The sequence below is a fragment of the Camarhynchus parvulus genome, chromosome 2 (genome assembly GCF_901933205.1).
Source record: "Camarhynchus parvulus chromosome 2, STF_HiC, whole genome shotgun sequence".
Lineage (NCBI taxonomy): Eukaryota > Metazoa > Chordata > Aves > Passeriformes > Thraupidae > Camarhynchus > Camarhynchus parvulus.
Window position 1 is genome coordinate 27,858,443 of NC_044572.1, and position 72,089 is coordinate 27,930,531.

The 72,089-nt window shown below is 40.8% G+C and overlaps 2 protein-coding genes across 2 annotated transcripts; both read left to right on the plus strand.

The window, feature by feature from the left end:
• Positions 1–3,866: 3,866 nt before the first annotated feature.
• Positions 3,867–52,424, plus strand: SCIN (scinderin). The gene is made up of 16 exons (XM_030970922.1): positions 3,867–4,105; positions 7,794–7,948; positions 9,461–9,622; positions 22,100–22,249; positions 37,314–37,406; positions 39,071–39,203; positions 40,854–40,942; positions 41,142–41,357; positions 42,387–42,508; positions 42,692–42,782; positions 45,240–45,410; positions 45,923–46,100; positions 46,558–46,679; positions 48,345–48,422; positions 49,712–49,772; positions 50,713–52,424. The coding sequence occupies exons 1-16, from the start codon at positions 3,907–3,909 to the stop codon at positions 50,844–50,846; spliced, it is 2,154 nt and encodes a 717-aa protein (XP_030826782.1). The 5' UTR covers positions 3,867–3,906; the 3' UTR covers positions 50,847–52,424.
• Positions 52,425–67,909: 15,485 nt separating this feature from the next.
• ARL4A (ADP ribosylation factor like GTPase 4A) lies at positions 67,910–71,073 on the plus strand. Its single transcript, XM_030943947.1, has 2 exons — positions 67,910–68,308; positions 68,536–71,073. Exon 2 carries the CDS (start codon positions 68,602–68,604, stop codon positions 69,202–69,204), a length of 603 nt encoding a protein of 200 aa, XP_030799807.1. The 5' UTR covers positions 67,910–68,308; positions 68,536–68,601; the 3' UTR covers positions 69,205–71,073.
• The last annotated feature ends 1,016 nt before the right edge of the window (positions 71,074–72,089 follow it).

The window sequence follows — 72,089 nt, forward strand, 5'->3', positions numbered from 1 at the left end:
CTGTTTGGACAAGAGTGTGCTTTTGACACATACTCCACATACAGCAAACTTTGTCATGTGAAACCAGAGGCAAAACCAAACATCTGTAATCCCCTTGTTTAGGTAGGGTTATAGAGGTCAGGAGGTGAAGAAGAAATAAGCTTTGTTGAAGGAAATACATGAGACATTTAAAGATATTCTCTCCCCTTTCATTCATTTTCATTCCTTCCATTGTTAGCTCCTGGAACTGTAAGTCAGGCTTTGTAGAAGGACTTAAATCTTAGATTTTGGGTAAACTGAAAGTTATTCCTGCTGGGAAAGATGCTGGGGCTTAACTTCCAGGAGCCCTTTTAGGTTCCTTGTGTATGTCACCTGGAAACACCAGCTTGTGTTTTTTTTGAACCTTTCCCCTGACTGGGGCAAAAACCAGAACCCAGGATTGCATTCTGGTATTCTGGTGTCTGCATACACGCTCTGTATATATGCAGTATATGACAACAGTACTTTGAGGGGAAAAGATCCCTTATTCAATATAACAAGAATACTTAGGAAATAAGTGAGAAAAATTAAATGGCAATTTTTTTCCTTGAATTCTCTGAGTCATACCAAAGCTTTAAACTCAATATATTTGAATCTGCTTTTTCAAGGACTAGATGCGGAGCACAGACATCTTCTAACACTCCAGTGTGATCTGTCAGGACTTGGGAAAAGACAGGCATTTAAAGGTGGCCATACCTCAAACAGTGCAGTTGAGCAGGCAGAAAGCTCCATCTTTTCCCCATAACTGTATTCCTGGGCTGTGCCAGCAGCCAACTGCTACATCCGGCTTTCCCCCGAGGAAAAGGTGACACAAAATTATTTTTCTTTGCTACTACAAAGCTAAAACAGTGCTAGGCCTTTGCCATCCTTCTCAGAAAGCCATAGTTTATCAGCCTAGGCCTTTACCATCCTTCTCAGAAAGCCATAGTTTATCAGCAAGATACGATCTTTAGTAAATTAGAAAAAAGTTCTTTGAAATCATAAGGTAGTCTAAAATTCCATTACAGTGCAATTTCTAATGAGTGTAGTAATTCCTGTTTGACCAAGGACTTCTGAGTCACAAAAACAATGTTATTTTTAGTCCTCTCCACTTCAATTACTATGTCAAAGGACATGTAAAAACACATAAAAAGTAATTATAAATATTCTTTCTGAGTGTGCAACTTTTAATATACTCCAAAATTTCTCTAAAATTTCACTTTTGATTAACCATGTTATAAAGTTCTTGATTATTTAAAAATTTATGAAAATCTGTTGTGTTAACAATGTTAGTCCTTACTTTTGTTACCAAAAAAGGATGGATCACAACAGGAGACAGTACAACTTTCATTAGAAGTGAGATTGCAAAAGCATGATTTGCAAACAGTCAAAAATTAACACTGAAGAGTACAAACAAGTATCCTGGCACTTAGGATACAAACTTCAATCCAAGTTTTCCTTTGCCAGCAGCCAGTAAGTGATTATGTAACCCTAGTAAGACTAACTCAGGCATGAGAAAACTCTGCTGTCACTACTAACATTCTTTCTGTCTGAATTGTGCCACAGACACTGAGACAAAGCAATTAAGCTGTTCTTGTGTCTTTAACCTTTGTCCATTGGTGTGTGATACTGGGAATGGTCAATGCTAAACAAACAGCATGCATCTCATGCCAGCAAGAGGCATTCTGCTCAGAGCAGTATTTAGTCTGTAGATTTAAAATTTAAAGCTGTAATGAGGAGGTTTAAATTTAACCAACCTATTCTGTGCAGTCTGTGCATGAACAATTTTATCTTGGCAAGACAAGTAGAACAGTAGAACAAGGAGACATGAAACTTTGTAACACTGGACTGGTTTGAGCTCCTATGTGGGCAAAACAGCACAACTGCAAAGTGAATTCACCTGGACAACTTCAAAAGAAACAGTAAACCCACACAATTATAGAGTATGTGGTAAGTTCTACCCTCACTGACTGAAGCAAACTAATGCACAACAATGCAAAAAGCCATGCAATTAAAAAAACTGCTTAGTGTAATTGAGTAAAAGTGAACAGAAGAATAACTGGCATAAATGTGAGGACAAATTTGAAAAATCACTTTTGAATATTTCAGAACATTTCTGATACCATATTGAAAGTAGAACTGCTGGAATTTTTTGGCTACTCTTCCTTATTTTTTTTTTTCTTCTTCATATGATGAACATCTTGAGAAAGGTAATTTATTTGTGAATTACGCTGTTATCAAGCAGGCTTACTGCAGCCCTGGCAGAATGAGGGATAAAATGCTTGGCTGTGAACTTGTGAAGGTGAGCTGCACCTTGTTTAGCTGGACCTTAGACAAAACAGAGCACACAGAGTTTACCTTTCTAAACAGTGAGGATAAAGCTGAGAGTGCCTGTGCACCTCTGTCTGGCAAACTGATGACAGGGTGCCCACCAAAATGGGAGATGATAGTGGATACACACAATGCAAGGTCCTCTTTTGCCTCAAGACAGTATAAAGAGAAGATGGGAAGACCGTAACACAAATTTCTTAGTTGTGGTGTTATTTTTTTAACTTCTTTTTTTTTCCCCAGCAAGGATGCTCTCCAGCTGCTTTGTTGCATTTAGCAGTGCCTCTCCCACTTGCTGAGGGAGCCCTGATCTGCCTGCGGGTGGATACTTGCACTCTTCTTGTATTAACTTGATAAAGCGACCCCGTGGGGGAATTAGGAGCTTCGAAACTCATCCAGGTGGATAAGATGATGAAGCTAAGCAAAACCCTTTCTGAAATGTATTTTTTGATGTACTGACAGCTTGCACTGCATCTGCTTGTATTGTACCCAGGCTGATCTGCCTATCAATATTAGATGGAAAACAGGGATTTTGCTATAATTTTCATATTGCAATGAAAACTGCAATTGCCATGTTGATGTACCAGAGATTTATAAAGGAGACAGACAAGTAGGAAGTGAATTTAAAACCTTTTGGGCTGCTGCACAGTTTTGGAAAAACACCAGCAGAACTCTTTTAATTTTCTGAGAAGGGGAAATTGGTATAAATTCTGGGCTTCATCTGGAATCTCAGATGAAAAATTCTCCCCAGCCCCCGAAAGATTCCTATCAGTATTGAACAAAAGAAATGAGATTACTGGGTGAATGAGAGCTGTGCTCTGCCATTCCAGCCGGGGATGGAAAAGTGCCCTGCCGCAAGTGCAAGCTATAGAAACTCTTTGTGTTCTGGTATGAGCAGCTCATACAAGTCAGATGTGATAATTATAGAAACAAATAGCACAATGCTACAACATCCGCAGACACTGTATTAACCCACTTGTACTTTTTTTCCTTGTCTTTTCTGGGGTTTTATCTTATTATTTTAGAATAGAGAAACGTCCTCTGTTTGCAGTGAGGGTGGCTGATTTTTTTGTAACACCCCTGCTACGGCGCTGGGCACAGACACAAAAGGAATTCCGGGTGAGTTTGTTTTACAGGCGTGTTAAAAACGAGTAACTACAGGACAGCTGAGCCGGCCCCAGGTGCCGCTGGAAGGGCTGGGACAGGCGCATCCCCCCGCACCCGCCCAGCTCCCGGGTGCCGCTGGAAGGGCTGGGACAGGCGCATCCCCCGCCCCCCCCCCCCGGGGGGCCGCTCTGGACACATCCCCCCACCCGCCCAGTCCGTGCCCTGGAAGGGCTGGGAAGCATCCCCCCCCCCCCAGCCCGCGGAAGGGGGGAAGCGCCCCCGCACCCGCCCAGCTCCCGGGTGCCGCTGGAAGGGCTGGGACAGGCGCATCCCCCCGCACCCGCCCAGCTCCCGGGTGCCGCTGGAAGGGCTGGGACAGGCGCATCCCCGCACCCGCCCAGGGCCGGCCCCGCCCGCCCGCCCTGCGGTATAAACGGGCGGTGCGGAGCGTCCGCGGCTTCCCCGCTTCCAGCCATGGCTCCGGACAGGTTCCCGCCGGCGTTCGCCGAGGCCGGGCGGCAGAGCGGGCTGCAGGTGTGGCGGGTCGAGCGGCTGGAGCTGGTGCCGGTGCCCCCGAGCTGCCACGGCGACTTCTTCGTTGGGGACGCGTACCTGGTGCTGCGCACGGAGCGCCGCGGGGACAACGTCGCCTACCGCCTGCACTACTGGCTCGGTAGGAGCGAGGGCAGCCCGCAGGGCCCGGCCGGCCGCTGAGGGGCTCGCCGGGCTCCAGGGCAGCCGGGACAGGGCTTTCCCCGCCCTTCTCAGTAAGGCTGCGGCTGCGAGGCTTCCCAGAGGGGTACTCGAGGTGGAGACAGAAGTGGGGCTGCTGCCGAGAGCCAGGGTGGTGCCGAGCGTCATCGCCTCCGATGCTGAGGCACTGAGGGGTGGGACTGTGGGCTGTGGCAGAAAGGTGAAAGCTTGCTCGCTTTGCCGTGGTAGTTTGGGAAAGTACTGAAGTGTTAAAGGCAAATCTTGGCTGCACCCGACAGAGGTTCTGGAGTGAAATCCTGCCTTCACTCGCATGAGTAGTTTTCTTGTCTTTATTTCCATCTGGATGAAGATGTCCTCTTGGCCATCTCTCTGTGGTGTTGTTAGAGGCCCTGGTTAGCGTCTGGGTGTGCCTTTTCCAGATCGATTAACTTTGCTTTCTGATGGTACAGAGATCAAGTGCAAAGACACCAGGTTTCCTTTAAAACCTCGTTAATATCAGTCTGACAGCCTACGGGGATTGGAACCGGTCTTTTGCCTTCCACCTTGACTAGCCCACTTTACATCAAAGTTGTGTTTTACGTGACTTCCCCATCTCCTGGAAGTTTCATGTGACTTCCCCATCTGGCGACAGAGTCATCCTGCCACAGTGATTGCTGTTTAGCTGCCTGAAACTTACTACGTTTTTCTTGTTTCACCAACAAGTTTGTGTTTGTAGGCAATAATCTCAATGAATGCACATAAAGATAGGTGTATTAACATTAATGTGCTTGAGTTGCTGCAGTTCTCATTGTACTTTTGCATGCATTGAAAAATGATTGCAGATAAAGCTTGGATTGTTTCTGCATAAATGTTTGAGCATTGAATTTTGCATGTCTTCCGAGTTTCCCAGCTGGCAAGCATGTTAGTATCTGTGTCTGGTAAGGGTGTAATCATAGATGGCAGTGTGAATGAATCTCTGGCAGAGACTTTTTGTCAGCAGTGCTGCTAATTAGTAGCAGGGGTTGGTTTTGTGGATCTTTGTTAATGAAGCTGGAATTACTCATGTTTTAGTGAAGGTCTACTTGACACATCACAGGGAGTGATGTAAGGGCTGTTTGCAGCTCATGGGAAGGGAAGGTAGAACAGTGACTGACATTTGCAGCAGTTAAAACCTCATTGCTGGTGTCTGAAGAGCTTTAGTTGTACACATTGATGCACATGTTGTGCTGATGTGGTGCTACCTAGATAGTCCAAATGGCTTCAGGTGATCTGGGCACCCACTGTTGTTGTGCAGCTGGCAAGGTGGCAGCAGGGAGGCTCAGTGCTGGCAAATCCCTTCCTGCTTGCCAGATACTTCAGCAGTGGGGTGGAATAATCTCAAACACTGCTGCACAGTTAATACAACAGGAGACCAGGATTTCAAATAAGGTGTATTGGGAGGGCCAGTCACACTCAGGGCAAAAACTGTGGAATCATGTTGGTATTTTTAACTGATTTACACTGCCCTTATGTACACCAAATTTTTTCCTTGTAAGCAAAGACTGTATTGTCTGTGGGGAGGAAAATCACAATAGGGTCTTTCTGAAGACTTCCCATAAGTGTCTCTGGACAGCTGCAGCAGTCACTATCACTCTTTAGGATGTAAAGAAAGAATTCTTGTGATGAGGGAAACACTGCAGACTTTGGTCTTAGGTACTTACCAGGGCCTTGCCATTTGGTGATGCAGTCCTACTCCTGCTTGTCACCTGTGGTATGTTATTGTGGCAGCCACATACAGTGGCCATGAGTGTGCACAGATTCTGACCTGCAAAAAAAGACCCCCAATATCAAATTTTCCTATTACATAGTGACAAAGGTCCTCCTAATTCCTTGCTTAGGCACACCCAAGGGGCTATAAGAAGGTCTAGACTATGGGAGTGTGACCTCAGTGTGCTGACAGTCTTCAGCTGTGACTGGCATCAGTGGGGTAAAGTGACCCCACAGTTGTTTTGCCATGCTGAAGCCTCCTATGGGGAAGCCACAGTTTTACCAAGTATCTCACAGGCACTGAGATACTGTTGAGGTTGGATAATTTCTGAGCAAGCTAACCTGGGTGTATCAACATTGTTGGCATGGCCAAGCAATCAATGTGGATCTGTTTTGCTGCAGGTTTATCCACTTTTAACATTGCTCAGACATCCTGACTCAGTTGTCTCTACTGGCACTTGAGGGGTGCCTTGGTAGCTGTACTAATCCCAAGGGAGCTGTCTGGACTTGAAACTATCCTTAATGGAAACAGCATGCACTGTGCCAGTATGAAAATACTTGTGCAAGTGAGATTGGCTATACCCAACTTTGTATCTTTAATAAAATCATGCATAGTATTTTTAAACTATTTTGTAACCCTTGTTCCCAGAGATGAAGTCATAAGCTCTGTCCATGTGAGCCAAGATCTGTTTGGTAAAAACTTGTTCTTTTTTCTTTTTATGCTCTGGCTTATTTATAGCTTTTTGTGCCTTAGACTGTAAGGTAAATCTGGTTTTCCTAGCAGCCTGAGTAACTTATGCTTGGACTGATGCTCACTTGATTTTTTTTTATTTTAATTAGATTTTCCTGAGTATTTTATTGCATAACAGCTGCGAGACCAAGTCTGATAGTAGTTCTTACCTCTGACTGTTCAAAAACCATTTTTCTTTAACCCTGAACCCTGTTACGTAATTGCAAGTAGTAACTTAGAAAGAGCTAGTCTTAATGGATGTGGTTACCCCTATTTAGAAAAAGAACAAATACCACCCCTAAAACCTCCAAAACTTTACCACCAACTTTAAGGTGGTACCCAGTTCTGAGAAAGCATATTGGAACATAGCAAGTTCTATCATGATGTGATTGGGAAACAAATGGGAGGCCTCACCTTTCCTTTTTCTTCTGTAGTTACTGAGAAGCCTGTTTTTTTAGACTTGATTCTATTAGTGCTTTTCTTGAAACAATTAAAACTGCTGGAAATGTTAATCCAAAATGTATGGGCTCCCATTAAAATCTTTGGTTTAATATACAGCCTGTTTTCTGCATGTACAGGCATCAGCACACCAGGTCAGGAGGCTGTTTTGCCACAGTCTTGGGAATAGGCTACTCTCTGTAAGGTACAAAACAAAGTGTGACCTCATGAAGCAAATATCTGAGCCCCAAAGCTGCTTTTCTTTCTCCCAGCTGTACCAGGCAAATATCTTGCTTGCATTGTAGTGTCAAGAGGACTGCTTTTGAATTATTTTGGCTTTATGGTTTGGTGAGTTGTTCTTAGAATAAATACATGTTTTACCATCCAGACAGTTCTTTCACATGACCTTTCTTTCTTTGAACTTCAGCTGAAAGTCCAAAAATCATTACAGCTGATGCTTGCCATGTTAAACTCAATTAAATTATTCTTTTGTTTGAAGATTCTAAGAGAAGATGAGCTTCACTATTTTTCAATATTTCTTTCCTTATGAATGCAGTTCTACAAGTAGTCAACAAATGGTCTGGAAGATCATGTTACTTGGTGGTGAGCAAGGTTGTGATTCAGTGCTTTGTTTCCACATAAACAGGGGTTATACAACCTGCTGAAGGCAGTGTCCAGTTGTTGCAGGAATAATTTCTCCACCAGAATTCAAAATTATATTAATGTTTTATTGACATATTTCTCCTTTTTTCAGGGAAAGAATGCACCCAGGATGAAAGCACAGCTGCAGCTATCTTTGCTGTTCAAATGGATGACTATCTAGGAGGAAAGCCTGTGCAGAGTAGAGAAATTCAAGGATATGAATCTACTGAGTTTGTGGGTTACTTCAAAGGAGGAATTAAATACAAGGTAAAGAGTCTGTCAAAATATATTCTGAAATTGCATGTAACATTTTTTCCCTACATAAAAAGAAAATGTTTTTCTTTGTAAGTGGAGATTTTTAAAATAGTTTATTATTTATTAAAAATAGCTTTGTGGATTTAGATCTGAACCACCCATCTTAAACCATAGGAGTCCAGTATTTGTACAGCAGCAGCTTGTTTGTCAGTGCCTCTTCTGATATGTGAAAACCTTTCCCATTTTTTTTTTCCCCAAAATAAAGCTGTCCTAGAATTTCATACTTATGTGTCTAAGAGTTCCCAGTAGGGACTCTGTGGTCTGGGTGGTGTTAAATCTCACAGAAATAATTTGTCCTGCAGGCCAAATATTTTTGTTCAAATGCAGAACCCAGTTTGCTCAAGAGGTTAGAAACATTAATAGAATGGAAAAGACCAGAACTTCATTTGAATCTAAAAATGATGGTTTTCCAGCCCTACTGCAGTTTTTTTCTGAAGCAGATAAAACAATCTCCCAGATTTTTGATAAAAATTCTAGCTTTTGGAAAGGTGTAGTGTCAGTGTCCTTGTGTCACTTCCAGAAGCTGAATAGCTGAAAAGTAACTTTTTTTTTTTTTGCATCAACATCTGTGGGGTTTTTTTTAAGAATAGAGTAATATATCTCCTGAGAATATCTCCATAGTAGAAGCTCTGGGAGCCCATGGCTCATTCAGCCATTTCCCGCCATGATGAAGGTTTGTAACTTCTCTCTGTCAACACAATCAAGCTTTTAACTCTGTGTAAGTAAGGTTGGCAGTGATGCACCCTAACTTCTATATTTTAATTTTAGGCGGTTGTTTTTTTGTAATTTCAAGAGCCACTCTCTGTTCCAGCACAAGGTGTGGGTCTCCCAGAGGAGTGGAGAATGCTGCCTCACAGAGGCAGGCATCCCAGCCAGTTTACAGGATTATGCTTATGTTTACACTCACAGATTGTAAATCAACAGTTTGCTCTCACTTCCCCTAGTTTGGTACTCCTTGCCAGGTTGACTCTTAAGCTGCAAATACTCCTTTCATAAAATTGCAGAACTGCTGTGGAATTATCCATCCATCTACATGTAACCAGGGACTAAACCACCTGGACCTCTGAGATTCAAGTTTGAAAAACTTCAAAAGGAGCTGCATATTTCTCTGCTTTTCCTCAGTCCTTGACTTTTGTCCTAACAATGGGGTTCAGTATTATCTCATCCTCTGAAGGAGGCTGGAGAGTGCTGTGAATTCTGTGCTTTCACTTTTGCTATTTGTCTGAAAGCCCTTTGAAGGAGGGTGATATCTGCTCCCTTGGCTAAAGGTTCACACCTGAGAGTTCAGCAGCAGTGGTGTCTGTCTGGTCTGCGGTCAGCACTCTTAAACAGTACATTACTTTGTCTTGCTTCTCACTACATAAGCAATTTTTTTCCACTGCTAGCTCCTCATCTGTAGCAAAAAAAAAGTAACTTTGCAGAAATGAAGCTGAAATAAAGCTGACTTCGTTTTATTTTCTTCAGGCAGGTGGTGTTGCCTCTGGATTTAATCATGTTGTTACTAATGATCTGAGTGCCCAGAGGCTGCTGCATATCAAGGGCAGGAGAGTTGTAAGGGCCACAGAAGTCCCCCTGGCTTGGACCAGCTTCAACAAAGGAGATTGTTTCATTATTGACCTGGGAAATGTAAGTACTTTGTAGGGCAAAACACTGAAAAGCAAGAGCTGTATCCCTTCCAAGGTTTGAGTCATCCCCTAAAATGCAAAACTGACTTTGGTCACTCATGTGAATCAGCAGAAAGAATCTACTTTAGAAAATTGGTTTTAGTGTCACACCACTTGAAAGGTTTCAAACTACCCTAAATGTTTCCTGAAGTGTGCACAGATTATCTGTCAAGAAACAGTTCTCTTTCCCAGAGAGGAGAGGCATTGGGGTTTTTCACTACTGGTGTTTGAGCAGCTTAAACAGTTCACTCTAAGTCCAGTCTGACTTTTGCACTCTCTACCAGATGAATGGGATCAGTCCTAGTTCAGAGCAGAACACAGATTCAACCACTCTCTTAAGAGCATTTTTTTATAGTCATCAAACTTTGATAGTGACAGTAGACCCTAAAGAAATGGCTGCAAAAGTGATTATAAAACTACTTGAATATTTGAAGAGATCACTTGAGAAGCAATCCTGTGCTTCAGGGCTTACTGCTGAAAACAAGTAGAGACAGCACAAAAGAATATCGACACATAAAAGATAGTTCTGCTTGCTTCAAGTGGCTTAAAGTGTAGTGCTGTCACCTCAGAATACATGAGATTTTCTGATTCTAAGAGTAACAGCTGGGATGTAGTCCACACTAATTGGATGGTAGTTACCAATTTGAAATTATACTCACATGTATAAAATGGAAAGCATGTGAAAGGAAATAGTTTATCTGCAGTTGATTTTAACTGTAGTGTTTCACAAGGAAGTGGTCAGCTGCTTCAAGATCTCAGAGTTCCCCTGACCTATTGAAAAATGGACTCTTCTGAAATCATGGTGTGCATTTTCTCTGAGATAAGAATTCATGGTTTCTTTTTTCTCTGAAAGCATCCCCTAGCATGACAGTTGAAGATAATCAGTGTAGCTTCTTGGTACCAATATATCTTTGATTTTTATTATGCTTCACAGCCTTCAGATGGAACACAAGATGGTATGTTTTGAATGTTGTTCTATTCCTCTTATGTCAGTGTGGTTTAATCATCTGGAACAGCCTGGTGATCAGTATCCAAAGTAATATCTCAATGTCACTTTGCATAGAAGACCCAAATTATCTATTCCCTTTGAGAGTTAACCCATGGGAGATGGAAAGTTTGGAACTAAGCATTGCTAGATAATGCTGCTTTTGCAGTAAGGCTGTAATTGGGCTTGAGTTTTCTGGAGTCTACCTCCCATGGACATGGTGTACAACTGGGTGTACTCCATGAATTCAACTTGTTCTGACCCTTATTGTGCTGCAGTTACCCAGATGACCTTGAGTAATCTGTCAGGCCACACTGCAGGCATGGCAGTGACACTGGTGAAATGCGCTATGGATGTGTTCCAGTGTTACACGTTTAGCTTGGGGCCCATCCCTTTTGGTGAGAGGAGAGTGTTCTCACTAAGCAATTTTAATGTAATGTAGAGTTAGAGCCTTTACCTGATACTGAATGTACACTGGAAGCCTTTTACTTTTTTACAGTGTAACATCACTGGTTTCTGATTCACTGTTTGACAAGACAGAGGTCAAGCAGCAATGCAACACTGCAGGAAGAAAGATTAGATGTGAACAATATCTAGATACTTTTTTTTTTTTTGCCATTCAATGGGAAATGTCGGTCAAATCACATGTCTAATACAGTTCTTGGTCTTGTCATGTCAGTTGTGAAAGAGAGATGCATTTTTCTGGATGTACTGACAAGTTAAGAAAAAAAGTGTTTTAGCATCGAGATATTCATAGTCACATGTTATTACATAGTTATTGCATAAACCAGACTATGCTTCTGGGAGATGAAAACAGCTGCCATAGTTCAGGATGATGATATACAAGTCTAGTGAAGTACCTCTAAATAAAGGATTGTGGTAGAAAATACAATGTCACAGGAGAAACTTCGCTCAAGTTTTATAAGAGCTCTATTTCAAGCTGAAATAATTGTACTGCAGGTTGACATCTTCCATGACTAAAGGCCCATTGTAAATGAGGGAGGCTTTATGAGTCCTTACAGGAGCTCTTAATTGAATTTAAAGTTCCTTTGAAACAAGAAAAGTATTTTCACTTAAGTAGATTCCATTACTTAACAATTGAAACAATCTTAAATAAGGTTGCTTCTGAGTTTTGGTACTTATTGCAGACCACTTGCAGACTCATTGTCTAAGAGCAATGGGCAGTAATTGCATAAAATAATGAGCTTATGGTCAGTGCTTTTAATATCAAATTATTGTAGTGTGTCAAATGAGATAAATTTCCAAGATTTACTTTCCCCAGTCTCTTAGCTAACCACAAGGATGGTCTCCGTGGAACTGAAAAATTGCTTGCACTGTCCATTTCCTGTTATATTTTATCAAGCTGCTTATCTAATATAATAAAAAATTATTTCAGTTTTCCTGTTATTCTCAATTACTACAGTATTTTAAACTCATGGTTTGAACAGATAAGGGAAAGTTATGAAAGATCATAATGAATAGGAATAAAATCATTACTTACCACTAGGATTTCCTTTACAGGGATAATGATTTAAGCAAAAAGTGTGTGTGGGCATTTCCAGCTAGGTTCACATATTTACAGTTCAAGTTCTGATGTTTATCTCATACCTAGATCACAGAATAGTTTTGGTTGGAAGGGACCTTTAAAGGTCATCTAGATCAACTTCCCCTGCAATGGGCAGGGACATCTTCAACAAGCTGAGGTTGCTCTGAGCCCTGTTCAACCTGACCTTGAATGAAGGTTATCCTATCTTGATCCAGCCTGCTAAGTTATTGGAGTCAAACCCTGGCTGGAAATAAGATCAAAAAATAGTGTTCTAACTGCCTGCCTCCTGACAGTCTCTCTCTCTCTTAAAAGTGGTTGGGATCCCATGCGGCCATGTCCCATGTGCACAACCCACACAGCACCTTGGCTGATCTGTTACTAAACCACGTTTACAGCACTTCAAATACCCTGCCCAGGTCTCATCTTGCCTCCTTTGAACTCTCTTGGCTGGAAGAGAAAAGAGCTCTGCAGAAGGCAGAGAAAGCACTGTCTATGCTATGAGAGGAATTGTTATCTGTGGGAAATGTGTGAAGATCTTTCAGTCAAGCAGTCTTCTGTAACACCATGAGCTGTGACTGTAGTGATCTTCCTTAGAGGGAGTGACCCAGGAGTGTGCTGGGATGCCAGACCCTGATTTAAGTTGGAGTGTTTTTCCTACATGGGATTTCCATGACACCTCTTTGGTGACCCTGGGAATCTCTCTGTAAGGGAGCCTGTGGGCAGGCAAGACAAGTGCAGGGTGGTTGCTGAGAGGGCCTGGAGTGGAGCACACCTTCCTTTGTCAGGTGCTGCTTGGTGCATCTTGTCCAGGTGTAGCTCTGCTCAAGGCCTCCCAGGAGCTGCTCTTTTCTGCCACACAACCACAGAATATGCTAAGTTGGAAGGACCTGCAAGGATCATAAAGCCAAACTCTTAGTCCCACACAGGACAGCCCCAAGAGTCAAATTGTGTGTCTGGGAGCGTTGTCCAAATTCCTCTTGAACTCTGTCAGGCTTGGTGCTGCAGCCATGTCCCTGAGGAGCCCATTCCAGTGCCCAGCCACTGTCTGGATGAAGAACCTTTTTCTAATATCCAACCTAAACTCTGATACAACAGCTTCAGGCCACTCCCTCAGGTCCTGTCACTGGACACCAGAGAGAAGAGATCAGGGTCTGCCCCTCCCCTTCCCCTCAGGAGGAAGCTGCAACTGCAATGATGTCTTCCCTCCATCTCGTCTTCTCCCGGCTGAACAGACCAAGTAACCTCAGCTTTTCCTCAAGGCCTTTCCAATTCTGCCCTGAACTATTGCTGATATCCCACGTGAGAGGCACCAGGGTGGGTTTGACAGTTCTTGGTGGCCTTAAACTGCCTGGCCTTGCTCTGTGCTGCCCTTTACCTCCAGATGCAGCTCTCCCTGTTTCACCCCATCCTCCAGCCACCTCCCCTTAGACACAGTCCTTTTTCTTCCTTCATCAGCAAGACAATTCTCAAAACAGCAAGGAGCAGGAGGACATGGAAAATGGTTGCAGAAGGCAAAGGGGAAGATAAATCACTGTGCCATTTAGTTAATAACACACATACAGTTTTTGAGGCTGTTTTTTAGTATTTATCTAGATGCATATGTAAACATACTGTATATTTCTGATAAGATGTGCTAAAGACTTTGACATCTTTTGTCAGTTTTCCTGGTTTAAAGTGGGAAGGAAACTTGTCAGTATTGTGAAATTAGCCCCGTGTGTATTGACGTATGCTGGTTGTTTATGGAACAGGAATGTTGAGATGTGTCAATAATTTGGGTGATTATCAAAACATGGAGCAGAAATAATGGGAGTAACAATAAAATAAAGCAACATAAATTGATCAGCTGTTTTATTGAATGCTTCCCAACTCAGTTTGGGAAGCTCTGCTATATGAAGGCTGTCTGAAGTTGTCTCCTTACTGACCAGCAAAAATATTCTTTGTGTATGTATTTGGATAAAGCTTTGTGAAATGTAAGACTTGACTCTCTCTGATTAATCTCTTGGTGGGGGGCAGCAGCAGTGCCATGAGCTAGGTGACTGGGAATGGCAGGCAGAGAGCTGTGCACTGCTCAGCCTTCCCAAAGAAATGGAGAGGCAGTTGTTAAAATAAGGGGGTGAAGGGCAATGTATGATAACTACCACTGAGGTTTCAGCTTGGGCCTGATTGCAGCTGGAAAGTTTTGTCAGTACAATAAAAGTTCTCCAGGCAGAACATCACCTTCTCCCAAAGGAAGTGTGCAGATGGGTGAGATGATAACTATAGCTCAAGCTAAATGAAGTTTGAAGGTAAACTGTACTCACTTGTCCATTCTTCCTATTCCTACAGTGGTGCTGATAAACTGATCTATAAACAGCTAAGATGTTGCTGGTTTGAAATGTAAGAGCCCACAATATTCTTAGAAACAGCTTGTGCTATCTAGCAATCAATGTATGTATTTCTCAAGGGCTTTGTGAATCCAAATGAAAATTATGAAATTAGAACTCAAAAGTATGAGACTGAACAGAGTTTTTACCATAATCCATCTATCAGTAACTTCCTAATAGAACACATAATAAGTATGTCAGAAGAAGAAAAGAAGACGCTAGAAGAAATACATCAGGCGAAAGGGCTGGCTTTTTATGACAGCTTCTTTTCATAACAGCTTTTAATTTGGTGTAGATTAAATTATGTTTACAAAAAGAAAAGTAACTTCTGCTTTTTAAAGAGCAAGATGACAGATGCTTGCTTTATGGTTATGACCATGGGGTGTGATTCAGCATCACATTGCAACCTTAAGCACAGTTGTCTTGGTGGCTTCTGTGATCTTCTTCCCTCACTACTTCTTTTAGGTGGCTTTGCTTCTCTTCCATTGGATGAAGTAGCTCACAACAGGCATATTAATTGCTTTCATAAGCAAAGTCACTGTTAAGGTATAAACAGGGCTGGAAGAGCAGATTCTTGCATTTTTCCATTCATCACTGCACATTTTTAGTTGCTTTCCCTGGCTTTAACAACTGACTCATGTAGGTTTTCCATTCACGTTTCCTCCCACAACTAACCTCTTCTCCAGTTTCTCCCAGCTGAGAGTTAAACTATTGCTCATGCTGCAGCAGGGAGCTGCCAAACAAGTAGCTGAGCTTGAAGAACTAAAGTGATTAGGTTCTTTATTAACTTATTAACAGCATTAAACTGTTTTGTCTATAAAAGTGTATCTTGGTAAGCACGCATCTTAATTTTTCTGTAATTCTATGAGCCAGTTACCCAGCAGTGTAAATGCCAGCTTTCTGGAAGTTGCTAAAGTCTCAAAGTCATCAGATGAAGGTAAAAAAAAAGCCCTTTTGCCACCTACTTCAGTTAAAGTATTCAGAGTATGGATTTTTCTTCATACTCTATGGACTGGAATGTTCCCACTCACCCCCACTTGTGCACAGAAAAGGAGCTGAACCAGAGATCATTGTTTAAGCTTCAGGTGGACTGGACACACATGTATCCACAAGGATTCAGTTAACTTAGTTTTCTTCCTGATGTTGGAGGAAATCCAGATGTTTTGCTGCTTGAGCTGCTGTTGTTTAGAATTAAGATTATCCTGGTATTGACCCCTTAATCCACCATGGTATAGCAAAAGCTATTCCTAGTGCATGCTAGCAAAACAGGTTTGAGAGGAAAAATGAATGTACCAAGTGCATGACTCTGCTATATCTGACTTATTTTTAGTCTGGAAATTTGTTCCGTTTGAGTCAAATGGGACACTCCAAAGACTGGTTACAAAGACACTATTGTAATTTTACTAGTAATTTTAATTTTTTTTTTAGCTCATGGTGGCCTCAGAGGTGTTCTGGCTGAATGAATTTGGAGTTTGTTTTGGATTGTCAAAACTTCACAACTTTCAATGGTTCACTGTATTGCAGTTTCAACAAAGTTAGATTTTTATGGATATGTGAAATGAGAGGATTTTTTTCCTTGCCTGTGTCAAGAATTCAACAGTCAAGAAAGGAAAAAGTGAGTAATTTAAGGAGAAAAATGCATTCAGCAGCCTATATTAATCTGGTTGAATCCAAACATTCGTAACACATACGTATTGTTAGTTCCGTAAAAAAACCTGGATGTCAGTAAACCGACATAAAGCGCTGCATTACAATTGGTTTTGTTCAGTTATTTTCCCCACCATCTGGATTTTGTTTTCTTGATTTAGTACTTTTCAGTACTTAAAAAAAAAAAAAAAAAAAAACCAAAAGCATAAACAAAAAGCTCCACACTCTTGCTTTAGGGCTCTCTGTTTTATTTCCAAAACCTTGGTGTTTGAAATACAAATACCAATGTAATATGCTGCTGTTTTACAAATACTTAGAATTAAGGGCATTAGAAGTATTTCTGTTGTTTGCAGTTCATACATATACTTTTTTCCCAATTTATTTATATTTTGTATTGGCATTTCTTCTTTGAGCATATTAAGTTTAATCACAGAACTGGACTTTTAACAAGCTGAGAGGAACTCATGCCTAATCAGAGCAGCTGTTCACTAATGACTGTGGAGAGTCTCAGCTGAGTGCCTGCCCATTATTTTTGATAGTAGCATGATAAGATGTGTACAAAGCTTTGCCAATATTCATGTGTGTTCCATCTGCCTCTAGCATTGCTAGGCTTTTTTTTTTCTGCTTCCTTCAGGAGGTGAGTACTTTGGAGTGCTGGCTCTCTTGGGGTTTCCTACATCACAGCTCTTCTCCTCCTGACCCACCCATCCTTACAAGCCTTATCAGCCTTTCTTCCTATGTGGGCAAAGGTGGACAAGTTTAAGGTGTTTCAGGCCCTCCAAACAAAGAATAGAGGTATGCCAGCTTGTGATGCTTTGCTTAAGTTCTTTTCTAATGAAAATTTAAAGTTTATTTCAATATTTCAAGGTTAATGAGACTTTAACATTTCACTGTTATTTTCTACCTACATGAAAATTTCACCACAAATTATTTCCAATTAGAGTTTTGAAACCTGTTTAATTTGTTTAGCTTTTTAATATCGCTTCATGTAAGAGAATGCAAATCAGCAATTACAGTAGAGGCCTGGAAATTAGTAGATATTTCGAGAGACATACAGGTTTGAAACACTTGCATGTTTAGGGCATGCTTGACTAGAGAAAAATATTATGGATTTTTAAAAAAATCAAAATTACTAGTAAAATTACAATAGTGTCTTTGTAACCAGTCTTTGGAGTGTCCCATTTGACTCAAACGGAACAAATTTCCAGACTAAAAATAAGTCAGATATAGCAGAGTCATGCACTTGGTACATTCATTTTTCCTCTCAAACCTGTTTTGCTAGCATGCACTAGGAATAGCTTTTGCTATACCACGGTGGATTAAGGGGTCAATACCAGGATAATCTTAATTCTAAACAACAGCAGCTCAAGCAGCAAAACATCTGGATTTCCTCCAACATCAGGAAGAAAACTAAGTTAACTGAATCCTTGTGGATACATGTGTGTCCAGTCCACCTGAAGCTTAAACAATGATCTCTGGTTCAGCTCCTTTTCTGTGCACAAGTGGGGGTGAGTGGGAACATTCCAGTCCATAGAGTATGAAGAACTTTATGCATTTAAGCTTCTTGGCTTTTCCTGTCATTGTCCTGGCTAAGATCCACAGAAATGACCACAAAAGATCTAGAAAAGAAGGTGTATTTTCATGTGCCTCCAGACTAAGGAGGCTGCCAGTTGAATATAGAGGTGGCTCTGTGTTTGAAGGGAAAAAATTGGTTTCTATGTCACTTCTGAAATAAGTAATTTTTGTTTGTTTGTTTTTCCTTCTCTTACTCTGCATGCCATTTGGGGCTGGAGCAGGAAGCAGGAGGTGTACTTTCACAGTCCCCCTCCATGCAGGGAAAAGTGCCAAGGTGCTCTTGCTCAGGGTTCCACATGAGCCATGCATAGTCATCCTGATGCACAACCTCTGTGTAGAAGCTAAATGTTGGGTCATTTTTAATGTGCTGTAGAAATCTCATGTGACTTGCACAAGGTCAATCTGTAGGCCAGAAGCTATTTGGAGTAGGAGCAGTGAATTCTGACACTGTGGGTAGAAGACCAAACTGTTTCCCCAAAATGTGCAGTTGAGGGGAGAGCTCATTTTGACTACAGTGTGCATGGCACAGACCCAGCTTGCCTTCCCAGCCTCACTCAGGAGCTCTAGGGTGGTTACTGTTATTGGTTATAACATTTTCATTCATTATATATTTATATTCATTACAGTGTTACTCATTATATTATATTTATTCAATATTACTCAATATAGTATATTCATTAAAATGTCAGTTTCATTACAAAATTATTCATTATAATGTTTTCTTGCCCTCAGCTGTTAATTGTCTCACCATGATAACTATATTGGTACCAACATACATTAATATAGGGTATCTCTCTCAGAATTCTGTTTAAGAGGTTTAAAAAAGTAAATACTACTAGTGCAAACTTCTGAAAATAAACTGGGCTTGGCACAAGAATTACTGATGAATGAAGCTCTTTTATTTTGAGGGGAGTGAACACTTGAAGTCTGTTTTCATTTTAATGGAAACATTTTTTGTCAACCTGCCAATTCCAAATAAAGTTAGCAAAACAAACCTAAAAATAGTGAAGGTGTAGTACAGCTAGGAAATTCTGAAAGTAGTGAGTGAGCTAAAGCTAAATATCTTATTTTGCCCCTAGTTGAGCACTTTATATGCCTAAAAAATAAATACATGAATAACAAAATACGACCCAAAAGCCCAATGAGTTGTTGGATATGGTTAAATAACTAATTGACTGTATTTCAGGTAAATCCAGATCAAAATATTTGCCTTCTCAAGAAGTAGCTTTAACTTCTAAAAGTCTTCTCCTTGTTTTAAATTGTTGAAAAACTGAATCTGCCTAGAGGTTGAAATGGATACGTTGTATAAGGAAGGCAAACTTGTAGATATTCAGCTTCTGTGCTGTGAGGCCTCAAAATTAGACATACTGAAAATGAGATTATTTGAGTTCAGAAGAAAAAATTAATTAAATCCAAGCTCCTGAATGCTTCTAGCACTGAATGCTTAAGATACTTTAGTGATCATAGTAAATACATTACCATATTATGTATTTTGGGACATTTTCATGGCCTGTGGCTGCTCATGTCCTTCTGTTTGATTATACATGAAGTTTAACTTTCAGGCTTTTAATAAAGAATAGTGTCTTTATTCTCTAAAAATAAGCAGATTCTTATTTCTTTAGCTTTTAAAATCAGTATTTTTTAAATAACCATGTAAAATGGAGCTTGTGAATCTCCAGATCAAGAATGTTTTCAGACACTGCTTGTTGATTCAAGTGGTGGTTTATGCAGTAGAAGAAAACCTGGATCATGGAACATTATTTTTAAGGAAAATAATGAGGCCTGCAAATTTAAAAATATGAAATCCATGACTGTAGATTTTTAAAGGTCCTTCTCCTTCCTTAGGTTTATTTGAAGCCTAGAGCCTGTGGACTGTAGGAGAGCTCAGTTTGGTCACTTGCTGGCTGAAGGCAGACAGGGAGAGTGAACTGTGAATGTGGAGTAACTTGGATGCAGTGGGGCCTTTAGGAGAGGCTAAGAAAAGAAAATGTGAATTTATTGTCCAAGAAGTAAAGGTCTTTGTAATTTGCAGTGGCAGTTCTAGTCTCACAATATCCTTTGTGGTTAGTACAGCAAAAATACTCATTTTGTAGATGCAGCTACTTGTTTGAGGTTCCATCACCAGTTACCAAAAAACCAAGAGAAGGCCAATGGGTACAACTGAAGCTGCACTTCCAACCTCTCTGAATGAGCTATCTCCACCAATTGCCACATCAACACTGGGATAAGGCAATAGCTGCCTTACCTCTTTCCCTATTTCCTATGGGAAATAAAGAATTCCTGTTTCAAATAAGCTCTATTAGTGGGATATAGGGCAAGATGAGAATAATGCTAAGGAGTCTGTGTTGTGGAAAGTCTCCATGAATTTGGTAGAAAAGGGCTGAAGCAGTGCTTGGCAATAACAAATGTATTAAAAATCTGCTCAGATTGAAATGTTTTACTTTCTGCACATTCAGTTCTTTAGAAAATTATTTCCCTAAGTATGAACAGAGATTTTGTTTTCCAGGGAAAATGTAGAAAGTTGTATTTAAGATCAGGTCCAGACCTGACATCAGCTAAGTCTCCATATTCTGGATGCTTGGTAAACTGACAGTATTTAAACAAGAACTTAGAGGCAGTTTTTTAATTTAAGCCTGCAGTCAGGTTGTTAAAGGCAAGCTGAAAACCTCACAGCTTTCATTGCATAACATCTGCAAGTTGAAAGGGATAGAGTTCTGTGAATCTGTGGTGTAATCCTGACAAAGCTTAAAACTTTGTCTTTGAAGAGATGCTTTTGAAGGGGGAAGAGAGGTTGGAAGGGAACCATGAGATCATTGAGAGCTCACTGTGGGGGGGTTTTGTGTCCATACTGGTGAGAAGTGACTGTTGGAAGTTACTAGCTCTGTTTTGTATGCAGATGCCATGAATGTTAGCTGTCTTCTAAAAATTTGCATCTGCTAGTACTGAGAAGCTGTGCCTCATCCCTCGCTTGTCTCAATCCACCCTTTCAGGTACTCTTAAAGACCAACAGTGGTCAGCAGAAATAAGTTGATTTTTTTTTTTATGAAGCAGATTTTCATCTGAAATCTTAAGTTTAATACAGTTGTATATACAACATAAAACTAAGCCCAAGTAATTTATTCAGTGAGAGCTCTGATTAAAATTTGCATTGCAGATGAACACAAACCAGTTGAACCTTATTAAAACTGAAAAAGACTGTGTACCTTTATTGCTGTACTATTTGAACTATTTGACAGAATCATGTGAAGAATCAAATTACCTTCTTCCAGGAGAAGGTGGGGGAAGCAACCAGCCAAAATGAGTAACTTCCTTGTACTGGCTCCTTCCAGCCCAGCCTCTAGCATCCCTGCAGCTTGTTATGCCTTTCATTAGTTGTTATTATCATCAAGACTGAAATCTAAATTTTTTATTCTGAAATGCTTCGAGTTTTGGCAATCCCTATTATTCATCCAGAACTTGAAGCATTTCAGAATAAAGAATTTAGATTTCTGATTTTAGATTCTGGCTGAATCTGGTGACCTGTCTTGGGCTGGTTCTGGTGTCTCCCTTTCCTGAGAGGTGCCCTGGGAACATGCTGCATTCTGCAAAAGGTCAGCAATTAAAATCTGGATTGAAAGATTTAATTGTACTTTAGTAACACATGCAGTATGGATCTTCCTTGAGATTTTGAAATGAATTTGTTTCTTGACACAGGTGAGTCACTGCTGAAATACCATAGAAGAGGAACTGACATGTATAAAATTGGTAGTAGCAAATTTAGGAGTTCCTGATTCTTTAATTAGCTAAAGCTCTATATGTAATTGGGATAAAATTGTAATTGGACCTCAAACCAAAACTCTGACTATTCTGAGTTTTAGTGATCTCTTAGTTATGTGGAAGCTAAATTATATTATGTAAATATCTTGCATATTACAGCATCACAGAATAAAACAGGTTGGAAAAGACCTCTGAGATCACTGAGCACCATCTTGTCAACAAGACCACAGCACTAAATGCCACATTCTGTCTTTTCTTAACACCTCCATGGGTGTGACTCCACCATCTCCCTGGGCAGCCCATTCCAATGTTTATTCACCCTTTCCATGAAGAAATTTCTTCTAATATCCAACCTAAATCTCTCCTGGTGCAGTTTGAGACTGTCATAGATACTGCAAATATCTAAGTGATTGAGCAACTCTCTTCTAGAAAGTACTTCTGAAAGATGTAGATTCACTGATGTTCTGGTGGTTTAGATCCAGTACGATAATTATTAATGAAATCAATTCCATAATTTTGCTGTGTTGACTCCTATTGCTAAAGTGTGTGTCGTTTTCATTATTTCAGGAGATCTATCAGTGGTGTGGCTCATCGTGCAATAAGTACGAGAGGCTGAAGGCTACGCAGGTTGCTGTTGGCATTCGGGACAACGAACGAAATGGAAGGTCCAAATTAATTACTGTGGAAGAAGGGAGTGAGCCAGAGCGCCTCATAGAGGTACTGTAATGTGCAAACTTGTTGCTGACATAGCTGTGAATAAAAAGTTTTGCACCTCAGGAACTAAATCAGATTGGGCTGGTGCTAGGAAGACAGATAAATGATATAGTAGGCCAGGTTATACCTTTTCCTTCCTTCCTTACCCAGGCAGTATTGAGTTATTTGGGCATTACAGTCTAAGATAATTAATCATCTGAGAATACTTTTACAAGAGTAAATGTTTGCTTTATTGAGTTAGCTGTACAGTGACTGAATTAACACCCTGCCTCACACCAGAGCATGCCATCATCTCTGTGTGAGGAAGGAGCATCCAACAAGGAAAACACAGCACCAAGCAAGAAAAGGAAAACACAGCACCAAGCAAGAAAAGACACAGAATTACTGTGTGTAGAAAGTAAAAGAATGTGGCAAATTGCATATTGATTTGGCTGGGGGCCCAGCACACTGCTTTGCATACTTCAGCTTCTATTTCAAGATCATATGCATGTAGCCTCTAGTAACCCCAGTGAGCCCCTTCCTCATAAGTTTAGGAAGTTTAACAATTTACTTAAAATCCCCAGATTTCAGATATCACAAATATTTGAAATCTGAAATCTGATCAAAGTAGAGTGGAAGAAAAATTCCCAATTTATGTATTTTTTAGATCTCTAAAAGTTAACAAACACTCATGTGTTGTTACAGGTGGCCTACTAATAAAAGCATTGGCACTTGGCATTTGTGTCCTAAATTAAGCTTCTCCCATTCATTCTCTAAAGAGAAGGAATAGGGAAGCAGGGTCCCAAAGCAGTACTCAATAAAATGGAATATGAACACCTAGGATATTGTCTTGTACTCCATATTAAGTTCAGGAAGTAAAGCTAATGGTGCATGCAGGAGTGCAATTATTTTTTGTGGTGCTTTCATTCAGTGTGGTCATATGCAGCATTAGTCACTGCCTGAGAGCAAAGCAGGTGCTGAGCCACCAGCCCATGGCCATGCTGGCTGTGGGGACCCCTTTGGGTGGGCTGTCCATATCCTTGCAAAGACCTTTTCTCCTGTGGGTGTGAGTACAGATGTGGCTGTGTTCAGAAGAAGGGGAGGTGCCACCCAGTGTACTGAAGATTTTTGAAGAGGGAAAAAAACCAAGCAAACAATGCTCTGTCTGGTTTTTTACTTCCTTGTACAGACTTACCACACTGGCTCTGATGTGGCACATATTTTACGTGTATAACTCTTTTGAAAAGAGCACAGATTGACAATTAGAGAGCAACCTCCTGCTCCTGATCTGAATGACAGCATTGGGTTGCATCCTGCTGCAGCTGTGGCCGGGTGGCACTGGGACCCTGCCCCTGGGCACAGCTGCTGCTGCCAAGCCCATCCTGGGGTTACCTCTGGAGGGTCTGAATGGAGCTTCTGGTACACTCATGTGTGACTTGGGAGCACTGATCAGAGCAGCTCCCTTTGCTCCTTGTATGGGGCAGGTGCAGATAAGTTGGACTTCTGTGCTACCCCAGCGAGGACACGGGCCAGCTGCAGGCTGCCTCCCTGCCACCCCCTCCATAAGCTCTGAGGGGAAGGGATGTGCTGCCTTTGCCCCTGCATCTCTTTGCCAGGCTTCCATTTGTGTGTGCAACTGTTGTTTTGTAGCAACCTCAACACATGATTCAGAGCAGGAAAACACCAAGGTGGCATTTTGATCCTGTACTGCATTGTTATTGTATTGGGCATAAATTCTTTCTTCACTTGCACAGCAGTGTATAAAGAGGTTTCTGCTTTTGTTTTAGGATTCTGAATATGGAGGGAACAGAAATGGGTAGTTCCATGTAATTAGATTAACTGCTTGTAATGCTGCCACTGTGATGAGCCCAGTTTGAGTGAGTGTGTCTGTAGTCAGGGTTTATTTTCTATTCTGCATCATGCTGTCCTTGCTTTTGTTAGTGCTGCCTCCATAACAGGGTCTGCAGCTCAGCTGTGGCTGTGCCAGTCCACTCTGAAATGTGCTGCTAATAAGTCAGGAGGGTAGTTAACTTCACAAACATCTAAAATTTATTAATCCTTATTCCTGCTCAAACTGTTTCGTTTCTGGTACTCTTTGTTTGGATTTCTCCTTTGTTCTACAAAATTGTCTCTTAACTTGCTGTTACACTGTCCCAGGCTAACTGCTGTTGAGCTAACATGGTGTTTGTTTCTTCCCTCTACATCAGGAAGGGTGGATTTTTGGCATCTCCAGCTTTCTTAGAAAAAGCTTGATTTATTTTCTAGAGAAAAGAATCACATACTTTAAATATTCATTTTGTCATCCAGTATGCCACTGAAATCAGAAAGAGATTTCCTAAAATTATCTCCTCTGACAAATGTCAGGAATGGTTCCCCTTCCTGTGAGCTAGAAATCTGCTTTCATATCAGTGGCCAAACTTGCTCATGCAGTGCCAGTAGATGCTTCAGGCAGGGGCTGACATCCCCACCATGAGTACCAGCAGAAAGAGCCAATACTGATCTCATTCCTTCTCCATAAGCACAGAGTTGAGACTCCCTACAGAAAAGCAAAACTTCTGTGCCTGCACCCCACCTCAGAGCAAGGCACAGGCTGGCTGAACAACCCTGCCACGCTTCTGTCCTGCTGTAGGATTAGCCGAGGCAGCAGTGCTGGTGATGAGGAGGTCTTTCCTGGCCAGCCCACTGTCCTGCTGGGAGCTGTGGTGCTGTGGGTGAGGTGAACTTGTCTGATGAGGGCAGGTACTGCCCCAGCTACCATTTTTAGGAATGGAAAGAGGCTGCACTGCTTGAATTTGCCCATGGGAGAGAACTGTCTGGAGCTGCTGTAGGACTGGGTGAATTGTTGTGGCAGACCAGCAAGACACAGTTCACTCACCCTGGGAAAGGAGCATTACTAGAAGCTGGGTATGTGAGTAGTTTTGACAGCAGCAAGCCCTTTTTCATCTGCCACCACAGGCCACACAGTGACCATCCTGTGCTTGCACTCTGGAAACACAGCATGTCTGGGAAGCTCAGACTTCCAGTGGGTGTGCAGAACTTCTCAGAAGATGCTTCAGGGATCACTAGAACTCTGACTTTCAAGACAAGGCAGAAGCTTTCTGTGCACACCAGAGATACTTGTTATCTGGCTTCACCTCCATGTTTGGAAGGTGAAGCCAGATACATAAACATGACTTTAGGTGCCAGATTTGGGTGAGGTAAATTTAGGTGAGGTAGTGACTGGCAGGTTTAAGGAAGCAGTGTTGTATAGGGTTGCCACCTTGGAAAATTAAAAGAGAAACAGACCACCTTGGACAAATTGCTACTGTTGCTGTGACTGGTCACCAGTCTCAATAGAACATTAAAAAAATCACCAGATGCCAACTCTGCTCTGATTTTCACATGTAAACAGCTGAATAGTTACCCATTCTGCTGAATCTTACACTTGAATTGTGTTGCAGGAATTTTTTGACCTTCATGGGACCAATCCAAAACGAGATCTTAGCAATGCTTGACACAGTTTGGTAGCTGCTGCCTGTGCTGACACGGATACTTATCCTTCTCACTGCTTGCCGTGGTAAGCAGAGATCTCACAGCACTGCTTTTAGTTGCCCAAGAGATCACTGAGGACTAAGAACAGCCAAAATAATTGGCAGCCATGCTCAGGACAATTTTCTTACTCTAGCTGGAATCTCTGCTCTAATTTTGAAGAGAGGAGAAAATTGGAGAAACTGTAAAGTTTCCCATAATATCATTATTTAGTATTGTGGAGTAATGGCAAACTAGAAAAACAAGGAATCAGAAATTAGTGTATTTGTGAAGATTTCTGGTCAGCCAGCAAGCTGGAGGTGCTTGTAGTAATGCAGGAAGCATAGAAGCATTCAGTTCTGAGTCACTCAAGGGAAAGATGCAAAGCATTTAATCCTCCATTTGTTGTGCAGCGATCCCTTGATCTGGTATCATAACTCTAGAAATGAAGTAGAGGGGAGGAGTAAGTCTTAGTATATACATCCTAAAATAGGTTTATGTTGATAGTATTTTCTGCCTACATAGACTCATCTCCCTGTGGTACATTTCAAGTATGTTGGGCAGCTGTGTCAGTCTGCAGGGTATGAGAGCCAATGAAAAAGTAGGATAGACTGAGTTCTACCTCAACTAAACGTTAAGCCTGCCTCTGCCCCCTATACTTAATATGTCATGTTCAGCTAACACTTTTCAAGATGCTTCTGTTTTCTCTGAGCCTGATTTATAGAATTTATTGTTCCCTTACGCATGACTCCCTTAAAACTGCAGCTCTTGGTACTATATGATTGATGTGGGTTTTACTGCTGAGACTTTTTGTTGTGGTTTTGTAAAGGCTTTTGATTTTCATGATTGAAAACAACGAAACCTGAGAAATGTGACAGCTGAGGTTCAAAACCACAAGAAAATGAATTATCTTGTTAGTATGCATCTTTGGAATCACTCCTCTGCCTTTAAACATAAAGCTCTGCCACTTTTATTTCCTCAGCATTTGCAGTTGTCATGTGCCTGTTTTTGTGAGCATTGTAGAGCCCTTACAACAGGTGGGTCCAAACCTCTCATAAAATACTTGTGTAAAGATTCGTCTGGTGTAAATACAGCAACAGGGAGAACCTCTTCCTCCTTGCTGGGAAAGCAGCCTTTCTCCTCCCTGCTCTTTCTTTAAAGCCCCTAAGCAATGATTAATCATGAGAATTGCTGAGTGCCATTGTATCCAGTGACAATTGTTTTTGCCTGTGGTGTGAATAAATACTACAGGTGAATGGTCTGATCATATTACAGCTGGTCACACCTTCCTACCTTTGTAGCTGGAAAGGGACTGGCAGCACTATGCAGTGCGAACTCAGCCCTGTGGATAGAATCCCAAGTGCACAGACAATAAAGAGATTGCATTGCAAATGCAAGTTACAGAGGTTCTAGACTCTAGAGACCCAAATAATGCAAACATGTTGAAAACATGAAGCTCCAGTAACCCTTAAATTAATTGGATAGATGTCTGCCCATGTGGGTAGAAGAGCAGGATCATTTCTTCCTTTCTTTTTAAATTCAAGCCCTTAAAAATTATTTTTTACAAACCAAAGATAATTTCCAAGGACAGCATGGAGCACAGTGAGGTAGCTGGGGAAAAAAGTGAGGCTTGCCTTGGCACGTAGGTGGGTGTGAGAGTGCCAGGACTTGTTGCTCTGAGGGAGCCGTGCAGGTTCCTGCAGTCCCTGGCTCTGTCACATGGATCTTTACGTAAGGCTGGAAGAGCAGCAGGTGCCCCACTGGTGAAGGTACTGCTTTGGTACCTGCTCCTTTCCCAGAGCCAGCAAGAGCAGGATCTGTCATCACAGCTCTGCAAAAGCAAAAACTGCTCTTGCCACTCTCAACATTTGTGTTCCTTCTTGTTCCCTTGCTTTTGGTTGTATTATGGACTCAAGCCATGCTAAGGGGAGGTTTGTTTGTTTTGTGTACAGAGGAGTGAAGGAACAGTGATGCAAGAAGAGGAAGAGGGGTAACTTTTTAGAATGATATTCAGTTCTAACTGTTTGTGGACTACAAACGCCAGGCATTTGTTAGGAATTAAACAAATGTTTAATTGTGTAGCTTGTACAGAGTTTTAATGAAATGCTTATAAGCTCTGAATTGCATGTAACTGTCAGGGCCCAGTCTGACCTGTTCACAACGAAACAAAAAGTAATGTCTTTTATTATCTAAATTGAGACAGCTGGAAAAAGTAGACATTATTCCAAGGAATTTAGTGAAATAAATACTAGAAATGAATTTTAGTCCCAGGGTAGAGGCAGTATTGAACAGTCATGTACAAAGGAAAATGAATGCACTGAGAGAGGGGTGAGGACAGTGGAAGTTGTACCAGACCCCAGTGCCAAGGCTCAGTAACACAGGCACACAGAGAAGTCCAACTATGTTTTCATGAGAATACAAAGACTTAAGAAAGTTAATGCACAGAAAATAGCAGAACTACTAGCTGTAGTTTCTATTAGTAGTTGCATTGGCTACTCAAATGAACAGACAGCTTTCTCAGGCTGCTTTGAAACTATGGGTCAAATTTACCCCTCAGGAGCACGAATATGTTGCTTCAGTGGAGTGATTTTGGGCATAGGTAGGTGCCAGCAAGAATCTGGGTCCTGTCAGTTTGATCAGTTTGTTGGATACAACCCAAAATAGCCCAGGGGAATAAACCTACAGGGGTAAAAATCTTACACATGACTGTGCACCTTTCACAGCAACACCTGCTCAGTGTGAGGAGTGGCAGTTTACCAAGCATTCCAGTGTTTAACTAAGCTTTATGATGGGCTGTGAAAGTGGGTACAAAGTGCAAACCCCTTGCCCTTCGGGGTGCCAGTTTCAAACTGTCAAAACCAGGAGTTCTGTGTTCTTTACAGCAATGGAGCCTATCTCCTTCATTAAGGACAGTCCCTTTCCTTGATACAAATTTACATTTAAATGACTAAATTACACAACTCATACTCAGACAAAACTTTCACGGCCTGGATTCCAGTACAGTTTAGCTGCTTTGCACCAGCTGAGCATTTGGCCAGCGTTTTTCCCAGACCCATGTAGAAGATCAAGAGGGGTTTGGCCAGAGAATGGCAGAGGCTGGTAAGGAGAATCTTCCTGAATGTTGGGAGTTGCCCATAATATTCTTCAAGCTGCAGTTTTCAGTCTTGGCTGCCTGAAGCCAGGTACTAAATGACAGGGAACTGAATAGGAGCTGCAGGTGGCAAACACATCTGTAAGACAGGCTTATAATTAAGTCTCTAAATACGGATTTCAGTGCCTGCATTAGTAATTTAATTTCAGAAAAGAAAATGTTCAGGTGTACCATACTGCATGGCATGAGCTAAATTCTTTATGAACAGCTCTACTAGCAGGTGATGATTGAAAACTTAATTTCTTACGCTAGGAAAGTTGCTCCTAAACTAGGTATTCTAGGGAATTTCTAAGATCCTAATGATTTCCCGGAAGTGCTTGTGATCAAATGTGTCTCATTTGCATTCTTGTGGTGAGAAAACCACTCATCTTTGTTATGTTTCCTTCTTTAGCAGCTGTAGCTCGCAGGGCTACCACATAAATCAATTATAATCTTATAATTACATGTTAGAATATGAATAGAGTTTGTAATGGCTTTTTTCCTTTCTGTGCTATACTATCAAGATATCTCTTGGTGACAAAGTACTATAATTTTTCACTTATTAAATGAGCATAATTAAGAGAAGGCCAAAGACAAGATGTTAGCACTTAATCTCCACATGGGATTGTTAGCTCTTATTTCAAGGTACTTCCTTTCAACGGGGGAATTTGATGGAGAAGACCTGAAAGGGTAGATTTCCTTTGCTGTATAAAAAGCTCTGAGATAGTTTCTTCCTGGGATCCTGCATCTCCCTAACAGAAATGCACCTTGAAGGGATTTTTTTTCCTTTTTTTTTTCTTTTTCTGCAGGTTTGTCTCCTGCCAGCCCCTTGCAGAGCAACTGGGATTGTGTGCAAGGTTGCCTTTGAATTGTCCTTGGTGAAAGTTCTGTAGCGCAGGAAGGGCTTAGGGAAGAAAAACTTTGTAGATTGTTTTGTTGGGTTTTTTTTTAAAGAGCTCCACATGTGCACAGATTGCTGTTCCCATGTAAAACTGGAATAAGAATCCTCTCTTTGGGCCAAAGTGAAAGACAGCTGTATGGAAGAAAGCATCCTGTGTGTTGGGGGATGAGTTCAGTATTTTCACCACCACAGTGTCTGATGCTGAGGAAATCTGTAAATATAGTTATTGCAGGTACTTCAGAGCAGGCTGTTAGAGCCAGGTCTTCTGCTTACACAACTGCTTATGACTTTGATACTATCTGGGTTTACCTTTAAAAATAAAAGGTAGGTAAATTAAGATTTAAATACTTCAGTAATGAGTGCTGCAGCTTCTAACTCTGAAGAACTGTAAATCATAGCTGAACATTTTGGCTCTTTTACACAGAATTTTAGGATGTGTAGGAACTTAAAGATATAAATCAGTTCGTGAAGGGCACCTAAAGTAGCAGGAAGAAATTATTTTCAAAGAGCTGAGCAGGATATATCTCCTAGACAACCAGGTGAAAGGAACATTCTTGCTCTCTCTGTGCTAATAAATATTTAATTTATTTCAAGCATCAGCAGGAGTCATTAGAGAATATCTGTCAAAATACTCTCTGAATTGCTTTCTTAAACATTACAGTCCAGTCTGTGCTCTGTCTTGGACCAGAGTTTGGTGTCATACCAGGGAGGATCCCCTGGCATATCTGGTCTGTTCGCTGCATGGGACTGGAAATGCTGAGCTTGTGAATACAGCCAGTGTTGCACTCCAAAAATATTCCAATGCCCTGAGTGGCTTTTCCCATGGTCTAAGTGCTGAAACACCTTGCTGCAGCTCCTCTGCTCACCCTGATGCTGCTGTGTGTCACAGCTGCCTGCTGCTCTTCCAACTGCTGTGCACCCCCTGGGAACACTGATTTCCTAGCAGGGTCTCTGCCTGCCAATCGTGGGCTGCTGCCTCCAGCTCGAGCTTCATGGAGTGTTTGCCACACTCTTCTTTTAACTCCCATATTGGTATGGTCCAGCCACAGCCTTGGGACCAGCTGCAAAACTGGAGGCACTTAAAGAATGAAAAGCTGGGAGTGTTGTGGGTTTTGTCAGATAAATATTCTTTATGGCTGAGGCTCCCTGTTGGCATTAGTTACTGATTTATTTCATTATTATACAACACATAAGCATGCGCTGTCACGTAGCACATAAGATATTTTATCCACAAGGCCTTCAAACAGATCTGCAAAGCTGCAAAGGCTTCAGTGTGTACCTCAATTTATGAGGTAAATAAAGCAGAAAAAATGGGCAACTCAAGTACATGTGCGAGTGTCTGCAGGCTTTGGGTCCCATTTTTAATGCTACTTCTGGTATCAGAGGATGATGTTAACAAAGGAGTGAGATTAAAAATTTAGGTAGAAAGAATTAATATAAATGCAAAAAGATGTGGAGGTGATTGACTAGTTCATTTTTAATTATGCTGCAGGTAGGCAGGTGCTGAACAGCTTAATTTCCTGTGTTCTTTCAGCAGCAGTGATGATTAGAAAAAGACCGCTGCATTTCACAGTCACTGCCTTTCACCCTCCTGTTTCTTTGGCACGGGATCACTGTTCATCTTGAAGGCATCCTAGAAGCCAGATATTTGAAGATAATGTAGGCTGGGGATTTCCTCATTTCATGTACACCCAGTCTTCAAGTAAATACCTAGCTTAGGTACTGCCAGCTGTGCAGTCCCAGCAGGACAGAAAGCAGCCTGTTTTACCTTGCAGCCAAACTACCAAAGAAAAAAATCAAATTTGTACTCTCAAGACTGATCTAGACACCTTTTTGTGAACATGTTATCCATGGCCAGTTTCACAGAACAGACAAATAATGTTAAAATATTCTTATCATGTGAATAAAGACTTTATATTCAAATTATCCCAGACAGATATGCAAAGTTGCATATATTTTATTAAAAGCTGCCAAAGCCTAATGCCCTATTTTTAGGCAGTTAAGCATGGAGCTTTGAAAAAATTATGATTTGCATTTGAAATTCCTGAGACAACAAAAACTGGCTAAAAATGTAGGCCATAATTTATGCATCAAAAGTGCCATGAGCAGCTGATATGTTTTGCTGTTTTATAGCAATCTGAAGTCCCACATGAGACCTTAATGCCAGAAAGTCCTTTTGATAAATTACACGGTAAACACCCAGAAACCAACAGCATGCCAGAACTATTTGTTAACATAAGCCATCCTTTTGTCCACTTCTCAGTGCATTATGGCTGTTTCCATCTTATTTTCAATCTGTGTTCAGGAGGATGAGAGGTTGCCTGCTCAAGGTGAGCATGTAATGAGATCTGTTGTTGCTGGAATTGCTAGTGAGAGGCCATTTCAGGCAGAAACCCTGTGAGCAGTTCAGTGAAGGGATAAGTTTTTCCTGTTGGGAGTGTAATTTTTTTTGTAAGACAATGAATATTTGTTCAAATTGATGGGAAGAGTTCCAGGTTACAATAACCAGTAAAATAAGCCTATTTGGTTATTCATTATCTGACGAATGTCAAAAGTAATTTTTGTCTGGTCCAGAATATCCTCAGCAATGGTTGTGCTCTGCCAGAGGAACCAGTAACCCCAAGTTTATTAGAAGTTAAACTGTGGCTATTTGCTTTAGCAGAGAAGGCCTAAAGCCACCTTTGCCTGATGATCCTCTGTGCTGGTACCCAGGGTCAGCCTGGTGGTTACTGGCCTGCATCATGTTCATCCCTTCCTTTCTCTGAGGGATATTTTTCCTGCTCAAGCATATATTTGAGAGAATACTTATTTCAGAGAGATGTTTCTTGTAATATTCGTCTCTGCTTTAAAGGTTAATAAAAATCTAAACCATTATCTACCAATGAGTTCATTCTGTGTCTGTTTTTCAGACCTATAGTCCTGCACAGTGGCTTTATTCTCTGTCAAAATCTACCTGTGTACCTTGAATTTGTGGAGCAGGATATACTTGCTTGTGTCCAAGCATACAGGAAAGTAAATGATGAGCTACTACCCTGACTCTTTTCCAAAAATATTAAGTAATAAAATGTCATTTAGGCAGCTTTAAGCTGTGTCAATTTCTTGCTTTTCTTTCTGTTGGTCTTAGCATATAAAGGTGGGAGTTTGAGTGGTTTTGAGATCTGATCTTCAGGATCACAGCCACAACAAACAGTTCAGTTTCAGACCCAGAAACCTAACCCAAAGTGTGTATATGAAGAAGAAAATCAAACACAGTGCTAGTGTACACAAGTTAAACTGTATAAAGCTGGTTTTCTTTCTTAATTGACCTTCACTTGACACGCTGTTCAGGTATTGTTCTCCTAGGTGGATTTTCAGCCTCACTGAACTCCTTAAACTTCTAGCTCCCATTAAATCAATATCAACTATTTTATGATGCAGAGCTGGCTTCTCCAGTTATGAAGAAAATACTTGCCAAATTTCTTTTAATGACTTTATTTTAAATTATTTACCTTGTCACATTCCTTCAGATTAAAAACTTTTTGTTTGTATTTCTTCTGTTCTTTTTTTAAGGGTGGAGTTTCACTTCTGAGAAAAGCATTGGCTCAGTGTTTTGCACTTATCTGAGGGGGCGCAGATATTTACAGAGAAGAGCTTGTGCACATGCAAATATGAAACAGGTTTTGCAGGCAGGATAAGCTACATTGCATTTACCACAAGTGAACTTGGGCAATTTTAGAGGAACTGATGTTCTGTTGGTTTGCATAATGGTAGTCTTGTACTAACCTAAGAGTGTCAACACAGAAGTCTAACAGAGCTTAAAACCCCAGCATTTTAAGATTAATGCAGACTGACTTCCTGTTATATGCCTTCAGACAAGATCTAAAGCTATGGAGTTAATGAATACTTCTGCTAAAACAATGCTAAGCCCAAAGAATGAAGAAGGTGGGGTGTGGATATGCTTTCAGGGCTCCTGATTACTCTTCATATTGCTGTTGCTGATAGTATGATAAACATAATAATAATGATGATTTAAAAAGCGGTTTCAATGTCTTTGTGTGCAACTGTGCATTTATGAGATTTAAGGTGGGAAGTTTGCCAGGATTGTTGGGTATCTGGGGAGCAGTGTGGCTAGGTTGTCTTGTGTGTATCCAAGAGAGAATTGCTGTTTCCAAGTGTGTAGGGTGGATTTTTGGGTCTGAGTTCTTGGCATGTTTGTGAGTCAGGGTCTCACACCTCAGAGCACGCAGGAGAGCCAGCCTGTGGCTGTCAGCACGCTGGGCCATACAGCCTGGCTGTGCAGAAAGGATTACATGAGCACAGTCCTGTGTAATTCACTGCCATAGGATTTGTGTGAAACTAAGAGTGTGTATATAAGTGTCAGAAGACCCAGTATCCTTCAAATGGTCTGTTGGTATAAATCATTTCATTGGGGTACCTTGCTGCAAAGCTTTGGGAGCCTATGACTGCAGTCTCAGCTGGAGTGATTTTTCTCTTTTTGATTCATCACATGAGAATTATCTGTTGGAAGGGAGGTGCCCCAGACAGCTACAACTCAGCCAGCAGGTCCTTATGTAAGGATACAACCCAGTTTCAGCACAGCAGTTAGCTGTTGTTTCAATACTGTTGTAATCTTACTGATAAAACTATTAATTTTCATAACATGCAGACATATACATGTGGAGCCATAGCATGGGATTCTGCCTTAGGAGGAGTAAAGACAACTTCTCTGGAAGTCATTTCTTTGGGAAAGAACATTATTTCGACATTTTTTCATGCTTTGTGTTTAAGCTTGGAATTTTTCCTTTCATGTTCTGTCTCATCCTCCACCCTGTAAGACAAACTGGCAACAAATACATGTTGAAAGCTGCATAAACTGTTCCTAGCAATACAGATGTGTAGTGACTATATATATTTCATACAATACCACTTCATATAGTGAGTATACATCTATATGTATGTATGCTACATGTCTTCACAGCTGGTACCTTCACAGGCCTTAGGTCATTTAACCTTGTATCATCTTCTGGTTTTGATACCAACATGTGCAGGCACCACCAGTGATTCAGCTCAGGGCATTTTCTGACAGCTGTGTTGGCTGCACAGCCCTCCTCACAAGTCCTGCCTTTTCTTACCTGGCAGGAGGAGAAGCATGTCATGTCCTTCTTAACAAGGGTCACCACAATGCCAGGACCTACAAGCAGCTGTGACTTAAAATGCAGAAGAGGACACTCTCAAAGCCCTTCTCCATTTGTTTTTTGGCTCTTCTGAGAAAAAGAATTACAGAAATTAATAATTTGTGTTTTCCGTTTGCCTGTGCTGAAGCACAGGGCTAGAGAAGCTCTCTTTGGCCAGAGAAGCTGCTGTGCAAGCTGCTGTGAGTTGTGGAGGGGTTTCCCTGGAACCAGAATGTCTCATATATATAACTGCACCTGCACAAAGGGTGTTCTAACCCCTCTCCCTGTGTTAGTACCCATGAATTCAGATTTCCTAAGAACAGCTTTGTGAGTCTTGTGAGTCTGACAATAATTCTCTATCTACTTCAGAAAAACATTTCTGCATTTGGTTTTGAGACAGCAACAGGTCAGGCCAGCAATCTAACCTGTGCTGGGCCCAAATTTAACACCCAATTATAGGGGCAAATTATAGGGGCTGCTTGCTTTAATTGCCACCAGAATGCAGCACCCAGACCTTACTGTAAATAGAGAGGCTGCTTCTGTCAAGGTGCCTTCACAAACACCAACAGGCACTATTTGCTTTGAAATATTCAGAATGACAATTGCACAGTTAATATCAAAAAAGGGATTTTGTATCAACATGCATGACTTACAAAGATGCTGCAAAATAACTGTGGTGCCACAGGTATTCTATAGGCACAGCAAGGGAAAACACTGACTTTAACTGCGTCAGAAGCCAACATTTTTGTGGGGTTTTTGGGGTCTTTGTTGGTTTTGGAGGTCTTTTGGGGTTTGGGTTTTTTTTTTCTTTTGCTGTAAATGCCTAATTAAACAGAGCACTAGTGAGTACAAACTTCTGAGAGTTTTATTAACAAGAATCTTTTAGTTACTGAAAGTCAGATATTACAGAACCCACAAACTTGTTCAGTGTCTGTTCAGGTAAAGATGTTTGCCTGTTATTTGGCAGTTTTGTGACCCTGACATTACAAAGACAGGTGGGAAGGAAGGGAAACATTTTTAGAAACCTGGTGCCAATAAACTGCATATGCCCACTGTTGTAGCTGTTCACCAGGTGGCATTATGTTGTGGACATGGAGCCCAACTTGGCCTATAGAGCAGTAAATCTGTAGCCATGTAGTGTAAATTCAGGAAATGCTGACTGAGAGCTACTGAAGAGCTATGGGCAACATCTTTCTTAAACAGTACATTGCTTTCTTGTTTTCAATGAGTTGCAGATAAAATTTTCTAGCTTAAACTGCAACAATCACACTTGAAAAGGCTATTTTCATTTTATTTTATTTTACTTTACTATTTTACTGACTTTACCAGGTAAGAAAACTCCACAGATGGCAGATTTATATTAAATATTTATTCTATATTGTTTTTCTTTCCAAATTGTTTGCAGCTGTATGCTTTGTTGGGCTTCCCTGTTATCAAATATTTACAAGGCTTTTTCCCGTGGCTCCACATTATATTGCAAAGCATTTTATACAGATAATGCACCAAGTTCACAGGAAGGCTGCCACTGCCCTTGTACTTTATGTTAATATTTAGTCTCTCAGACATATCAATTACTACCTTCACTCTGGGACTTAATTTCATAGGAATCCATAATACTCTGTATGTAACCTTTGGATCTGTCCACATATATGAGTCATTAGGGAAAGATCATCAAGAAAGGGTAACTAGGACTTAATAATGACTGCCTGACCTAATCTATTCTTGATGAACCTCTGTAAATTTCTTATAGTGATAGTTGTTATAATATTGCCCATGGTGTAAAACTACCACAGTCATGAAAATTGATTTTCTAGTGGTAGAGCAAGAAAATGTTTTTCTCACACCATAAATTATTTTCAAGATCCTAGCTAAATTTTCCCCTTAAAATGGGATTAAGAATCTGTAACTTTTAAGATTAATGAACTCATCATATTTTATATTACTAATTGAATTACTTTCTAATTTCAGCTAATATATTTCATTCCGTCAGTTTTAATTTTCGTATTGTTAAATATTTTAAGAGTAATGCCATTCCAAAAATTACAAGATGTGCTTGACAACAGTTCAGAAGTTACTGGGAAGAAAAAAGACAGACAGGTGAACACACACATGGAACAGGATCACCTACACCTTTCTATGTGTGTTTTGTAGTGTATAGACAACCAGCAAATTGACCTGAGGAAAAGACATCATGTAGGTGTAAAGTTACTGGAGATCTGACAGAGTTTTTAAAAATTACCTGTATGTTTGTCTTAGTTATGAGTTTGGTTTTAGATTGTCGTATATATAAAGATGATCCCAATTAGTTGATTTATGTAACAATACATTAGTGTACAGATATTTTATGCTCCAGCACCTAGTCTCTCTCTGCATTGAATTTGTTATTCTCTTGTACAGGTTTTAGGGAACAAGCCAGAGCTTCCTGAGTGTGGTGATGATGACGATGAGCTGGCTGATATTACAAACAGGAGAAGTGCTAAACTATATATGGTAAGTTGTTTATTTATTTACTTATAATCAGGTATGCTCAACAGTAGTCATGCTTTTATTCATTCCTTCCTCATAAATGGAGTTCTGGCTTCATTTACAGAACTGCTCTTATTTTAGTTTATTTGCAGCCAATGGACAAGTTTCTCAGAGGATGTCAATTAAGATAATCCAGGTGATTTGAGGGAAAAAAAATGGATTACATTTCTGTATACTCAGGAAACAAGTTAAGCATGGCTTATGAACCACGCAATGCACGTCAAAGAAGAATTAACTGCTCTTAAATCATCCTCTGTTCTTAATTTTAACAGGGACACTTTTAGTAGTCATATATGACTTAGTTATTCTTAGCAGAGATTAAAAGTTTCTTTATATTTTATATGTCTATAACCTTATTCCTTTCCCCATCATCACTTAATGAGGAGGATTTGGCTAACAAGTGGCACACTGACGAGTCATTCCCTCTGCAGCTCCTGCACCACCACACAGACCACAGGACAGAGCCACCTCTCTCCCTGCCTCTCACATGATTTTTCCACTGCCCATAGGTGTATGTGGGGTTTACAGGAAGCCTGTATTAGGTGATCATTGTTACAAAGCCACTTGTAGTCATACTTGTCTATGTGTTGTGTTTAGTTCACATTAATTATTCCTTTCATGCCAAAAATCTGGTGCATATTTCTCTTCATAGCAGGGGTTTAAGGGAACAAAAATGGAGAACAAAAGAAGAAGGCCTGCATATATATATGATCAGGAGCATTGAAGTAAAACATAACTAGGGAAGGGAAAGTGAATTTTTGAATCCTAAAAACTCTCTGAAATTTCTGTGGATATCTGATAAATTTGTGTAAGTTCACAGGTTCTGCTAACAGAGCTCTGTTAGCTAGATTTGAATGTGTTGCAGTATAACTTTGAGTGTCAAAGGCAGGAGACAGGTCTATGGTGAGCCCTCAAAGCGGGTAAAATGATTGATTTTTACTTGTTATGTGCAGTAGTAATTTCCTCTTTGTACTTCCATAATATGAAATGCAAGATACAATGATGTGTTTAAAATTAATATTTAACTACGAAAGGAAATAAATACTGATAGAAAAGTAATTACAATAGTAATAATCTATTTTCACTAGTAATACTATTTTCACTGGTCTTTTCAGTTACACAGGAGTGATTTTTAAAGGTTTTAAAGGTCAACATGAACTTACAGTGGTGGTAGAGGTTACAAAGCAGATTCTGGAAAAGGCGGTACATTAGAGTTCCCAATTAAAGAACAGCAGGTTATAAATGTAGGCAATTCACCTGTTAGTGTCAGTGTAGGACCATTTTATTATGGTTCCAAATGCTGTTGTTCAGCATGTGCATGTACCTTTGCCTTCAGTGTGAGTTGCGTGCCAGTAGGGACTACTCCAGTGGTTGAGAAACAGATTAAAGAAGCTGCTAGGCAAGGATCCCACAAACTCCCTAAAATTAGCACTACATCTCCCTCTATTGGATGTAAAATGAACTGAAACAAAAAATAATAATCATGAGCCTACTTTACTTGTCAGCAGTACACCAATTTCATATAGCCAGTTATATAGGAATGGCAGCTGATTTTTATACTAATTTCAGAAATTAATTTGTCTATAAAAGCCAGAGCTGATCTAAATTTGAAATTACTGTTTTCTTAGGTGTCAGATGCAAGTGGATCCATGAAGGTGTCCTTGGTAGCAGAGGAAAACCCCTTCTCTATGGCTATGCTTTTGTCTGAGGAGTGCTTCATTTTGGACAACGGTGCTGCCAGGAAGATCTTTGTGTGGAAAGGTGAGAGGTCACTTGTACTGCACATGCAGAAGCTACACAGAGACCCCTAAGGAGTTGACACAACACCCTTGGACACTAGCAAGAATTTAATACTGGCTGGACACAGTACCCTGCACACAGCTCTTCCCTGGTACAGGCTGTGTACAAGGATTACTCCCTCGTGTAAGGACCTCAAGACCGAGTCTTGTCTAAGGACCCTATTTTTGAGATATCTGAAAGCTTGGGTGATGAAATGCTTATCTAAATGTCAAGTACAAAGCAAACATAAATAATTGTATGAGTTCTATATACTGTCATCAAATCCCTATCTTCTGGGACAAAATCTGGAGACTGAACATTCCATTTGGATAGGTATCTCCACAGAGGTGTGAAATTGAAAGGTGCGTGTCCAGGGCATAAACTAAAAGCATAAACTTGCAAATAGTTTAATATCTTCTTTTTTTCCTTGCAACTATTTCTCTGAGGTATCATCAGTTGGCAATTGCTTTGTCTGAATGTTTCCCTGAAGAAGAATACTTCTACTGTGGAATTAGGTCTTGACACCTTGTAGCTGGATTGCTCTAGTGCTGCCCTTAAATCTTAAATTCAGTACTGAGTAGCTCTTTTTTTTTGTTGTTTGTTTGTTGTTTTTTTATTTTTATTTTTATTTTGTTTTACCATGTGCAGCACTAAATAATTACTTGAGGCATTTGTCAAGTCTCTCAAGTCAGTCCAGGAGGCATTGTAAGCATTTTGTTTGAAAACATTTGGGGAGCACTGTGCTCAGATGGCCTATGTCTGTCTGTCCCTCTGATTCCCAATTGTCATTTTTTATGGCAACTCCTAGAAGAACCAAGCCAACAGGGTCAGGCATAAAATAAATAAAATATGATTTAGGTATCCTCGCTTTGCTACTGCCCGTAAAAATAATGTGTGAAAACCCCCATTAGGCTGTGTCTCACCCTTGCACGGGAGGCTGCAGCTATCAGCTCTGCAGGAAACCTTCAGGCCGCTGAGCTGAGAAGTGTGAATTACTTCGGTAATGGTCTCATTCGAAATGGGATACAAATGGATCCCTTATCGGAGCACCTGATTAGACTGTGAGGTCTTTGGAATGCAGTCACTGCAGCCTGCTGGGACACAGATCCTGTGGACTGTGTCAATCCCACAGAGACTTCATCTAACATTGGGCAAAGCTGAACAAGGAACAGTGGATAGGGAAATGGATAAATTGCAAAGCCCAGCCATACAAAACAGGAGTTTCTTTTACTGTTTTGCACTGCCTGAAGAAGTGGAGGCAGTTCAGCTTTATTGACCATATTGCAGCCCAGCAAAGGAAGAGTCAGAGAAAAGACCCAGGGTACCTTGAGCCAAGCAGGTATTATTCACCAGTTTTAATTTTTGTAGAAACAGTAAGTAAAACAAAATGCCCCCTTTTTCTCTCTTTCTGTTTTTTCCCTTTAAATTAACTGTTTCCAAAGCTATCAAAGTACTGTTTTGGCCATTCAACTTCACAAGAATCTTCTTGCTCATGCTATGTGCAGCATTTGTGTTTATTCAATGAGGGAAGAGCAATGTCAAAGAAAACCTGGCTTGAGAACTACTTGTTTTTAAAGGTTCTGTGAGCTTATTGCCCTTTCCCATGTACTGTTATCCTTCTGTTTGAATCAGGCAAAAATGCTAACCCTCAAGAGAGAAGAGCTGCCATGAAGAATGCTGAACAATTCATACAGCAGATGAATTATCCTGCCAACACACAGGTACGATCTATTTGTGGAGATGATACCAGGAGATCTTGAGCTCTGTTAAACACATTGTTTTTAAGTCAGCAGAAAAAATATTTTTAATGGCTTATAAAGCATTAGGGCAATATTTCACATATAATCTAGAAAAGTTTCTGTTTCGATAACTGTGTCAGCTCTGTTTTCCTTCTGTTTCATCTGTCTTCCTTCATTTCAGATTCAAGTCCTTCCCGAAGGAGGTGAAACACCAATGTTCAAACAGTTTTTCAAAGACTGGAAGGATAAAGATCAAAGCAATGGCTTTGGCAAAGTCTATGTCACAGAGAGAGTGGCTAAAATTGAGCAAATTGAATTTGATGCTACCAAGTTACACGAGTCTCCACAAATGGCTGCCCAGCATAACATGATAGATGATGGTTCAGGGAAAGTAGAGGTAATTTTCATGTTTAATAAATTTTATTTTATCTAACTAATGTATTCTGCTACTTGTAATGGACTACACTGCTGCTTTGTGTTTTAATTTTTATACTGTTGTTTAGATTAGCACTCTATTAGTGGAATGTTCTTTTGGTGCTTATGAACGTCATCAAGAGAAATCAAACACCAGAAATATTACCCTTTACACAATACCTTGTAAATATTTACTTTAAATAGATTCTTAGTCTAAAGGAGAAACTTCAGGCTTATATCAGCTTGAAATCTGGAATGGGAAGACTTGCACTTGGGAGCAGAAATCCATTCTCTATCTTTATGTAGCTATCCAGTCTGGTTTCTAGAGGAACCTTCTTTGTCCCTAGAGTGTCTCTAAGGTAGAGAGAGAAAAAGATGACTGTACAGTCTTTCTAGACCTTTATATATCCCACTTCAGGACTTCTTTTGGACTGCACAGGGCTGGCATGGCATTGTATCAACATGGCCTGTTGCATGCAAATGGCATGTTGGGCTTCTGGAAGAAAAAGAGGGGATGAATACCTACAGTCTCATTAGTGTATTTTCTAGGTTTCTGACCTCACACTTGGGATGGTCCATAGGCTTGAGCAGCCAATTGCTAGCTGAACTGGGCTGTAGTGAATGAAATAGGAAGAAATCTGGCTAACACCACGTTACCTGACTGCAGTGTGCCTCTCCAAAATGTTATGTTAGTTTTATGATGGATCATAATGTTGTGCCATGTCATATTGTCACTGTAATGTATTAAGAAAGTTCAGCATGGTGTTGTGAAGTAATCACGTGTGAAAAAAGCATCAAGACAAAGAGAAGTGTGTTGCAGCCCCTTGTGGATGGTTCTTATTAATTCAGTGGGCACGGGGTGTATTTACCTACTTCATGAAGAATCCTTCCTGTTTCTATTCAATAACACTTGGGAACAGAAAGGACACTGAAGGGATAAGATAGTAAAACACTTTGTGAAGAGTCTCAGGATGCAGTTCAGCAATCTGCAGTGATTTCCCTGTTTCCCCAGATCTGGCGTGTGGAAAGCAGTGGCCGAGTTCCTGTGGGACCTGAGACTTACGGGCAGTTCTATGGGGGTGACTGTTACATTATCCTCTACACTTACCCCAGAGGGAAGATCATCTACACATGGTATGTTTGGCTGCCTTTGCACAGACCTGCAGTGTGTGGATATTATTTTATGTTGACTTTATGTCCTTTTGAGTAGAACACCTGTAAATGTAAGATTGTTTGCTGTAAGTTTGTCATACAGCACAAGCTCTGGGTTACTTCGAAGCTAAATTTAACCATTGTCTTTCTCCTTGTGTTCCTCAGGCAAGGAGCCCATGCTACAAAAGATGAACTGACTGCTTCTGCATTTCTGACTGTTCAGCTGGATCGGTCATTAAATGATCAGGCTGTGCAGGTTAGTCTCTTGTGGATAAAATCCAGCAGAGCATGTGATACATGCAAATTTTGATGAGAATTGAAAGGAGGAGCTAGCATTTAAAGACTGGAATGCAAATTGCTAAGGTCTGTATCAAGCCAGGTACCATGGGATCCTGTTAAAGTTGCCAGAGATTGCCCATTTGAATCGTCCTTTCTGTATGCAGTTGTCCAAAAGAACACACATATGCCAGAACCTAAAACTGCCTTTTGTTTCCTTTGATTTGAACTGTTTTAAAATTAGGTTTCGGTTCTGCCAAGACTCACAGACCTTGTGCATATCCCAGTGCAGACTGAATGATAAGACTGTCCCAGGGCAACTCACTCCAAATGGAGTGTGACAAGTCAATAGCCATGGGGGAGCTCCCCTGTCTCCTGATTGTGGAGGAAGTTGTGATATTTAGCCCAGACAAGACACCTGACTTTTAGAGGGCCAAAACTGGGAGAAAGCCACATGAAAGACAGAAGAGGAAATCCTGCTGGAATTGTGCAACAGGGTCTGGCTATTCCTTGCCTCGTTGAGAAACATACCTTGGGTTTTCCCATCCCATAGTGCTTGCAGCTCCATGAAAGCAGGATACACATCCTCACATGCAGAAATAGAGTGTGCAAAGCAAGGCACAGGACACTGGCAACTAAAGGGTGTGAGTAGATGAGTTAGTCCTTAGCTTGACTGGGTGTGTTTTCTTTATATCACTGCTGAGAAGGGACAGGTAGGTGAAGACCTGAGAGGTCTCTTTTCACAAAAAGCTTGAGCTGTGAGATGACAAGAGACAAGCAGAGATTTTCTAGGCAGCAGAAGATAATTCTGAGATTCCCATTTCTTAATTACAAAAGCAAAAGGCTTCCCCCACCCACCAAGGTAGAGTTAATTCGGTTGGCAGCCCATACTTTTAGCCACTAATCGGTTACGATTTCTGATTGAAATTATACAAAGGAAGGATTAGAACACGTTTAGATAATTACTGCTTGAAATATTCCTAACAAGTGCTCCATATCTGGACTGTGTCCAGCCCAATGTGGTCTTACCTCATACCTAAGGCAAATGTTAATCTTTAAGTAATAACAATATTACTACCATTGTTAACAATATTACTGCTGCAATGGTAAGGTGCTTAAAAAGTGTTTTTGTTAAAGCTGAAGAAGATCCATTTCACAGCAGTAGATGTGATGCTTAAAAGTACTTTCAGCCTGCAATGAGTTTAGGTATATAAATGTGTACATATCCGTATGTGTATATATATGCACATACGTATGTATATGTCTCCATTTTTATGCAAACAGATGGAGTATATTACCTGTGCCTAACATGGTATTTGGAAGCTTTAAGTGTGCTATTTTGTGTGGTCACTAGATGGCACGAAAGTACAAGGGACTGTTAAAATGTTGGGATTGCAAGAATGTGTTTCACTGCGCTATTTGGGTCATTGGGGGTTTAAGTTTATTTGGGTTGGTTTTTGCTTTTTTTTGTTTGTTTGGTTGGTTTTTGGTGGGTTTTTTTGTTTTGTTTTTTTTTTTTCTGGTTTGAGGTTTTTGTTTTCCCTTTTGTAAAATCCTGCTGCAGTTTGTCCCTTACAAGTGTATGTGTCCTAGGTTATCCTTACCGGACAACTACAGCAGTCTATCTCCCTGTGAAATAAGTAAAAGCACTTGCTTCTGCCCAGCTGCAGCTGCTCCTCTGAGCACCCCGGCTCTCAGCTGCCCCACTGAGGGCTCTCCATTTCTCCTCCTCTGCTAGCTACACAGCATGTCTCATTCCCTCTTCTCCCTTTCTTTCTGGGAATGAAGGCAGGGATTTGTAGCCCTGTATCTTGACCAGTGGTACTGTTATAAAGGAAAATTAAATGGTTGAATACAAATAACTTTTATCATACATTAACTTAAATTCTTCGTAGCTCAGTGTGTTTGTTTTAGATGGCAGTAGCATCTTTTACATCTTTAATGGAAGTTCATTTTCATCATCCATGTTACGCTCTGGGTGAGAAATTCATGCTACTTTTTTTCATCCTCTTGCAGATAAAATACATATAGAAATAATGAATAAAATTAACAACCATTCTCTTCTGCTTAAATACAGGGTACCTAAACTTCCAAGACAGTTTTTCAGGAGAATTAAGTCATTCTATAAAACACTATGAAATGACAGTTCTTTTGAAAATGAGTGATTTTTATAGCAGCCATTTTAATCAGCTAAATATGGTGTTGGAAGTTTGAATCTTGTCTTTGTGTCACCGTGATTGACAAAAAAAAATCTCTCAAACACTCTAACTCTGTATGTCTGGAACTATATTTTTAGGTCTTTTCAGCTTGCCATTTCTCGTTTTTGCTAACATACTTAGCATTGTTGGCTAAGATCCCCATAGCTATTCGGCAAAGACCAAAAATAACCACTTGTGCCCTTTTGTTTCTTTTATTGCATTTCTTTACATATGTACAGATCCGAGTCAGTCAAGGCAAAGAGCCTGCGCATTTACTGAGTTTGTTCAAAAACAAACCACTTATAGTCTACAAGGATGGGACATCCAGGAGGGAAGGTCAGAAACCTGCTCCACCAACACGACTCTTCCAAATCCGCAGGAACTTGGCATCCATTACTAGGATTGCAGAGGTAAGGTCACCTGCTAAGTAAAGCAGCCATTCCCAGTGGGTAATGATAGAGCTGCCATGAGCTTCTCTGACTAATCTTGTTGAGTAGTCATATCTGGTAGGAGCACAGAACTCCAAATCCAGCCCACTGCTCTATTTGATGAACCCATCCAATAAACCAAAGAGAATATGCTATAGCTGGCTGGAATCAGTCTGCATCGCTCAGAGGAGCTGTAAGAATACACACAGTGTGTTCTTACAGCTGACAAAGTTAGGCAAGAAGTTAGCTGACAAAGAACAGGCAAGAAGTCAGCAACTCCTATGAGATGGTCTTTCCTACTGCAAACAATCCTACGTTCTGCCCTGCAAGTCAGCTCCCTGTCTTATGTCTAATTGATATCAGTATAAAACTAGGGAAGAACTAAAGACCAAAAGCATAGCATTAACATGTCTACACATTTTATATAAATATGCAAACTAGTAATTATATTACCTGAAGATTTGAAGAATAAAACAATTTCTTTTTTAATCTAGGTTGATGTTGACGCAGTGTCACTAAACTCTAATGATGTCTTTGTTCTGAAACTGCCAAACAACTCTGGCTATACGTGGGTAGGAAAAGGAGCAAGTAAAGAAGAGGAACAAGGAGCTCAGTACATTGCCAATGTTCTCAAATGCCAGACTGCTAAGATTAATGAAGGCCAGGAACCAGGTTCGTATGAGGCCACATGGCTGCTAATAGACAGCTGAGAATACACAGCACTGCATGGAGACCGTAGGTTTAGATTGGATCTTAGGGAAAAAAATCTTTACTGTGAGGGTGGGGAGGCACTGGAACAGGTTGCCCAGAGAAGTGGTGGACGCCTCATCCCTGGAAGTGTTTAAGAGGGTTTGGATGGAGCTCTGTGCAGCCTGATGTACTGAAAGGTGTCCCTGCCCATGGCAGGGCCATTGGAACGAGATGATTTTTAAGGTCCTTTCCAACTCCATGATTCTTCCTAGGTATGCAGCTGATACTGGTATTTTGACAAACTGCAGGAAATACTGTAAGAAAAGTCATTCATCTTTGAGACAGCAAAGAGATTGTTTGGGGATTTCTGAAATACTAACAAGCTAAAATACCAAATGTTAAATCAGCTGGTGAAAAAATTATATATTATGTATTTTAGAGGAATTCTGGAGAGCACTTGGAGGTAAAAAAAAATACCAGACTTCATCACAACTCTTGACAAAGGCTGAAGATCATCCCCCTCGCTTGTACGGTTGTTCTAATAAGACAGGCAGATTTATTGTGAGTATATTATGGATATTTTCTGTTTAATTATATAATTTCTGGTATATTTTGCTTTGGAAATCAATGGTCATTGAATGAATTTGGGGCTTAGTTAGCTAGGCTTGGCAAGAACTAGAGAGTGGACATTTGATGCTTTAAGCTATCCAAATGCAGTGGGTGAACAGAATAATTATTACTGCAGAAGTTTGCATCCAGAGCCTGCTCCAGGCTGGAGATAGAGGCTTGCAGATGCAAAATTTGCCCAGTCAAAAGCAATTTAATTCTTGCAGAGCATCACCAGATTGCTATCAATTTGCTGAGAAAGAGCAGGTCAATGCCTTGCCCCTTACGTGTTTTACAGTGGTGGCGAGGAAAAGAAATGCTGCTTGCCAAAAATCCCTAGCTATCTGATATTTTCCATAGAGATTTAAGATGTGTAATTATGCCTTTAAGGTACTGGCCTGTGCTCAGGGAGGCAGGAAGACCTACTTTGCTGGCAGAAGTGCCCAGAGCTGTGCACTGGCTATTAAGTCTGTGATTCAGGCTTAATTACTTACCCTATTCTGGAGGGCAATGCTGTGTCACCAGTTGGCAAGGACACACTCATTTTTAGGTAGGGGACATAGCTGGCAGTCTCCTTAAGGCACAGCCCAGTCATTTGGAGAGGGATAAAACAAATAGGATCCTTTAATAAGGACTTCAAAATCTTATGAGACTAGGAAAGTGTATTCTTCTAACAAGCTTCTAAAATACTTCTGGGAAATACAGAAATAGGAACCAAACTCTCTGCAGTAGCCTGCTGGGAGCTATAGATTTACTTTTGATTTTAAATTCCCTCCAAATTCTGTGAAATCCCCTCTTTCCTGTAGCCTTTCTCTAGTAACTGAATCACCACCATTAAAGGTCCCAGAAGGAGCAGATGAGACCACTCTGACCTTCTGGCCACCGTAACACAGGGTGGGGAAAAGGAATGTCTTTTTCACCATCTGGTTATCATCCCTTTAGCACTCCCACATGACTACACATAGCCAAACCCTTGGCAATCCTTTAAAAGTGGGAACCATTAGCTCCATTATTATGTCTCCTTCTCGTACAGAATAATATTAAACTGCTTTCTGTCTTCCTGCACATCCTTAGAAGAAGCAAGCAGTCTGCCTTTTCTTTGGGAACTAATCCTCAGTGGCTTAGTCAACTCTAATGTCCCATTGTCAAGTGACTGGGAAGCTTGGTTGGGTGTGTATTTCATCTCTGAGCTCACCCACTGCAAACCAAAGCAGTTTCTTTTCCTAATTAATGAATGTAAGCTGCATGAATGTATCAGCTTGGTTGGGTCAAGGTTCAAATTTCCCTGTCTCCTTCTTCTGGCAGTCCTCAGTCCCAACATAACAATAGTAAACAATTATAATGTAGATGCTTGCCTCTCCTGAGGATATCTTACCAATTCTGAAAATCCAATAACTGATTTTATAGGATGTGCCATTATGTGATTTGTTTTGTTTCAGAGAAACACCCTTAACACATTCATCAAATCACTTTAGGGTTTGATCCTTTAGGAGCCAAAAAGACTGTTCATCAGCCTCTGCTCTTAAGATTATAGAAATAGTTAGGTCTTTGCAAAATTGTATGCCTTGATGAATCATTAAAACCAAAAAAACCCCCCTCAAAACATATCATCCTTTCTAGATTGAAGAGGTCCCAGGAGAATTCACTCAGGATGATTTGGCTGAAGATGATGTCATGTTGCTGGATGTTTGGGATCAGGTGAGTTGTGTATCACTTGCTTTTTGTGATAGCAAGGATAATTTATTCTTAATCACTTGGTTTGTAAGATGGGAGGAGCAATCATCTTGACAGAGTGGAAGCTGTTTTGTTTTCTTTAAATTATACCAAATGGAGCCATACTTCTTGAGCTATATGGTGTGCTGGTGTTCACACCTGCCATTGAATTTCCAAGCATATGAGACCAGGGCAGGCACTTCTTATTTAAACCAATGGAGGCTGCAAGAGTATAAGCCCCAGCAGAGTTCTGGAAAGATTCTCAATAGTGTTCTTGACTTCATCACAAAAATGTATTAATTTTTAAAAAAAGTTATTTCATTAAATGTTTTTAGAATCCACTAAATCCTTGTAGCAGGAGCCACCTACAAAAAGTCCTAGTCGAGAAAGGGACCAGCACTAGATAGACCCTTACAAAAATTTCTTCATACTAGAAAGTGAATGGAGGGTAACAGAAATAATCTCCATCATTGCCCAGTTCACTGAAAATGTGGTGAGCTTTTTGAATGACAGGAAAACTCACTGCAGATCTGGAGAACACATCTGCTTCTCACAGTATATTCTCTCTACCCTTCCTCTCCTCTTGGAGGGAAAGAGGAGAAGGCCCACACCCTATTTGTCTTCGTCAGCCTAACCCTTAAGGAACAAAAGGCTGAGGTTTTTGGAAATAAGAAGTAATGTCCATGTTTCATGTGAAAAGGAGTAATGGGGGGTGGTGGGAAAGAGCTGAATGGAAAGTAGTTGGGACATAGCTACTGAGATAAGAAGTCTTGGGACAGGTAGCTCATTTCCAAGCAAATCCTGGAGAGAAATAAAAAAGGGTGTGGGGGATTGCAGATCAAGGCTCTGGTTGCTGGGTTTTTCAGCTGGCTATCTAGCAGTCACTCAGGGTAGTACATGTCACAGGGCACAAATGTTTATATGCACACAGAGCTCAAACCAGAGACAGTATTACTACCTGCACCCAAAGAGAAATTTCCTTGTAAAAGTGTAAAAGATACCAATGGAAAAGGTAATTAGAGATCCTTTCACCAGAATGAATAAAGGTCTGGCCTTCCAGTGTCATAGAGAGCAGTGAGATTTCAGAGGGTGTAACTACACTTTCTCACAAGGGAGAAAAAACCATCAGTTGTGGTTTGTGAGAGTTCTGTATCTCTGCAGTCTTTTCATAGCATATATTCTTTCTCCTAGAGGAATCAACTGTTTTGTACTTTACCAGCTGTACACAACATCCTTATAATGCCAGGGGAGTTATCTCTTTCCTCTCTTTGCAGGTTTTCATCTGGATTGGGAAGGACGCTAATGAAACTGAGCGACAGGAATCTGTGAAATCAGGTAAATCAAATCAATTTGGCAGATTTCTGAGTGAAGTAGCATCAATATTACTTAACAAAGAGGAAAATATGATGTAGAAGAAATCTAGTTATGTTTACAGTGTCTCAAAGTGTTGCTGAGCTTATTAGGATTTAATACAGGAGATGACTATTTTCACCTTTAAATGTGCTTTAAAACTCTGTAAGTTTATGAAAGATAAAATGAATCAAGATAGCATTATTGGGCTGCAGAGCTTTTTAAATAATATGTAGAAGAGCCCTATGAAAAGTAACTGCACTGAAAAGAGAAGGAATTTAAAAGGACCTGCACCCTCAATAATGTACCTAGAGAAAGGATTGCCAGCAAGTCCTTACAGTGCCACCCTTCACTCAGTTAAATTTGTAGGAGGAAATTCCAGTTACAGAACAAACAGAACAAATCAAGACAACTTATATGGCACGCACCTCCTTGAAAAATCACATCATCCCTGGTGTGACTTAATATAGCCTTGCTATTCTGACAGTGTTCATGCTGAAAACCCTTGCATGTGTTTCCCTGGAGCAGCTGGGGTTACCTGGCTGTGTTTCCATATGTGTTGATGTCATGTTGAAATGTCATCAAGGGAAACTACATTCACTGGCTTTACATGGACAAATTGGGAACGAAGCTTGTGCATCCTCACAGCACCGGCAAATGCTTTCTCCTGTTTAAGAGCCAAAACCCAGCTGTATGGCAACAAACTGCTCAAAAAAAGCAATCCCTCTGTTTTACCTTCATGGAAAATTCCTTCACTGCTGGCTGGGAAAAATCAGCCTTCACCTGATCATTTCATTGCCTTTGAAATAATTAATTAAATACTGTATTATAGCAGCCCTGTGTTCTTTTACTGTGTCTTTTAATGTATTTTTATACCAAAGGAATTAACTAATCATTCCATGTTTTATTTCCTTTCTGTTTTTAGCCAAACGCTATATTGAAACAGATCCTTCTGGCAGAGATAAGGGCACCCCCATTGTCATTGTGAAGCAAGGGCATGAACCCCCCACATTCACAGGCTGGTTCCTGGCTTGGGACTCAAACAGATGGAAGAACTGATCTCTCCAAGGAGACTCCAACTTCAAGCCAAAGAATGACCAGAGCCCAGCTACTTTCTAGTATTTTTAAGCATAACTTATGCAACAACACGATGCATCTGTTGTATTTCTGCATTTGATGTATTTCTGTGAATAACCTAGAAATTCTTAGCACTGAGAAGGATAAATGATAATTGTAAACTGGCCAAAAGGGGTGAGTGGGGCTCTTCTAGTAGTAAATACAGAAAGTGCTACCAATCTTTAATCTTAAAAGAAAGAAATACATTTTCTTTAATCTCCTGATTCATTTAAAGAGAAGCTGTGGATCAGTTTATTGTAATGTGCTAAAATGGACCAAATTCCATCTTCACTTAAAAATCCAAACTAATGCCACAGAAATTCCTTTAGATTAAGGTCAAAATAATAGTGTGCAGAATTTGGCCTGAGAGAGGAATAAAACTATCCGTTTCAAGGAAAGGACTGCACCTGCTTTAATTATTAGGCCCACATATTGCTACACTTATTGAAAATTTCAGTGTCTGATGCACAGTGGGAGTTGTAGCTCACAGGGGGCAAATAATGGATGGATATTTGGATAAAGCTGTGCAAACATGTTCGTTTACCCTGTTAATACATATATGTTTAGAGCTTTAGATTGAATACTGTCAGAATATGAAATTGACAAAGGTTTTTTTGAGGGACTGTCTAGACTATTGTAATGAATTCCTTTCAATTTATCTTGGAACCAGCTCCACCTCCACCAGGTCTTTTCAACTAAAGCTCTTAAACACGGTGTAGTGCACTAGTGCTTTGAAGTGGAAGCAGAAGTAACAGCTTGGAAAACACATCCTCTGCCTTAACCAGATAGCTCTTAAGCCATACTTCACCTGAGTTGCCTTACTCAGCAGTGCTCAGTTCTTCTTCGGCATGCAGACTGTTCACTTTGTCAGGTGCAGGATGTCTTTCTAATTTTATCTGCAGGTGTTAGACAAATATCAAGCATGTCAAAAGCAAGGAAACCCCTGGTTTCGGTAGCATTTCTGGAAATTTGGAATGTGAGTATGCACCATAGAATATGGCCTTCTCTTTTCTCTCAGGCACACTTACTTGAGCTTTTTTTTATTCTGGTGAATTTAAAAGTATGTTTTCAAAGTGGCTTTTATTTGTAACTTAGCCAGAAGAAAATATATTTAAGGGCAGTGGGAAAACTTCTTCACATCTTTAGCGCTGCTTTGATCACTTATCCTGTAATGCTTGTTTTAAACAACAATTTGTACAGCTGTAAATCATACTGATGTGGCTTTTTAATGGCAGCATTTCAGCAGTTTTATTATTCTTATTTTTATTTTATTATATAAGTTAGGTTGGAAAGTGAAATTTTAGACATTTTTGTATTTTTTAACATGCTTGGGATTTTAAATCAGGTTAATGCAAAAGAGCAAATTTAGTCTGAGCTCATAATATCAATGACAAAAGAATCATGAAGCTAAGAGATTAATTATAGGAGTTAGCTTTAAACATTTGTTTAAATGTCTGCTAATATAGCTGGGCTGTATCTGAATGTGATTTCATTTAAAATAAAGTTACAAAAACCAGTATTCTAAATGCCAAACTGCTTTTCCTCTCTCTGACATATTATAGGGCAGTGCTTCCACTGTGTCTAGCAAGATTTCCTGAAAACCTTTTAAATGGACAGTGCAGTGAAAAGTTACTTGTTTTGACTTTGGTACCATTTTATCCAATGGAAGCTTAACTCTTCTCACCAACTTGACAATTACAAACCTAAGTGAAAATCAAAGAATTGGGTGCTTATTAGGTTGTTATTTTCGTCTTTAAGAAAAAAACACCATTGTTGTTAATCAGACTCCCTGGTTTTATAACTTTTTGCTTGCAAAAATAGAGTACAGAAATAACTACTTAATAAAATAGGAGGAAATAGGTTTATGTTTGTTTTTAAAGGCTACATCTTGCTTCTTATTTGTGAGAGTAGATAAGATGTCCTTCTTCTGCTGGAAGGAGCACAAAGACCTTTTCAATGCCTCAGCCATTGAGCAGCCTGTAATTATCTGATTGTTGTCTTCAACACATACATATGATTCTTCTCATTTTTAAAAAATAACAGTTATAGTAGCTTCTGAACCAAGGATTAGACAAGATTTGTCCTTCTTGCACATAAACATCTTCCAGGACACTGAGGGCTCTGAACTGGCACAGTCTGCCAGCATATTCTCCGGCACTGTGAAAGCCTCTTTTCAGTTCCCTCGCACAAGACAGAGGAGCTTTTGTGGTCTCCTGGCCTGGGCTTTTGAGTTTGTAATACATTGTTCTGGCATGTTGATTGCTGATGTTGAGAAGAGCATTGAGAGCTCATAAGGGAACAGTGTTCTCCATTGGGCTTTAAGCACAACAGCTGCTTGCAACATTGTTCTTGGGTTTGCTTGCCAGTGAGGAAGTTTATTTTTCATAATATATGTGCAGTACACACAAAGATGTATTTCTTTCCCTCGAGAATAAGAACAGAATGAGGGAGGACAGACAGGATGGACTATGAGTGCTTGGAAATGTTAAAGATTAAGCTGTTTTCAAGAAAAGCACCTAACTTAAGCACCTAACTTAATGAATACACATCCCAAACCTGCCTTGTTTTCATAATAGAAAAAATTTTGCAGATCTGTATACAGTCAAGTTCAGTCAAGAATAAGCTGTGTCTTGCAGTATCATCACACAGTAATAGTATGTTCACTCTACTTGCAATGGCCAAATTGGACTCTGATTTAGGAGTTTCATTATGCTACTACCAAACAGGAAGCATTCATGTTCTATTGGTTGTAAACACAGCGTCATTTTTCATCTTTATTTCATTGCAGCCGAAAGGTGTTAGGAATCCGTAGAACTATCAGGACATTATAGTCCTATGTGGTATTTATATTACATAAAATACCATAATCTTAGAGTATTAACTACAGATTATGCACAGGACAGGAGTCAGCTTCTGGAATCATTGTTCTAAATACCCATTCTGACCATAGCACACAGTGCTATATAGAATTAGATCTGCTGTAAATTACTATGTTAAATGCAGCTAAATTCAATTGAATGGTTTGATTTCTTGCCAGTGCAGACTCACACAGCCTTCAACTGCAGCAAGAAAATGCTGGTGATGGGAGGTGGTAGACAGTAAGATTATGGTTCCCTCTCACAGGATAACTGAGGAATCATATAGAAAATGTTTTGCTCTGAGAGCATCTCCTGCTGTAGTAGACTATAGCAGGAGATGCTCTCAGACATCTTTAGAAATGTTCTACGTGAACACTTCTTGTTATGAATCTTGTCAACTTCTTGTAGTCTTCATTTTTACTGAATGTCAAAGAATTAAAAAGAAAAAAAAAATGGCCCAAAGAAAGCTATTCTTTTCCATGGACTTAAATACTTCAGAGTTGACTTCTCTATAGGAAAGCTTCAAAAAAACCCTTCAAACTTTGCTTTAGGATACAACTGCTTCAGCAGCATCTCACTGAAATTCTGCCTTTATGGCTTAATTGAGCCAAGTGAAAGTATATAAACCAAAAAATTATTATCTAATAAAACTAGAGCTAGATAATAATTTGCCGTGATGACTCTACAAATCCCTGCATTTTCTTTTTTAAAGACAATAATGTTGTCTTTAGATAAAGAAATAGTACACTTTTCCCTTCTTACGGCTGGGAGTTCAGATGCTAAAATCAAAGGAACTTCTGAAAACAGAATCAGATCTTTAATCTACTACATGTCCTTAATGCCCAGTTACATCCATCTCTTGACTGGCCTAAAGTTACTTTGACCTTCTCTGCCTATTAGCCCATTACCTTATGCTGAAAATGAATATACTGCGCTCACTTCAATGAAAGCTTCCAAGGTGCAGGGAGGAGAAGGGCTGACCAGTGGGAACTGGGAGGCCCACCATGGCATAAAATTAACAAATTATTATTTTGGCCTTTCTCCCTCTGCTTGCCATTTTCCTCTTGACATTAAAGCATATTTGCATTTCAGGGGAAAAATATTGTCCGTACAGAACAGAATATGTAAGCTGTTTTTTTCTTTAATAATAGCAGACAGTTATTCCAGGGAAGCAAGCAGAAGGTGAAACAGTCTGTATCAGGCTTCTTCTTAAACATATGCACACTTCCACCCTGTGAGTGTTCTCAAAGGGTTGTTAAGTGTGTACTGAGAACCACAACACTGTACATTTTACCACCACATTTGATCAGCCAGCAGTGAAATTTGGGCCTCTGTGCACATGAAATGAAAGCATCAAGTGAAAGCATTGATTTTTATTGTTTGTTAGACTGCAGATCATTGCCTCAAAAATCAGCTGCATGGAGGCAAGCAGAGGGGACTGGAACAATCTAAACAGTATCCCACTGAAAGGCCCAGAGGCACACACAGCAGCAATGCTTTGATTTCTTTAAAAAAGCCTCTTAACGGTGCTAGAAGAGCACAGCTCTCCTTGCTGCTCTTCAGCAGATATCACAGAGGGGACTCAGGGTGATTTCCCAGCATTTGGCAATACTGACATCAAGGCTGGATGCAATCAGGTGATTTTAGTATCACTTGCCCAACAGTTCACCATGCTTTGTGTTGTCTGATACCCTTGCTACAGAACAAGCAGCTACAGAAACAACTGTGATTAAAACAGACTGCTGATTGGAAGATTACAGATTTCCCTCGAGGCTTAAATTTTCACAGAGGTGTCTCAGAAAGGTCACAGGTTTCCTGTAGTGGGCCTTGCAGCACATCAGAGTCCCCATTTAACAAGCTGAGTTGGGTGCACATATCTCTAACAGCACCAAAGATTGCTGTCATTCCCAACACTAACCGGCTACTCTCCTACTATACTTGGGTAAGAAGTGGCAGTGAATGTCCTACCACCAAGAACAGACAAGAAGCCCACTCTAACAATCCCCTACTCTCTTTCTGGGTAGGCCCAGGCAGCTTTCTGCTGCCACACTCTGTCCTAGCATCTGCAGATGCACTTCAGCATCCAAATAATCCCATGTGTGAATTCCCGAAGCTCAAAGTGATCTTTTTTTAAGATTGTGTGAGGAGAGATGATGAAAACTTGTCTGATATTCAAAGCAGCAGTCAGGGATTCTGGTACCTGTATTTCCTGTTATCTGTGTGAAGTGAATCACTGAATTTACTGTCCTGTTCTCTACCTATTAAATGAGGATTCCCTTGATACTTTCCCTGTTTATTTAAGCTGCTCTGTCTCTTACCGTGTGTTTGTACAATGCCTGACCTAGTCAAGTCACTTCTCAACACTGTCATCTTGTAGGTGCTGCTCATAATCCAGACAGGGGCCTGGGTTATTGGTGCCAGGCTGCAGAGACTTGCTCAGAGCAGGATTAGATGAGATGAGATGAGTGTGATGCCTCAGAGACCTGCTGAAGAATGGGTGCAGCTCCACCAGCTGTGGCATTAGGGCAGCAGAGGAAGGGCAGAGGGCAGCTCAACTGAGAAGTAAAGCTTTTATGGTATAACACAATATAAGCTAAAATAGATCTCTCATCCTCGTCTGTTCAGCCTTGAAACTCCATTTTACTATGGGTGTATCTGCATCAGGTCCATAAAAATTCCTCTCCAGAATGGGAGCAACTGCTCTGGGGATTTTAAGTATGAAGAAAAGATAAGGCTCTGCTGTGTTTACAAAGAAATAGCAAAATCCTCAGGTGCTTCTTACTTTAACTTGGAAAAAGAAAAGATTTGCTTTGAAAAGGAATGGCATCTTGTCTGATCTCCCATTTCCTGAATCTTTTCTGCTGCTGTTGTTAAAACATGAGGCCTCGCTGCAGCACAGCTCATTTTGTTTCTGGCAAGTGGTGTTTTGTGGTTGACTTAAGGACTGTGAGTGTTAATAATGTACTGGATCTTTCTTTCATTATTACTGAATTATACTGGGTAACAGACATGGCTTCAGTCCAGAGACTGAGCACGAGGAGTCCTGTCCACAGTCAAGGGTATGAACTGAGGGAAACAAAAAGTGTTCACTGACTACAAATGGAGGGATGAAGATTACCAAATTTCTTGTTCATTTTGAAGCTTTGGTTTTGCATTTAAATGTTGTCTCTGTTCTCCAACAAATGAGCACCGGCTGCTGCTATTGGTTTCTCACACTTTCATCACTCTGGCCCAGTGAAAGCTTGGAGTTATGGCTCTGTGGTGACAGCTGATGGCTCTTGTTTTATCTCAACTCTGACTTACCACAGGTCTGAAAACCACAGAAACACATATATGCTTTATGTGCCAGACTGCTGTGCCCCAATCAGTCCTCAGCAAGGACTCAGAGATGAATGATTTGCAGGGAGTGCAGTGATGCTAACTTGAAAATCCCTGTATCTACAGTTGTGCTGAGATGAAAGGCTGTGCAGATATTGGTGTCCCTAAGCAGAAGGGCAGGGCTCTTTAAGTGACCCTCAGCAGGCAGAATCTCTCAGATTTAGTAACAGCCTTTCACACAATGACCTATGGCTTCAGAGGCCTTCCATCAGTAAACCAGGAGGAAGGGATATAACCATTTGTCCTCTTTAAAGCTTTCTCATGCTTCCTCTGAAGATTCAGTTTGGGGTTGCATCTACTCATGTGCTGAATGTATTTGAATGAATCATATATTTATCATATGCCATCTAAAATACAAAATGTTCAAAGCATGAAGACTTCCTTGAATAGATTCTTTCTGTTTATGATATGTCCATGCTTATTTTTTCCTTACATAAGGAGGTATTATTTGTTTTATTTTTCTTTTCCAGCAATGGAAAGGCCTTGAATAAAATAATTCAATTAGAAAAAAAATTGATTATATTCATAGTATCCCACTGCTGCTTCTGCTCCCTAGAAGTCCTGCTTGGACTCTTAATCTTCTATGATCAGTCCTGGTAGAGGTGAAGAGGAAGGCTTCAGAGAGATGAAAACTGCAGAGCTTATCCTTGCAGCACTTGAACTACTGCCTCTTGCAGTATTGCCTCCATTCATTGGAGTTCAGTTAAAATCTCAGCTAAACAATCTGTTCCTCCACAAGTTTGTTTATTTGCCTTCCTTACTTTGTTTAAACCCTGCTAAGTAGTGTGGTGTGGCCATGAGAGCCAGAGAACGGGAAACCTACATTCTGACAAAATGCTGTGATGTCAACAAAAGGCTTTAAAAAGTGTGCATTTAAAAATTAGTATTTTAGCAGGGTTTTATGAGAGTTTACAATTCTAGTGGCAGAAGCTGTGCCGAATTCTCTGAAAGGCTTCTCTTTTTCAATATTATGGAATTGGAATGTATGATGTGGTTTGTTTGAATCATATTCCCTGGGAGAGGAAAGCAAAAAAAGCAAAAACGATTTTGCAGGGACAAGTTTTATAAGGTTTTCAAAGTGAGTTTACTGTTGTTTCCCTCCAAGAATTGAAATCTAGGATGTGAAAGAAAGCTTTCTGCCTAACACCCCCGGGTTTAGCTTTCAAATCAATTTTCAAGTGACTTAGCTTTTAACATTTAGCAAGCAGTAGGCCTAATCTTGCATTCACTGAAGTATGAACTTAACTTTTTAAGTTAACAGCATTCACATTTGCTGTTAACTTAAAAAGAAGACACGGTGAGCTGATAAGATTTTAAAAATGTAGACTACAGCTGAGCAAGGAGATGAAATTACTCCTCCCCACCCACACAGTGTTTGTCTTCCCTGAAACCATTCTTTCATCATCCTCTCTTTGGTTTGTTTCTTCTTCCCTTTTTCATCTAATCATAAAAACAAACCTGGGAGCTCCCGAGGATAAGGGTTGCTTTTCTTCTTGCTATAGCACACTGTAATAGGCTCAGATTTTGTATTGAAACTCTAAAGTATTGTAACTGAGAAGAATTATCTTTTTTTTTTTTAATTTGTCTTAAGTTTTAGAAACTGCAACAAATATCCAGTACTTAAGTATAAGGTGCCCATCATTTCTCAATGGAAGAGATTGAAACCTTCATGCCACAGTTCAGGCTAGCTGGTGAAACTATCCATGGCCCTGAGGGGAAAGAGCTCCTTTGTTTGGAGGCACTGAAACTCTGTAGTTCTTATCACTGGCAGCCAAACAACTCTGTTTGGGCTTGAGAAAAATCCAATCTAGAATGCTTAGCTCTCATTCATATTCTGCTGACTGAAGTTTACTTTTCATACCAGGAATCAAAGCAAAGGAGTATTTGCTCTTTCCCTCCTGGAAAGCTGATTTTTAACACCCTCTTGCTTCAAAACCAAATTTAATATATTGGTCAAAATCCAAACATGCATGGGGACTGGATGCAGTTGCCACACAGCTGGCAAAGCTGTATGTACTACACTTGGGAGTGCTGTTGTGTTGGCATAGGGGCAAACACAGGTAAGTCTTAACTCAAAACTTCTAGTGCCTGGGAAGCCTCCAAATGAAAAGCCACTCATAACTATGACCTTCTTTGCTAGCAAAGAATTGGGTCATATATAATTCTGAGTGCAAATTTATGTTTTATTTTGCTGGACCATATTAAACATTTCACTGTGCACTTCAGATGCCTGTTGACTAAAAAGGATAGGTTAAAGATCCAGCCAGTGACACAGTTTTTGAAAACTCACAAATGCCTCACAACTATAGAGCAGAACGAAGTACTTGGGAAAGACTTCTGGTAGGAAGTAAAGCAAGCACTGCAGAGAATGAGACCAGTGGACTGCACAGATGCTCAGTAGGCTTTACCAGTCTTCTGTGGTTTAAAAAGACCGAGTTAATGTATCTGTTAAAGCATGTATTTGCTGTTTTTCTTCAGGAACATTGTTAATCAAATAATTACCTCATTAAAGATATTACAAGCTACATTTGAGCTCAGTTATCTTACTAAAATTAAGCATAAATTGTTTATTTCTTTAAAAAATAAAAATAAACCCCTCCCCTCTATCTAGGGAACCAGCAGGTCTCTCTTTTCACTCATCTAAGAAAGATGCTTTCAGAAAGCCAGAGAGTAGTTCTATTCCATACTATTTGTTCTGTATGTGACCAGGAGTTATAAGCAGCACTCACAAGCTCCTATTATTAGGAGCACTGATAAATCACCAAAGGGTGGTTGGAGAACATCAAACAAGTTTTTTGTGGTCTATTTCATTGTCTCAGTGGGGACTTCTCTTAGCTGTTGCCTCTGAGCACGAGGCTCGAGGAGCTGTGACATTATCACCTACATTGTAATACACTAAAGCAGAGACTTTAGGTTTTTCACAATCCTCCTGGGAGCTTAGGCATATCTCCCATAAAATTTTATTTCCATTCAGTGCAATCTCTGTGAAATCTGTTTCTATTGCTGCTGTGCCTTTTTAGGAGAGATGAGCAACTGAATTTCCTCTTCAAGGTGTGCACTTAACTTGATTTACACAAAGTTATTACAGATCAACAGCCTGCTCATTCTCACAGTGAACCCTGTATATTGGATGGGCATCACCTGTCAGTTGTTGCCAAAAATGGTGGGAACACATCCAAGACCCAGATGTGCACACCACACAGGCACAGGCTCCCTGCTCCAGCCAGCCACAGGAACAAGCCAGTCCCTGCAAATTAGTGGAGCTTCAGTACTTTGTCTTTTGTGACTGTCTTTGAAAGGCTCTCATGGCATGTTTCAGTGCACTATATTTGTCATTTAAGCATTTCATTAACCATATGCTAACTCTGACTCTGAACTGAGTGCTGTGTGCTTCTTCCTGTCCGGTACTTCCTCTTGGATACATGCAGCACCTGAGGAACAAAGCATAGCTTTTAAATAAGTAACTGTTGCAAGCAGATGGATTGTTAGGAAACAACTGGCTTAAATGAATGTTTCATCCCATAAACACTTAGTCAGAAGCTTCAGTCAGAACTTGTAACTTTTTTTCCACTACAGAAAATCAACTGAGATACAAATTTATCAAAGAAAAGCCTTCTTTGTTCTGATGTCCAAGGTCTGTTTGTTTTTTCCTATCTATTACAATTCCAGCTAATGTCAGCAGCTTTATACATGTTAAATAGTTTTACAATATTTATAAAGTTCTTTAGAAAAGAAAAATATTTAATAGCAGTTTTTTCTTTCCTTCATTGTTACTGTGCTAGCAATATTTCAAACAGCAGTAGTTATATTACCAACATTTCCATTATTATTCTGGAGCTGGGAAAATACCTTCACATATTAAATCCATCTATACAGGGACAAAATAAAATATGCTCCTCTTATATTTGTAGTTGTAGCACTTTTAATCTGCTTGCAAACTGCTCCCATCATATTAAAGTGTTATATTCAAAAACTCTGCAACCCTTTTCAAAGGAAGCAGTGTGAGAAGATTGCAGCTGATACTGAAATGTCAGCTTGATAGAATTTTAAACTGTTTAGAATTATTCTGGCATAGAAAAACAAACCAAACCAAACCAAACAAACAAAAAACCAAACCAAAAAAACCCAAAACACAACCCTAAAGTGCCCATAGCTTTTCTGAGGGAAAAAAATACTGGAGAATAAAAAAAAGATATTGGAAGCCATTCTCTTAACTGGCAAGATTTTCAAGGTAGCATTGAGTTAGCACTACATTCTCAGCAAAAGAGTGTGATGACTCAAGTCACTAGTTCCAGAGGGGAAAAAAACCATACAAAAGCAAAAGTACTGTCACAAACCTGGGGTAGGAAGTGGGGATCCTGTTGCTGAGGTGAATGTAAGTCTTTGATCAGTATACAACCATTGAAGAAAACATGCAAGTCAAGGCTTGCTCATGTGTAGTATCACACACTAAACACTGGAATTGCTCATGATGAAGTCTTGCCTCGTGTAATGAAGGATTAAAGTAGGAGGTATTATGTTCATTTATTAAATAAACATATTTGCTGGGTGTTTTTTAGCACCAGCTTCTTAGTGAAGTGAGGGTGGAAACCAGGGGTTCCTTTAAGAAAAAAGCATTTTTCTCTTCTTTAAAACTGCCCCATAACAAATCCTATGTCCAGGTTTGGATTTTGTGACTATAAACTTTGTATCATATGAAGAGGGGATCTATGTTAAACCCTTATGAATTACACTCTGCTATTAAATGAACACTCAAGTGTGGCTGAGAATTTTGTCATACAAGTCCTTAACACAAAGATGCTGTTGGGGACAACCCTTCTGCTGTCCCACCCTGTCACAGAAGGTGCATTACTCGTACAACCACATGTACACAAAGGGGTCAGGCTGTTCCCTGTGTTCCACAAACATGGAGTCACCACCATTACAGCCATCCCATCAGAGGATGAAACAACCAAAATTCACCGAGCTTGGAAGGCGGAGGTTAAAACTTCAGTTACCCTGAGCCAACACTTGCTCAGTGTGATTAAGAACATTTATGCGCTAGTACAGCTTTCTTTCAGCTAACACACCTGAACAGAATTGAAGATGCAACAAACTGACTGTCAGTATCAGAAGAGGCTTTTTGGTTTTTAGCCTGCTGTATGGCATTATGTTTATGAAAATGAAAGTAGCAAAATATAGATGTTAGACTTCATGTGAAGGTATGTATGAAATGACAGTAAGTTTAATTAACTGGTCTACACACAGCAACTCCATCTCCTACTGCTCTAAGCTTATTTATTGTGAGGAAATAAATTAGATTTTCTACCACCAACTACTTTTTAATAATCAAAGCAAAGTAGTTCATGCAGCATGTAAGTTTATCATAAAAGAGTTCAGCAGATGTAGCAAAGATCATAAAAGGCTTCTTTGTGCAAAAAATTTTGTACATCAATTTAAGAGGTAGTCTTAAGAGCAAAAATTCATGTGTTGCAATTTGTCAGTTATTTCATTCTTGTTTATCATATTCAAGGGGGTTCTCAAAATTCATGGTGAAACTGCTGTAATATTTTATGTACCATGCAACAACTCAAAGCAATACCTTCAGAACTGTAACAATTCAAAGCAGTACTTTTTTAGCTCTGCGATCTAGAGTTTAGTTGAAGAGAAGTAACGTCAATTTTTGAATGTACAACTGAGCTACAGTTGGTTACTGTAATAATAAACATTATTGCTATTACACAAACATTAATGCATATTACCCCAGCCTAGGTCTGCCATGTCATTGTACTGAAATGCAATTGATTTTCTCTTTCATACACATTGAGAAATCTGCTCGATTTCCACACAGAACAGCAATGACTGGTGGTGTGACACTGCTCACACATCTCCCTCATGAAGATGGGGGTTGGGATCCCATTGCTGTAGACCAGCTACCTGTAGCTGACAGTGCACAGTCCTTGCAATAATTCTATTCTTCCTACGACTTCATTCCTTTTCATTCTTCTGACAACTAATTCAGCTCTGTGATGCAGCTGGTTCCTTCCTATCCCTCCTTCAGCATTTGCTCATATTTGCTTCTGTCTTTTACTGTTCTTTAGTTCTGGCCATACCCCTCTGCATCTGCAGTACATGGCATCAGGATCATTTGTCTGATGTTTCATTTTTCATTTGATTTGAATCAAATTTGCTACACACAATATGTGGTGCTATTAAAAAATAACTCTAAGGTGATTAGCTACATTAGCCTGTTCTTCAGAATGAAGATATTTAATGAAAACAAAAGGAATATGGTGCATATCTGGCCATGGAAATTCAAGTCCACTATCATTGCTTTGGAAGGAATTTCTCATCTCCTGCATCACTAGATGTGGTTGTATAACAACAGTCATACCTACTTGAGTGGAATGTAACTTTAAAATGACCAGCACTAATGAAATCTCTGATTTAATGCCCTGCTACAGTAAACCTCTCATGAACTGCTAGATTTAATTTCCATGAATTGCTATTTCCATATGAAAGACAATTTCTTGTGAAGAATACACACAACCTTGCAAGTAGATGTTTGATGATCCTTTGCATTTTTATTATCTGGGCACTGTGAGACAGCTCCTGCAGTGAAGGAGGTATTAAAAGGTAACCTAAGTCTCTGCTGGGTAATAATATTAAAATTTCCAATAATCTTATCTTTCCACTGTAAGCCAATTCTTTCTTGGCAACACTTCAACCAATTTCATGGTCCATATCCCTAAGAAGGACTATCTAAGTTTCTCAGAAGCAGTTAATAATTGCAACATTGGAAGCCTGGCCCCTCAAACCTGCCCTGGACCAAAATTATCCCCAGGCCATTAAGGAATTAAAAAAAAGAAAACCAACAAAACAAAAAACCAAAAACCAAACTACTTTATCATAGTGAAGAAGCTGCATGTTATACAGGTAATGCCTCTTTTTCTTGAAACACAATGATTTGTCCCAGCCCTGCCCTCTTCTATGTGGAAAATATTTATAGCATATATGTAAGAAACCTATGTAGAAAATAATATATTCCTATTTACACTGGTGCACTGTGTAAACAGGAAAGGGGAGAAGGTTTTTAGCCAATAGAAGCTGAAGCTGCAGTTGTTTTCATGAGCTAAGGAATGCTGAGCCAGAAAGAACTCAGACCTGTACAGATTAGATAGGAAATGAGAAAAATATCAGTATGTGGAATTACCCCAACACAGAAATTAGGCGCCTCTTTATTTTGCATTAAAAATTCTGCATGTGGCTCGAGCCTTTCACCATTGTTTCCTCTTACATGTATCTTGCAGTTATTTTCAGCTGTCATCTAGGAACAGCCCACTCCCCCATTTAGCTACACACTTGGAAAGTGTGAAAGCTGCTCTTTCTGTAGAGCTTCTTCATTCAAGACTTCTACAGGATAATCAGACCCTTGCTTTACCCTTACCTTCAATTATCAGAGGTTGAATGTGTCAACTCTTCTACACTCCCACTAATTTAGATACCATTACTCCAAAACACCTGCCCAGTCTGCTCGTTTGACTTCTAAAGCAGCACGAAGTGTATGGGAGGAGCTGATCCACTTGGATTGTTATTTAATAGCTGTTTTGCAGAAGTGCCTACAGGCATTAATTAAGATCAAGATGCAAAGAAGACTTGCAGTGAAAAATAGTCTCAGCCCCAGAGAGATCATAATTCACTTCATAGCAAGTTACAACAGGTAAATGTGAAAAATTAACTGTAGGGAGTGTCCAGGCATTTTCTGGAGAGCACAGATTATTTCCATGTATATATTTACAAATACAGGTAAGCTCATGTTGATGAAGATACTAATTTCTGTCTAATCTTAAAATGACTTCTCTGATGTCATAAAACTCTTTTTACAAGATTTATGAGATTCCTTCTCCACCTACTGTGTTGGATACGCTATACCTTAGAAAAAAACATCAGTTCTTTATCCCTCCCTTTCCAATAAAATATTATGTATTGACTGCTTTTCAACAGAACAAGAGATAAAAACAAGCCTCATGCATCTTATGTTTAAAATCAAAATACCTTCTATGAGGGTAAGAGCTAGCCAAGATCCATTCTCATGGAATTAATTGTAAAATGTACTCTTAGGAAGCTGTGTTAAAGTTTGAACGCATCTTGGTAACAATCAGACATGAAGGTTTAGGAGACCATAACATCTAATAGGGTTATTTTTCCATTAAAAATAGGGGATAGTTAATTTTGTACATGGAGATAAAGGTCAATTTGATTTATTTCAGCTTGTCAAACTTTATGAATAAATCTATTGTCTGCAGTAGTATTCCTTAACAAGGTATTTCTAGCTGGTTTCCTCCCAATTTTGAATTACTGAAAACCATTCATTAAATAATTAAGGCCCACTTTTCCTGCCACTATAGATGCTTTCTTATTATATTATATGCTATGCAGTTCTTTATGTTATGCAAAAGTACTGTAAAATACTGCCAAATCAAAAACCTTACCAGCTGGCCTTAGGGGTAGTAACTTACCCCTCCTTTCCATAGATGTAAAATCACCTTTCTATACAAACAGGCCACTTCCTCAAAAAAGAGCTGCAAGATCAGGATGTAAATAACAAACAAAGATAAAAGCAGGGAAACATTAATCTCAGATGTAAGCAAATTAGAATTTTGCTATTTTTAGTAGGACTAGAATGGGTATTTTAGCACTTTAATAACATGAAACATTGCCTACAGCACACGATGGAATTTTTTTTTTTTGCTATTATATGCCCCTTTACTATTCAATTACTTCTCTTTTACATAAAATTATCTGTAATTTAAAATATGGACTACAATGCTGTCAAAGGGGAAAAAAAGAAATATGATTGTCTGAATATTCTTGTAAATTAACTCTTTTCAGCAGCCACATCAAGAAATCTTAAAGTCCTCTAGACAAAAAGGCAAGACTAATATTGAAAATGACCCTTCTCTTTTACTGAAGCTCAGCTGGTCAAATATTTGGGTGGTTGCCTAGAGAAGGTGGATGCCCCATCCCTGGCAGTGTTCAAGGCCAGGCTGGATGGAGCTCTGAGCCACCTGGTCTAATGAAATGTGTCCTTGCCCACAGCAGTGGGGTATCGCAAATCAAAGGCAACTCCGACGAAGGGGAGAGAATGCTACATCTGACTCCACTGATATCAGAAGGCTAATGAATTACTTAAATATACTATATTATTCTAGACATCCAAAACTGAACCTGCCAAGCACTCAACCCTGCACACAACTGCACTGAATCCTGTGACTGTCACCCGACAGTCCACACACACACATACACACACACACACACTCAGCCCTGATAGGCCAAGGAAACAAAACATCCTCACTTTGGATAAACAATCTCCATATTGCATTCTACTTTGGCACAACACAAGCACAGCAAGTGATAACAATTATGTTTTCCCTTTCTCTGAGGTTCAGAGAATGTGAATCTCAGAAATCCTTGGGAAGAATTGTGCCTTGCTTTTCTCTGTGAAAAGAAATGTGGCAACACCTGGGCTGTAACTAGATGATCTTTAAAGCTCCTTCCAGCACAAACCACTCTACGATTCTGTGACTGTGATACTGACTACAGAAAAACATACATTTGGACTGGTAGAGTAGCACAACAGCTTTAGCTAACAGTTAAACATATGCTTGTATCGTAAAGATTGATTTATTAATTTTTTATCTAAGGACTATAGATGAAGACTTTTGCAGCATGCTCTGCTCTGATCCTCCTGGGTGCTGTTTGACACTGGTCCGGGATACACCCGACACAGGCACAGTGACCACCTGTATTGTCACAGGCGTGCAAACTGCAGTGGCAAAGGGGCTAAGCGACCCTTAGAGCAGTGGGAGGGAACAGAACCATAATACGGCAGCAAGAGCTGAGACTAACCACCCCTCCTGCAGGCCTCCTCTAACACCTGTATGCTCTGGAAACAGTGAATGTAGTCAATGTGTTATCAGACACTCGTAATTAGTTCCGGGAAACGTTTCACTGCTCACATCTGCCTGAGATATGAAAATGTAGGATTACTTAACACGTCTCTGTGCTGTGGGAAACCTTTCTTAGCCAGGCACCACTGGCTGGTGTTCACTCAGACCCGAGCACTGCTGCCACCCCTGTGCGCCACGCGTCCATCAGAACCGTGTCACCCACTACGTTATTCCCGGCCCCACCCGGCCAGTCTCTCCAGTTTCGCGGGGACAGATCAAAGGCACATACAGCACGTACAATGGGAGCACACAGCCGGGCTGGCACTTTTATTTCAGAAGCAGCTCCGAGCCCGCCCGTGCCGAGGGCGCTGCCGGGGCCCTCAGCGCTCCCGCCCCGGCCGGGCCGCCCGCCCCCGGCAGCGGCACAGGTGCGCGTGGAGGCACCGCCCGGGGCCGACAGGGGGCGCGCTAGAGTGACAGCACCTACACCCAATGGGTGTGGAGAGGGGGCGGGGCATCGCAGAGCCTGCCCCAGGGCGGCCGGAGCCGCCGTGGAGTGATGGCACCCGCGCCCAATGAACGCGCGCTCTCCCGAGAAGGAGCGGGGCGCTGAGCCGCCGGAGGGGCGCTGCCGCCCGCCGCGGGGCTGGGGGCTGCCGTAGGCGGAGGGCGCGGCCACGCCGGCCTGCCCCGAACGGGCCTCGTGAGGCAGCGGCTCCGCCTCCCGGGGGGGGAGGAGGAGCGGGGGCCGTTCAAGGCAGGGCGTGGGCGGGGAGCGGCCCCTTCTGCGGCCCGAAGCGCTAGGCTGCGGACGGTACGATACTCGGTTCTCCATGAGCGGCCGCCGCCGCCGGCCAATGGGCGAGGCGGAGCGCGGCTCGCTCCCCGCCCCCCGCGCGCGGCCAGGCCAATGGGAAGGCGCGGGGAGGGGCGCGCGGGGCTAGGCGCGCGCTGGGAGGCGCCCCACCACCAGATGCAGGGGAGAGTCGCGCGGGCGGCGGCGGCGGGAGAGGCAGGAGCGGAGCGGAGCAGCAGCGACTGCGGGAGCCGGAGCCGCAGCAGTAGCAGCGGCAGCAGCAGCGACTGAGGGAGAAGCAGCGGGAGCCACAGCAGTAGCGGAAGCGGGAGCGACTGCGGGAGCAGCAGCGGGAGCCGCAGCAGAAGCGGCCGCGGGAGCAGCGGCGGCGCGTGGCCATGGGGTGGCGGGCAGCGCGCCCCTCCCCGCGCTGAGGGAGCCGCGGTAGGCTTGGGGCGCGGCGAGGGGCGGCGGGGGGCGCAGGTGCCGGGCGAGCCGCAGTGCCGGGAGCGGCCGCAGCCGCCGGGCGGGGCGGGGACGTGTGGCGTTCCGCGTCGCGCTGCCCGCGGCCGCCCCCGCAGTCGGGGCGGCGGCGCCGTGGCCGGCGCGTTGCGGCCGCGCAGCCCCGGCACCGGCGGAGCGGGCTCTAAGGCCGCTTGTGTCGTTGGCAGGATTCGAGCGCAGCCGCGGGAGCCGCCTCTGCTCGTGGCAGCCTGGTGTCACCTTCCCTTCTGGCAATGGGGAATGGACTCTCGGACCAGACGCCGATCCTCTCCAGCCTGCCTTCCTTCCAGAGCTTTCACATCGTCATCCTGGGGCTGGACTGCGCTGGGAAGACGACGGTGCTCTACAGACTGCAGTTCAATGAGTTCGTCAACACTGTCCCCACTAAAGGATTTAACACGGAGAAAATCAAAGTGACTCTGGGCAACTCGAAGACGGTCACTTTCCACTTCTGGGATGTGGGCGGCCAGGAGAAGCTGAGGCCGCTGTGGAAGTCGTACACAAGGTGCACCGATGGCATCGTGTTTGTGGTGGACTCCGTCGACGTTGAGAGGATGGAGGAGGCCAAAACAGAACTACATAAGATTACTAGGATATCTGAGAATCAAGGAGTGCCTGTCCTTATCATTGCTAACAAGCAGGACCTGAGGAACTCTCTCTCCCTTTCTGAAATAGAGAAAATGTTAGCAATGAGCGAGCTGAGTTCTTCAACGCCCTGGCATTTGCAGCCTACCTGTGCAATCATTGGAGACGGACTTAAAGAGGGACTGGAGAAACTACATGATATGATAATTAAGCGAAGGAAAATGTTGAGGCAGCAGAAAAAGAAGAGATGAGTTCTTTTTTGACCTTTCTATTTTAGAGTAGTTACATGGTCAAAATTTGACGTAAGACTGCTTCCAAAGCCAGGCCTGCCTGTTTGGATGCCGTTAAGCTTAGTTACGTTGAACAATCAGTTGCACAACCTTGCTGTTTGCAGGAAGGCTGTGCAGTTGTGGATTTTTATTTTTTTTTAACTAGTCTCTTCTGAGTTTTTTGGCTCTGTATTATTTCAGAAGCCCTAATAGATGATGTAATGCTATCAGGAAATGGATGGGTGGGTATATGTGACATGGATGTCTAAATAGCCAAATAAAACGAGGGTTTTCTGCTTAGTGTTGTAGTCATATGTTTGAGGGTGCCCTCTGCAAGCAATTTGCATTGAAGGTGTTCTGTGTTTTTAAACTTCTAATGCTCGTAAGTGGAGTGCTTAGGTGAACATTATACAGCTTTAAAAACATGTATGAAGCTAGTAACCCATAATTTCGTTGAGGCTGGCTTTTTACCTAGTTTGAGGATTTTTATGAAAGCTTGGCTACATGTGTAGGTTTTTTTAATTTGGCACTTTTGGAAATTGAATCACGTTCAGTTCAAACACTTGAAATTTTAAGTGCTGTGGATTCTTCAACTGGTAAAAGAAAGACTTTGACAAGTAAAAACTGTAAACAACACGATGGAGCATGAAAAAGTGATTTCTCAACATATAGCATGTTTTTTGGTATATAAGGTTTTTATTTTTTAGCAGTAGCCATTCATCATTATACAGTGCTAATCAGGTTTAAACTGTTACTCAAAATTAGTAATTTATTTCTGAATGGTGAGTTTTGTGTCCTCCTAGCATCAAAAGTCAATGAATTTTAGTAAAGGAGCTATAAAGAACAACTATGGCTGCTGTGGTTCTAACCAGTGCAGCATTCTTTGCCCTATTGGTGACTTTCCTGGCAATATAACATACTTACAATGAGGTAAAGATGGAGTTAAAATTAGCAGAGCACATCTTGTATCTCCCCAAAATATCCCATTTTATTAAAGCAGTATTGCTATGTCACTTTCAACGTATGCTTTTTTTGTTGTGACTCTTACAGTATTTTGTGGTTAGGAATGTAATAATGCTTTATACACTCAAACATTAGACACTACCAGGGGCGGGGGCGGGGGGGAGGGAAAGGGGGAAGAAGATTTTCAAGATGGGCCTGTGTTCTGCTTTAATTATGCTTTAAGCTGTTCTTGTTTACAGAGTGTGCAAACAGTGTTAACTGGGCAGGATAGTGCTTGACAGAAAAGGGAGGGTAGTTTTTCTTACTGGTACAGAGCTTCAAGTGACTCTTTAGATACTTGGTTAGCAATTAAAAGGGCTAAAGCAGAGCCTGGATTTTTAAGACTAACTTTAGTGGTGCTGTAGAAATTCATCAGAATGTTAGATTATCTTTAAACTTTTGTTGGAAATACCAGACTAAAAAAACAAAAAAGTAGAAACTAGCAAAATCAATTTCCTCCTCTCAACCAGCAAAGTAATACATTTTTCTTACCTGCTGCCATGTATCAGGAGGATGACAGCTACAAACCGAATGTCAATCAATGTAATTTAGCTATGTTAAAAAAAAAACAAGCTTTTTAACCAGCAGCTGTTCGACCAGGAGATAACCAAAAATGCACTTTAGTGTCTTCGATAACTGAAAGTGACAGCTGTTTGTTTTTTTTATGACATCTTGGTCCTTTTTGAATAAACTGAAGTAGCTTCCAGTGGAGCTTTTGTATGTTGGTTATATATGTACCTGCACTGGTGACATTGTAAGTCACTTACTCAAGTAATGTCTATATTTATAGAAATGTGGATGACTTCTTAAACCTCAATAAACAATTGAAAACAAGCCTGCAGAGAGAAGGTGTCTGACTTCTTGTGCTGCAGTAGTATTTTCTTATCAACCTCTGTGCACATAGTTCTGCTGTTACTCAGATCAGTATTTCTGTTGAATAACCAAAGTCTTAAAATGTGGTGAGGCTTATAAATGTCACAGTGTTAGAAACTGGGGGTATCTCATTGAAAACTTCATATCAATGGTATGTCTTTATATTCATGGAAGAAATACCTGCTGCCGTGACTCTTCCAAAGTGATGGCTCTTGCATAATTTGAAACATCTTGTATATAGCTGAGCCTGTTTTGTGATACATGCAACACAAATAGGCAATGTTGGGCGTATATCACATGTACTCTCAGGTGGTACTTGATTTAATGTCTTTAGCCTTGTGTATCTGAAGCTGTCTGAGGGATTCATCTGCAGTTAAGCCTTGGGTGAATTTTCTTCTGGGAGGTTACAGCAATGAGTAGAATGTGTTGATATGGCAAGCTTCTAATTAGTTTCAGGACCCAAGCATAGACAAGAAAAACTTTGTTTAGGCCTGCAAATGAAAATAGCTAAGTTTGCACCAGAACACCCAAATACTAGAATACTCTCTCTCAAAACCCTGATATTTTCATTTTTGTTTATGTAACTGATGGCACATCAAAATGTAGGTTACTCTTAGTCCTGAGGAAAAAGCTATATTAGTGATGCTGAGTCCTATGAATTTGGTGTATAATTGGTATAATCTGGCTAATACTTTCCTTCCTATTGGATGCACTGTACTCCTGGGCTAAGGAGGGTGACATGGCAGGCTGGCTCTTTGTACCAGGTAAACAAACTGATACCAAATACTAATTGCTCCATTTTCAGTACTCATTAGGCTTCTGTTGGGAATAGTTGAGAAGGCATACTGCCTGAAAAAAAACAACTGTGTTTTGTTTTGCATATTAAACATGCTAGTGTTTTATCTGGTTGCAGCCTCTCAACTCTTCTATGCATAAAAACAGCAGTGAATTATTTTAATTACAAAGACTTGACAGATCTGTACTCTAGCACT

Bases quoted from the DNA above. Each gene is read 5' to 3' on its own strand.
- SCIN (XM_030970922.1), top strand. From the start codon at position 3,907: ATGGCTCCGGACAGGTTCCCGCCGGCGTTCGCCGAGGCCGGGCGGCAG. The intron at 37,407-39,070 runs GTAAGTTGTTTA...CTGTTTTCTTAG, and splicing joins GAAGTGCTAAACTATATATG to GTGTCAGATGCAAGTGGATC. The intron at 40,943-41,141 runs GTACGATCTATT...CCTTCATTTCAG, and splicing joins ATTATCCTGCCAACACACAG to ATTCAAGTCCTTCCCGAAGG.
- ARL4A (XM_030943947.1), top strand. From the start codon at position 68,602: ATGGGGAATGGACTCTCGGACCAGACGCCGATCCTCTCCAGCCTGCCT.